The 72,089-nt window shown below is 36.2% G+C and overlaps 1 protein-coding gene across 1 annotated transcript; it reads left to right on the forward strand.

The window, feature by feature from the left end:
• The first annotated feature begins 11,863 nt into the window (after positions 1-11,863).
• LOC143407865 (serine/threonine-protein kinase PAK 2-like) lies at positions 11,864-44,961 on the forward strand. The gene is given in 16 exon segments (XM_077110343.1): positions 11,864-12,015; positions 13,363-13,468; positions 17,734-17,804; positions 18,155-18,311; positions 20,712-20,741; positions 21,103-21,210; positions 22,670-22,761; positions 22,763-22,794; positions 24,820-24,883; positions 26,456-26,504; positions 26,988-27,100; positions 28,435-28,551; positions 31,614-31,718; positions 33,909-34,104; positions 44,314-44,451; positions 44,875-44,961. Coding segments are annotated over 16 exon segments (1,617 nt in total).
• The last annotated feature ends 27,128 nt before the right edge of the window (positions 44,962-72,089 follow it).

Consider the following 72,089-nt stretch of genomic DNA (forward strand, 5'->3'; position numbering starts at 1 on the left):
ATTACTATTGGCAGGATAGTGACCCCTTCATTCCCTTGACTTCTGGTTCATATAATAAGGCCAAGTAGATTGAGTGGCCATTGTAATCGAAAGCTTAGTGAAATTCTTACCTTGTTTCTTGGTGGAAGTTTTACTAGCACATTTGTTGACTATGTCTCTTAAAGAGCAGAACTCAGGATTGTGGAGATAGGAAGTACATATACCCTATATAATTAATGGGACTGATAATAAGATGAGCCATTTATACATACACCCTTTGTTTCTTAAAACCATTCCCCAATGGAAACAACATTACACAACTTTTTTTAAAGGGGATACACTATTTCTTGGATGATGGTGCTCCATTCTTACAGGGTATTATCTCTAAGCTAGTGTCTTTTTGCACTTTTAGAAGGCCATTCATTTTTCTAGTAGATTCTAGGTATTTTCATATGTGATAGAACAAGTGGATCTTATAGTCATGGCTCCCTTAGTATACATTCTTTAAAAGTGAGGTCTTGGTGTGATGTTTTGCCATACGCCATTCCATGTCATAGATTCAATCACTCAGGAACACTTAGAGAGTGGTACTGGCTAAGATCTTGTCAGAAGGAAGCCTTTTGCACCTGTAAGACACATAATTTCAATCAATATGTACTGCTTATCCTTCTAAGATGGAAAGGCTCTAGCATAATCAACTTGAAACTATAGCTGTTGATATTCTTTAGTAAGAGTGTCTTGTCTGATGCTTAGTCTTCTTCTTTATTGCTGATTACTGAGATAATTGATAGTATACTAACTACGTTAGCCTGGATATAAGAAAATCCATGTGCTTGTTCCACAGAGAATCTTAGATACTGACAGGTTGTCTTTATCATCTATGCACATTTTTGGCTGAGTCTGGGCATTTAGTCAACTTGATATTTAACTGACAACTTTCTCAGCCATGTGACTATAGGAAATGAATTTTATTATGTTCCCAATGTACTGCTCTGACTTTCACATTTTGCTTTCAGTTAGTTATCAACAACCTGATTTTTTTGTTCCTTTTTACTTGTTCTAATTAGTTATACATGATGGTAGATCTGTCTTGACACAACAATGATAGATGAACATCATGGATGTTCTCTAGTATGCATTAGGATGCAGTATATGATTGTTATACTTTGTTTTTAACTCCTCAAATATATTGATACACATCTTCTTCAGAAGTCTTTGTCTTACATTTTCTAAACTATCTCTTTTCACACCCTTGTCATATAAACCAAGCCATTTTCCATTGCTCAGTGTGCTAATGTACATATACTTACCTTAAGTCTTTTTTATTTACATACGTGATAGATAAGCTGATGTACTACCTGAAGTTCTGTCATTGGAAAAAGTTCCCTTCATTCATGTCTTTCAAAGAGATCTTTGCAAGAATATAGAATAGAAGTAGTATGTTTTTGGCTCATACTAAAATAATGTTAACATAGAGAATAAGTTCATATATGCATCAAGCTTTTCCATATTTATTCTGCAGCAGAGGGTCATGTGGCTACAAATGTGAATTTAGGAAGTTAGGTACAGTGAATGACATGGGGAGATGGCTGCCATATTCATCGTGCAATGGATCATTTATAACCCTAACAGAACATATGATTGATTTCACATAATTTAGCTTTTAATGGACAATTATAACCACATAGTCAATTGTCATCTCAAGTGTAGGTGCTTTAGATCATGACTCAGTATGATGTCATCTACTGTCAATGTCATTGCTTTAATCTAGAACCCAAACTGAACTCCTTCTTCAGTTTAAGTTCGCACAGTATTTTTTTCCCTGCCTATCACAAAAACCTGCTATACCATAGGGTCTTTAGCAGCAGGGCTCCTTCTATTGCATTCAAGTCCTGCTTCACAATGCAAAGCTATATCAGCCATTAATGTTCCTTGTGTTTTAGCTGAAGCAGTATAACTCCAAGCAGGGAACTAAAACATGAAAGAAGTCTAACAGATATGTACTTTTCTAAAGATGGAAGGTGCAAGTGACAGTAATTTTTTCTTCACTTTGCCTTTTCCAAAGACTACTAGACTTCTAAAAAATACACTCCTTCATTCAGTGGGTTATAAAACTGAAAACTAGGTTAGTATCAGAAACTGGGCAAAGAATTATGGATTTCCTGGGAGTGGTTACACGCCTCAAAACTTAAAGACCATATAGCTTTGATTACTTTGATTTTATGTATCAAACAATAACCATGTTGATTGTCTGGCTTTCATGACCATGTGGTAGAATTATTATTCATCTTCATAGTTTGCTTGGGACTGAGTTTTTATGGCCGTGGGTTCATAAATTTGTGGAGGGTTCTTGGGTTCTAGGGCTTTTGAATGCATCATACTAGATGAACCCAATTGCAAATTCCATTCTTTCCCTATGAGGACCAAGACCTTAACAACAAAATTGCCAGGATAGGGCATTCAAGTTTCCTTGAAAATCTAATAAGTAAGTCCTGGGTCTGATGCTCAACTTTCTCAAGCACATGGCTACAGGAAGTGAATTTCAATATGCTCCCAATGTGCTGCTCTGACTTTCATTCTTTGCTTTCAGTTAATTTATCAACAATCTAAATTTTTCTTTCATTTCTTTTTATTTGTTCTAATTAGTTATACATGACAATAGAAAATGTTTTGACATATGTATATGGAGTATAAATTCTCATTGTTCTGGTTGTACATGATGTAGAATCACATCAATTTTGTAGTCATATATGTACATAGAATAATAATATACAATTAATTCTACTATCCTTCCTACCCCTATACCTCCTCTCACCTCTGCTTAATCCAAAGCAACTGTATTCTTACCTAGGCCCACCCATTGTGAATTAGCATCAGCATATCAGAGAAAACATTTTGGCCTTTGGTCTTTTGGGATCCGTTTATTTCCCTGAGCATGATATTCTCCAGCTCCATCCATTTACCTGTAAATGCCATACTTTTATTCTTCCATAAAGCTGAGTAATTCAACTGTGTATATATACTACATTTCTTTATCCATTCATCTGTTGAAGGGCACCTAGGTTGATTCCATAGTTTAGCATTATGAATTGAGCTGCAATAAACATTGATGTGGCTGTGTCTCTGTAGTATACTGATTTTAAGTCCTTTGGGTAAAAGTGGGGGAGTGGAATAGTTGGGTCAAATATATGTTTCATTCCAAATTTTCTGAGGGAAATCCATACTACTTTCCATAATGGTTGTACCAATTTGCAGTCCCACCAGCAATGTATGCATGTACCTTTTCCCCCCACATTCTTGCCAAAATTTATTGTTGCTTGTATTTTTGATAATTCCTGTTCTGACTGGAGTAAGGTATAATCTTACAGTAGTTTTGATTTGTATTTCTCTATCACCGGAGATGTTGAACAAATATATGAAAAAAATATATATTTTTCATATATTTCTTGATCAGTTATTTTTCTTTTCCCATGAGATGTCTGTTGAATTCCTCAGCCTATTTATTGATTGGGTTATTTATTTGGTGTTAATGTTTTTTGAGTTCTTTATATATTCTGGAGATTAATGCTATATCTGAGTTGCATGTGGTAAAGATGTTCTGCCATTCTGTAGGCTCTCTCTTCAACTCATTTTTCTTTTGGTGAGAAGAAGCTTTTCAGTTTGAATCCATCTCATTTATAAATTTTTGATTTTACTTCTTATACTTTAGGAGTCATGTTAAGGAAGTGAATTACTAAGCTGACATGATGAAGTTTTAGGCCTACTTTTTCTTCTATTAGATGCAGGTTCTCTCTTCTAGTGCATAAGTCTTGGAGCCTAAGTCTTTGAGTAAGAGATAGGGCTTTAATTTTATTGTGCTACATATGGATTTCCAGTTTTCCCAGAACAAGTTGTTGAAGAGGCTATCTTTTCTCCAATTCATGTTTTTGGTGCCTTTGTTTAGTCTGAGATAACTGTGTTTATGTGGGTTTGTCTCTATGTCTTCTATTCTTTACCATTGGTCTTCATATCTGATTTGGTGCCAATACCAGGCTTTTTTTTGTTACCATGGCTCTGTAGTATAGTTTATGGTCTGGTATTTTGATAACTTCTGCTTCACTCTTCTTGATAAAGATTGCTTTTTCTAATTTTATGAAGAATGTAATTGTAATTTTAATAGGAATTGCATTAAATGTGTATAATACTTTTCAAAGCATGGCCATTTTGACATTATTAATTCTGCCTATCCAAGAACACAAAAGCATCAAACTTTAGTTTGAAGAACATCGGCTTAGTGGGATGCTCTTGTAAACCTTATATTTAAAAGATTTGTATACTTGAAAGATATGAATATTTAGTATAACAAAAAGCACATAACAGCACCACAATTACACTGATGTTATTATATTAAGCAAGTTTAGCTTTTAAAGAAAAATTCAGAATCTCTAATATAATGTAATCCTCTAAAATCACAGTTGGTTTTTAACCAGAGTTGTACAAACCCTAATTCCTTAAGACTAATTTCTCTAAATAATAAAATTTAACAAACATAAAAAAATTATCTTGATATATAAGAGCAGATTAATGTCTTAAGGAATCCTTATTACTTCAACAAATAGAAAATTAAACTTTGGTTTAATCAGTACATTAATATCAGACCTTAGGACAAGACTTAAATAACTTTAACTGATTGTGCTAATTGTATATAACCAACATACATGCAAGCATTTTGAAATTTACCCTGCACAAACTGTCTGCAACTGGCTTAGACATTCTATAGCTTTCTATCAAACAAAGATTTTTTTATGTATTTATTTATTTATTTTTTTGATAATTTTCTTAAATTTTTATTTATTTTTTATTTTTTTTATTGATTGTTCAGAACATTACAGAGCTCATGATATAACATCTTTCATATATTTGACTCAATTGGGTTATGAACTCCCATTTTTACCCCAAATACAAATTGCAGAATCACATCAGTTACACACTCACATTTTTACATAATGGCATATTAGTGACTGTTGTATTCTGCTACCATTTCTATCCCCTACTATCCCCCCTCCCCTCCCCTCCCCTCCCAAGACTAACATTAAACAAAGACGAGTGGGGGGAGAGAAAGGGAGAGAGAAGGGAAAGCATATGGAAATGGTAGGAAACCTTCAATGTTACACAAAATTATAAGAGGTTGTGAGGGGCAAGGGGGAGGGAAAAAAAGGGAGAGAATTAAACAAAGATTTTTTAACCAGAAACATTTCTTTATTCTTCTACTTTCCATGCTAAAATATATTTCTATGCCTAGAACTTTCTTATATCTCTTTACTAGTTGTTGTTCCCTTTTCAATTTCATATTCTAAAAAATTATTTATGAAATTTTTAAACTTAGACAAATTACCTTATGGAATTTAAGAAGTCAAGAGTACATAACATTATATTTAGCAGTTGATGTTTTAACACTATAACTTTATAAATTAATCAGATTTCTCAGCTAAGATACACATTTATGATCAATCCCATTGATGTTAAAACTAATTTATTCATTTTTAATTGTAACAACCAAGATATCAGACAAGTGTAGTTAACAATATTAGCTTTCTCTTCCCTGTTAAGGAAAAATCCTAGAAGCAAAGCATATTACATTCTAGACATTTTATAAAAACTAACACTCTGGTAATTGACCAACTAGGAAAACTGTGAGTTAATAATTTTAAAGACATCTTTCCTCTCATCTACTTACCTAATTTAAATTGAACTTTTTAAAGTAATGTAAACTAAAAGTATCATTGCCTATGTGAGCTGAAAACCTATGCTGGGTTCACAATATCTGACTATTGCAATAATTTAAGAAAACAGCAAAGAAAGCTCACAAACACACTGATGTATCTTTTTAAAATTTGGAGATGTCTCTGTGACCTTAGGGGTCTGTGAAAAGACAGAGAGCCATTGGAATTCTTTATTCTTATATAGGGGACACACAAGGGGAGCTTCCCTGGAACATTCTATTCCAAAAAGGGGAAAGGGGTAAGAATTACAAAGGAACAGGTGGGTACAATTCAACCCCACATGGTGATGTGCATTCCTGGAGCCTTACCTTCTTTATTTTAGTGGCGGTAGAGCCCAATGTATTGTGGGGTGCAATAACTGTTCAGTACCCCTTTACTCGAGACTTAAAGGTGTGCACATATTTCCTGTCCTGAGCAGCTTCCAACATAAAACCTTATTTGGATCCATTTTTCTTTTAACTTTTGATTTATGGGCACTGAATTATCTATGTTCCAATTTTGATACCATGTACATGATATTTGAACACACACACACATAGACACAGCAATACAATGCACAACTGTGAACACCTATATGAAACAGAGATCTTGTAGCATTTTGTAGGAGATCTCCACAGGTAGGAGATAATACTATAGATGCTTATTAAAGCTTCTATTAGATTTAACCTGTTTGAAATTAAAAGCCCATCAGACTTTTACATTATGAGTTCAATTTAGGACAGGCCTGTACAATTGAAAATTCCAGTTATAAAGGCTGACAGCCATGATGGTCACTGAAATCAAGAGTTTAGGTGGCCATTTGTCCTCAGTGCCTCTCCGTTTTATTCCCAACACTACCATATCTATGCCCTTCTTAGGATTTTGTAGAGGAGATTTTCCAGTGTATTTGAGAGCCAACCCTTGAAGAATTGACATTTGAACAAAAACAGTTGAAAAAGTCCTATAGTTAGAAAAATAAGTTGATCAGAAAAATATATTAATTTATGCATGCAGGATCAAATGTGACTTTACCATAAAATCATGAGCTCAAAAAAACAGGAGGGAAAAAAACAAGAATCCTAAAAAAATGATACAGCCATAAGTTTTACTCAAGTAATGTCACATGCAGAACATCTTTATCAGATCAGAATGCACTTTTGGCTAAGATTAGAGTCAGCCCACATATCTAAAGAATGTCAGAGTCCTGAAATCCTCAGGTAAAAATTCTCAAGGTAAAGAGGACTTGTATATATGAGATCATTTCATTTTTCCTTTCTGTGCTATAGTGTTTAGAGAGAAACTTTTTAAGAAAGCAGGATAGTAGACTTTAAAAACAGACAAGATAGTCAGATATTTAGGTCCCATAGTGGTGATGCTTTTTTTTTCTTTTGGTCTCAAACCAGTCCTCTGCAAGCCTTGTAAATCTTACAAGTGTTGCATACTCTGTAAGCCTTGGGCAGACAGAGATCTGGCAGAAGCCAAGAAGTAAAGGAAGCTACTGTTCTGAGCTTGAGAGGAAAAATCTTATATACAGGGCATTTTAACATTTTTTTTTCTTTCATAAAATCAGTCTTTTAAGGTATGGTCCCTTAGTTTATGTTTTCTCCAGAGACAAGTTTTCATTCCCCTAGTTGGTAATCAGGCTAGGTTGGATGCAGAAAATTATGAGACATCTCCTGTTTCCAATCGTGATTAGGTCATTTCCCAGGCTTAGCAGCAGAAGAAAATGAGCCATTTTTTGAGCATCTAGATCCCAGAGCCTCTAGCAGCCAGCAGTTCACACCCTTCTTTTTTGAGGACAAGACTCCCTTCTGAACAACAAGAAAAATCCCATTTTTTTCTCAATATGTAGGCTAGTGGTAAACCTGGTATAAATTGAGAATGAAGCTCCCATCTGAGAAAAGAAAACAAAATTCAGGCTCCTGCTCTAGAGAAAAGTCCGTTGTTTTTTTTTGTTTTGTTTTTTGTTTTTTTTTTTCTTTAGAGAAATCTTCCTGTGAGCTTCTAATGAACAGCAAACCCTTTTCTTACCACATGGTTTCTGCCAAATCTATTTCTGGCAACATTGGCAGAATGAACAAGGTGCCTGCATTTTTTTTTTTTTTTTTTTTTTTTTTTGCTTCATGCCGAAGAACCTGGAGAGTTCAGACTTGGAGGCATGACTGACTTCTGCCATTATAAACTTCCAAATGTAGTAACACATGGGGAAAAAAAAGACCTATGTGTGGTGTGCTTCTCTACACTGTGGGCCAAAGGAATCTCCAGAATGTAATGAAGACATCTAATGGTTGTTAGATGCTTAACGCCCTTTTCCCAGAAGAGTTTTCAGAAGAGGTGAATTGAAAATGCCTCCCCTTTTGCAGCCAAAGAAACCCCTGGAGCACAGAAACAACAATGAGAAGAATCACTTTAGGCTTGTAAAGGCTTAATATATGAATGAAGGGAACCCAGACATTTCTATAGAAACCACTCCATATAAAATATCCCTCTCTCAATGACTAGAGTCAGTTCAGCTCATTGGGAAGTGTGCGTCACTGGTGATTTCTTTCACACAGCATCTTTTCATTGACCAGTCACCTCAGGATACCCCATAAGAGTAAGGGGAGTGGCCCCAGCCAGAATCTCAAAGTTTTTCCAACCCTTTATCTGACTCCAAACATCCAAAGACAGACAGGACTAGGGACACTGGGTATTCATGATAGGCATAGCTCTGAGCCTGGATGGGATAGTGACAAACAGCTTTGGCAGAACCCAACTTGCCTGGCCTGCAGGACAGGTGATTAGGAGTCACCTATGCCATGAATCCTGTTACCCAAGTCTTGTAGAAATGCAGCTTGCACTTACTGCATTTAATTAGCTGATGGGTGTCCATTATTGTCCTCAGGAAAGAAAGAAAGGTGCATTGTGTCTCAGAAAAAATGTGAGGTGCTGAGGAGCTAATCCTGATGATCATTCCTGCAGAGTTTCCATCTGAAATTGGTCTTAAAATTCAGGATTGGGTCCCCTTTGCCCCATGTTAAAGATTAAACACCCAATAAACCTGGAGGCGAAAGCAAAATTTTTATTTAAAGGATAAAACAGAAAGAGTGTGAGAGAATCCTCCAGAGAACAGGGATCCCAGAGTAGGTGCCCAAGGGAGTGGGGGTGCTCTGCACATTTTATAGATTTCAGGTTTCTTCGTTCTCATGTCTCTCTCTTTCTATTTTGCAGATATGACCACACAGAGTGAAGGGAGTCATCCGGGCATACCTCTCTCTATTTTCCATATCTTCCCAGAAAGTCAGGAAGGGAGCCACCCAGGAGATGCTCATTAATAACTTTTTGCTAGGAGAAACAATTCCCTGGAGGCAGGAAAACTTGGCAACAGGTTGAAAGAGGGAAAAGTTCTCTGGAGATATTAGCATTTTATTTCCATTTGCCCCAATCTCAATGCCACCAACCCTGATACATTTTTAATCAATTTAATTTCCTTGGCTAGGCATGGGGGCACATGCTTATTGTCCTAGAAAACTGAAAAACTGAGACAAGAATATTGCAAGTTCAAAGCCAGCCTCAGCAACTTAGATAGACCTGTCTCAAATTAAAAAGTGCCAGGAATGTAGTTCAGTGGCCCTGAGTTCAATCCCCAGTCCAAAAGATGTGGGGAGAACTACATATGGACACTGGACATCTGTGCAATTGCCGCATTTCAGCACAACCTTCTCAGTCAGTCTATGGTAGCAGTTCTAGAGGGAAAATTATGTCACCTGGATCACAGGCCTCTGTAGTCACTGCAAGAGAAACCACAAGTATTTGGCCATTTTCAGCTCTAGTTGGGATGGGAAAATGGTTTCTGCCCCTCACTAAGACTTAATGTGGGAATAATCTACCAAACAGAGGGTTTTAGGTGCTCAATTGCCAATACAAGGACACATGTCAGTATAATAAAAACCCAGTTATTTTCTCATAATATGCAGCTCAGGGGTAGGCAGTTGAGGGACAAGAACAAGGCACAACCATCTCACAAGTTGTATCTGGGTAACATGACTTGTTGCCTAAAGGGTCCTAGGTGGTACCCCAGCCAGCAGGTCTAGTTTCAAAATAGAAAGAAGGGGGACAGAGTTCTGCCAACTGCATCATCTGCCCTTTTGTTGAAAAGGCAAAATCTGTTCTAGAAGTCCTCAATCGACATTTGCACATGTCTCTTTAACCAGAATTGTGTCATAAAGCCCAGCCTGGAAATGAGGGAAACTGGGAAGTTATTTAGTTTGGTAGAGAGCCACCTCCTTCCCCAAACTGGAACTCTGTTATAAAAAAAAGGAAGAAGTGAAGATAGGATAAACAATGAGCACTCTCTGCTTCAATTGGCACTGGGTCTGAAAGGGTGATAATGATCACCAAACTTCTCCCCATGCCATCTCCCCAGAAAGAATAGTATACAGTCTCTATATTAGACAGCTTTCTCTTGCTGTAACAACAACAACACAAAAAAAAAAAACAAGAATGGATACTTTATAAAGAGATGAGGTTCACTTAGAATAGAGTCAGTGATTTGGCAGCCCCTGTGACTGAACTTTGGTGAGGTTCATCACAACATGGTGAATGCCATCATGGTGGGAAGACATGCATGGGGTAGATATTGCATGGCCAGGAACTAGTCTTGCTCTTTTTGTAACAACCCACTCTCACAGGAACAAATGAGGGCCCAGGTGAAGTGCATTACTCCCTCCCAAAGGCCTCATCTCCAGCGACTGAAATACCTCACACTAGGCCCCACCTCTTCTAGGTTCTACCACCTCAACACCACCACACTGAGGACCAAGCCTCCAGCCTATGAAGCTTTGGGGGACAAACACATCCAACAAAGCCAACATCATAAGATCTGTTTGTCCCAATCTATAATAAGTATGTATGTGGGGACAGGGGAAGATTGCTCACAGAAGTCACTGGAGGCAGCCAGAGCCACCATTCCAGAACGTCTCTGATGTCACTCTTGTCATCATGGCGCTCTGGGTGCCAACCCTGAAGAGCCAGCTGGTGGCTTTCATTTGTTTGAGAGCAGGCGAAGGAGCCATGATGGCCTCAAATGGCTTTTTTGTCCCCACCCCAACCACCGGCCAGAAACTTCTGGCTTTTATCAAGCCTTTTGGCTTGCTTTAGTGTAGCTGCCCTGGTCACATTGAGTGGCATATTTTTTGCTTTCACATAAGTCTCCCATGCAAGCTTTCAGGTTTCTTACAAAGATCTAGAAGGGAAAATAGACAGTGATACTAAGGAGGCATGGAAGTGGAGAGAAAGTGTCAGGAGGGGGAAGAAGGATATATAGTTAGAAGTACAGAGATCTAGAGTGCCTGACGCATTTAGAAAATTGTGGGTGGCATGTAATGCTGGTGACATTTGGTGGAGTCCCTGTGGTCTGTCTCTAGCCTGGATGTTTAGAGCATAAATCCTATCTCAGGTGAGCCAGGCCTCATGGGGCACTCTGGGTTGCCCTAGAATAAAACTAAGTTTGGCTCTGATTTCAGCTGCCGAGCCCTGGCCCAGAGTGGAGAATGGGCCTTTCCAGTGGTCACGGGGCTTCTCTGTCTCCTCATGTTCTACAGCCTTATTTCCATGAATAGATTGAACCCAGGCATCTTGCATGGAGGTAAGGCCTCAGAACCTGGGAGAAGAAGGTGGCACTCCAAGGGCTGATGACTACAGGGGCTATTTCTACAGTGCTAACCCCACCTAGGGCCTCAGGATCCCTTCCCTCCATGTCATCATTAATTAGTCCTGGCACTTCATTTCCCAAGCCACTGAGGTACAAAAAACCAGAATCCTGGAGGTTTTCCAGTTGCTTTAGAAGAGAAGACCAGGCAGGCTGGCAAGAGAGGCCAGCAGGCTCTTTCAAACCATGCAATTGATCCTAACTCCTTCCCATTTCACACATGTCTCCAAGCACTGATCACTATTCCAAAGGGTGGAGCTCTATAGAGAGTTCTTCTGGCTGTAAACCCCCTTCTCTCTGACTGTAAGCCCATGTGAGTGGTCAGGTTGCTCAACTGGGACTGGGATTCCTCTTCCCACCTCCTCCCCACCCTCTTGTTGCCCAGTGATTTTATGGGGCTGCCCCAAGCAGCAGATGATGGAAGGGCCTCCTTCCACTTCACAAATCTCTTCCCATGCCAGGCTCTGTCGAGCAGGTCCTGGAGGCACCCTATATGGCACAGGTGAACAACAAATCTTTCCCAATGCCATGGTGTACCAAATGTAATCTCCACCACCTGCCCGGAACCGAACCTTCCACTGTGAGAGTTGCAAGATCTGTGTGGAGGTGAGTACTCCTCCTCTCTCTCCACTTACTAACCCATCCACAGTCACCTGGCCAGGACCAGGAACCTCCATCATAAATGTGCTAGGGGTGGGTATGAGACCATCATTATGCACTTCTAAAAGTGGCTCTTAGCCACTATTGGTCACTTACATATGTCATCACATCAGTCCTGAGAGGCTGGTGTTGCTTGCACAGGTGCTGATATACAATGAGTGTCCTATCCATGCTGACTGGGTGGAGTCAAGGGTAGAAAAGGCAATGACTGTCCCATCCCCTGGCTTGCTGATACTATATACCCAGACCTTTAGGCCAGCTGCTGCCCTGTTCTGGGGATCTTTGCCCTTCCACCTCTGGGTGTCCCAGTTGGAGGGTTTCCTGGGTTCTGAGTGCTTTTCTCTTGTGTGCACACCCTGCCCTGGTTTACAAGCACACAAGGCTGGATGGGAAAGGCTGTTTCTTTCATCCTTATCCAGTATCTGAGAAAATAGAACCCAGAGTTATTCTACATCCTGATCCAAGTGACACTGGGCAGGTCTTGTCTCTAAAGACCTCAGTCATGACAGGTGACCTGGTGAGTCACAGAGTCCTAACAGTTCTCTAGCAATGGAGATGCCGCTTTCTCCCTGGAGATGAGAGCTCAAGTGTAGGGCCAAGAGCAAGCGGCCTAGAGGGCTGGGTTATGGGAGGCCTCAGGATTTGGGGGTGCTGGAGGCCAGGCCAAATAGACCCTCAGGCTGCCTCCTCTCCCCTAGAAATTCGACCACCACTGCAGGTGGATAAACAATTGTGTGGGGCACCGCAACATCAGGCTCCACATGCTGCTCCTCCTCTCATTGTGCATCTACCTGGGTGCCCTGCTGGCTAGCTGTGTGCTTTTCCTCATAAGCAGGAGGAACATGCCCTTCATGGACAGAGCCATGACATATCCACACAGTCCCAAGGGCCCACACTGGGACCAGCTCTGGTGGAGGGGAGAGAGGGGCCGACAGCCAAGGGGCTGGGTAACTGAGGGCGGGGCTGACTGGGCGGGGCTAGAGGGAGAAGTCAGTTGGGAGGACCTTTGATGGACCCATAGAAGGCCAGTGGAGGCGGGGCAGGATGGCCTGTGGAGTTGAGAATGGTGGGGGTGGGGGGGCACGGAGTGGGGGAATGAAGGTTGAACAGGGACAGGAGGGACCACAGTGTGGTGGGGTGAGGTTCGGCTTGGGTGTATTGGACTGGTCCAGTCCAAGGAGGAAGAGCAGGTGGGTGGGGCTAGCTGGGGTGTGACCAGGGAAGGGAGGAGTCTGTGGAAAGGCGGGGCCAGGGAGGAAATGTCCCCGGCTTGGCTTCTTAGCTTGTGCACAGCATCATAGTGGCTGTATCCGCCACGGGCCTCCTGCTGCCACTCATCCCGCAGCTGCTCATCAAGGCCAGAGCCGTGAGCACCGCAAGGCGCCCCTATGAGACCCAGGTAAGAGGGACCAAGTGTGTGTACCCTGATACCCAGCTGGAAGGCAACACCTTACACCTCTGCCACTAGGCACTATCTGTGCTTTCTCCACTGCCCTTGGTCCTGATGATGCCCCTGAGTCCTACCTAACCCAACACTTAAGATGCAGCTCAGATCTCTCCTCCCGCTGGAGCTGGTTGGCCATGCTCCCTCCTGGGCGCATTGCATTGAAAGCCTTGAAAGCCGACTGGGCTATTTGAAGAATGGGCATAGATATGAGTGCGTTCATCTGCATTTGTTTTGATAAGCAACCTATAATCAGAATAATACTGGGAGACACCCAGAAGCACTCTTGAGAGGGAGTGGGTCCTGAGTGGTGTAGCAGATTGGAAGAAACTGGGAGTTTGGCAAGGCTGGAGTTGTAGAGTACCCGGTGTGTCCTAGGTGTGATTTTGGAGAGGCAGAGGCCAGGATGCATTGCCTGTGAGAGACACACCTTTGTAAAAAGGCATGGAAACATGGAAGTAGGGTGTTAACAGAATGATGAAGAAATGAATTTAATTCAAGCACAGGGTGGCATGAACAATGAGGATGACCCCATGGGGTACCATTAAGGCCCAGAAAGTCAAGCATTGAATTTCGTTTTAATGTAGTGAAAAAAAACCCTGGGAACCAAGATAAAATTTCTAAAAAATATCGTTTATTGAGGAATAATTTACAAATAGTAAAAGTCACCCTTTTTAGTCTTTAGTTAGGGTTTTTTGTACTCTCCACAATGATCAAAGTTAAACCAGTTTTATTGCCCCAGAGAATCCTTCCATCTCTTATTGTCAATTTCTCTCCCTACATCCTTGTGGTTTTTCTCTTTCCACAATCATGTATAAATGGAGTTGTTGCCATTTTAGTCTGACTTCATTCATTTAGCACAATGCATTCATCTATGTTCTTGCTCATATCACTAGTTTATTTCCTTTTACTTCTGTGTAGTAGTGTATGGATGCCCCATATATTATTTATACATTCACCCATTGAAGGATCTTTACATCGTATCTTGTTTTGGAGCAGCATTTATGTTTTTAGTTTGTTTGTTTTTGTACCAGGGATTGATCCCATGGGTGCTTAATCACTGAGCAACATCCTCAGTTCCCTTTATTTTTTTCTTTTTGAATTTTTTTTTTTTAACTTTGAGACAAGATTCTCACTAAATTGCTTAAGGCCTCACTAAGTTACAGAGGCTTACTTTGAACTTGAATTCTCCTGCCTCAGCCTCCCAAGCTGCTGAGATTATAGGCATGGGCCATTGGGCTCAACTAGTTTGGGGCAGTTACAAATAAAGCTATTATTTACAAGAATCCATCCTGTGGTTCTTCCAGCCCCAGATTAGGCCGTAGCCATCTTCCTCTGCTCAGAATAAGGCAGGATCTTCCAAGTTCAGGATCCCCAGTCTCAAGGGACTTAAATGTGGTCTGACTATGGAATTCAACAGACAGGGATCCTTTCCGTTATTTGCAGCACCCATTTCAGGCACTGATTCCATGCTCCAACTATCATTCTCTCCCTCTCCATTCTCTGACTGCAGCTCCTCCTAGAGTCATTTGCTTGGTGGTTGGAAGAACACATAAGTCTAAATCACAGATCTAGAACTGACCAGCAGGGAGATCTTGGCTATGCTACTTAGCCCCCTGGTCACTCAGTTTCCCTATCTGTAAAACAGGGAAATGTGGGTTAATTCATGTGAGACACATAGAGCAGTGACTGGTACTAGAAAGTGCCCTATCTGCTGTTGTTACTGTTACTACCATTCCTTCTTGGGGTCATCTATGCATGTTTGTGTCTCATCTTAAAAGCCAAGCAATTCCCATCCTTAACGTCCCAGGTCTCCACTCCACTTGTTGAACCCTCTGTGCCTTATTCCCTGAAAGACTGACAGTGCTCACTAGCTCCACCCTTCACTTCCTGGCCCACATCAGCCCAGACCCTGCCCTAGGTGTCATGATGATGTTCTCATCAAGGGGCAGAGCCAGTAGACATTCTTGACTACTCTTTCTGGACTAGTCACAGCTTCTAAAGCCAGATGGAGGTGAAATAGCCCTCTTGTATGTCTTAGTGTTTAATGCTCTGGGCTTCTCTGCATGTACTGGGTGCTGTGAGCTGGGTTGCCTACATGTGTCCCATAATACCCTCTCTCTGCATTACCCTGGCCATAACCCATGGTGCTCAGGACCTCATATTACAGCTGCCCTTACCATCCTGCACTAGGCTAGCTGTGCTGTTTACAGTGTGTGTTTTCAACCCACAGTAAAGTTATTAGACTTTATTTTTTTGCTACTGGATATTAAACCCAGGGGCACGTTACCACTTAGCTATATCCCCAGTTCGTTCCATTTTTTTATTTTCAAACAAGGTCTAAGTTTTTGAGTCTGGTCTCAAACTTGTGATTCTCCTGCCTCAGTGTCCTGGGTTGCTGGGATTACATGCTTATGCCACCATGCCTGGTTTGCCTGAGACATTTTTGATGCCCTGAAATATTTCTGGCTGGGGGTGTAATGAGTGGTAGAGCATGTGCTTAGCATATGCAAGGCCCTGGGTTCTTCAATCCCCAGCACACAAAGAAAATAAATATGAATAAATGAGTAAACTAACAAAGGAAAGAATCAACCTTTGAGATAGAAGAAAAGAGATAAAGGTACAGAGAGAATCTGGATGCCCTGACCCCTCCAAGTTAAGGGAAAGAAGGAGAGGTAACAGGAAGTTGGGCAGAAGATGAGGCAAGAAGAAGATGCCACTTGATTTTGGTCCTGTGGGTGTGAAGGGTATTTGAGACATAGAATGAGAGCAGGAGCCCCAGCAGTGGAGCCAGTATCAGAGGCTGGTCTGGGTGCTTTCAGAGCTGTTGGATTCTATTCATGTCTGACAGGGTTCCATGTGGGGAGAGGAAGGTATTCAAATTTAGTGCTCAGTTCTTAAAAATTTATTAATTATCATTCTTTTCAGCATTTTTCTATATCTTATGTACAATCCACATTTTTTATACTTATCTAATCAAACATTCTTTCTCTAAATTTAAAAATTCTGTATTTTTTTTAATACTCTGCCATTATTATTTTTTTCTGGTAGTAGGGATTAAACCCAGAGGTACTTTCCACTGAAGCTACATCCCCAATCCTTGCTATATTTCATTTTGAGATAAGGTCTCACTAAGTTGCTGAGAGCCTTGCTAAGTTGTTGAGGCTTGGCCTTGAACTTGTGATCCTCCTGCCTCAGCCTCCCAAATCACTGGGATTACAAGTGGGCGCCACTGCACCTGGCAGAATGCTAATTTCTTCAGTGCTGCGAACAACTTAAGGGAGGCAGAACCTCATAGAGCACAATGGTTTATGTTGCTTTTTGGGCATATTCAAGAGCTGTTCTGATGTGAAATCCTCTTTCCTTCTAGTGAAAAATAGTGTTGAATATCAGAGTCTTCATGTATGGGCAATGGGAGAGTTGGGGATAGACAGAGGTGCTACTGGGACACTTGCCATTCTTCCAGAATATTTGCTGAGTAAAGCTCTTGAAGCTGGAGTGAGACTCAACCTTGTCTGGGAGTAGGAGGGGGGCAAGGCTGATGGATGAAGTCAGCAGGAGGAGAGAGTAGAACAAGGGAGAGAAGAAGCCAGTCAGTGTCCAGGGTAGGACTTGACCTTTGCGCTTGACCTATACTGCTTTGTGTACTGAAGGCCTTAAGCCCAGATTTTCCTGGGCCAGCTGATTTGTGACTATGAAAACATGATTGGGCATTTCTGCTGCCACTGCCCTCCCAGATAGTGAAAGTCAATGAAGGTACATTTTTAGAAAAAATCAAGAGGTGAGAAAGTAAAGTGGGAGCAGGATGGAGACACCATTATTGCATCAGTTGAGCAGAGCAGCACTAGAAATGTCTTAAATGGTATCTGGAAGGACATGGCAGGAGGACATGTGTGGCCAGTGGAGACAGAGCAAGGATGTGGCAAAGGGAGGTAAAAGGTGATGAGGGAGCCCTTGGAAGACAGGAGATGTGGGTGCAATGTCAGGACTGGTCTGAAGAGAGCTGCTCACAAGTGGGTTGAGGGAGGTTACTCTTCCTAGGTGCCTGGGGAGGTAGGAGGCCCTGGGTCACTCTTGGGCTCCCCTGTCCTTGGAATCTTGCCACAGGCCTGGGTTGAGCCCTGGCTTAACTGATCAACTTAGGGGGAGTGTCACTGGGAGATGATCTTGCGCACTCCTGCTGATTCTGAGCTCCTCTTTTCATCCCCATCTCCCTCCAGGATGACAATCCCCTTGACCAAGGCTGCTTCACAAATTGTTACATCCAGATGTGTATGCCACTGGGACCCAAGTAAGTTGGTAAACCAGGGGCAGAAGTGGTGGACCCTGGGGCTGGTGGGATGGGGTGAAGCTGGGTCCCTTTCTCTGGTCCCTTACTCCAGCTCTAAGACCCTGATGCTCACTGCTCTTTCCATTGGGGTTTTGTCCAGGACATTTTGGGAGCCTCTGGGAATTTCATTCTTACCTGCCTTTGTAGGCTTTTGCCCCAAGAAATGGGGTAGAAGAGAACAGCAGCCTGGATGAGCCACCTGGATAAGAGCCCTGGATTTTGTGCTTTCCAAGCTGAGGTGTGAGGGTGGTCAGGGTAGTTGGTGGCCAATGTGGGTAGTGACCCCTCACATTTGGTTTGTTGCTCCCCAGGTATGTGTCAGAAGTTGTGAGTGTACAAATAGAGCTGGAGACTGAATGGAAATCAACAGAGGTGTACTCTCCAGCACAACATCCCACAGACTTCCCTGGGCCCAGGTCTCCAACCCAGGTCCCCCCAAGGAGTGGCCAGTCTGCACCTTTACAGGAGGTGAGGATTAGTTGGTGTGCATTGAAACAAGGGTGTCTATGGGCTGCATATGTATTGGGAGAAGGCCCTCAGGTTGGACTAGCTCTGACGCTGAAGCACTTGGAGCATAAGGAGGGGGATTATGGACCTGGAGGGTGAAGGATCCAGGTCACAGGGCTTCACAGCACACTGAGGTGTCCCTGGATTCAATCCTTAGCAGTGGAAAACCAAAGGAAAATTGACAGTTTTGTGTTTGTTTGAGATGGAGTCCCACTATGTTGTCCAGGCCAGTCTTGAACTCCTGAGCTCAAGCAATCCTCCTATATCAATGCCCTGAGGGCTGGAAGGCAGGTGTGTGCTACTGTACTTATCTAGAAAATGGATTTTAAACCAGGTTGGCAGCATATGACTGATTCCACAGCTCAGGAATCTGAGGCAGGATGATCTCAAGTTTTAGGCTAGCCTCAAAAATTTAGCTTAGGGGGAGGGTCACTATATAATATATATATAATAATTGTAATATATATTTAATATAGATATAGATATAGATATATTACACTATATAATATATAACCTCAAAAATTTAGCTTAGGGGGAGGGTCACAATATAATATATATATATATATATATATATATATATATATATATATATAATATAAATACATCCAAATACATCTATATAATGGAATGATATATTCATTCCATTATATAGATGTATTTGGATGTTTTTAGATTTCTGCTTTGGGGATAATATAAATAAGGATGAAAACTTATGGTTTTGAACACGCTAGGCAAGAGCTCTAGCATTGAGCCACACCAGCAGCCCTACATTTAAATTTGGGTTATTTCTTACTATTAGTTATTGGAACACACCAGTTTTATCTTTTTCTTTTCTTTTCTTTGGGGGTGTGGTGGGTATTCCTCTAATGTTCATACTGGTCTCATATTTGTGGGCTCAAGTGGTTCTCCTGCTTCTCCCTTCTGAGCAGGTTGGAACTATAGGTATATGCCACCACACTTGGCTATATAATCTTTTATTGATAAGACATTTTACACATGATAGGAAACCCAGGATAAAAATAAATAAATAAATAAATAAATAAATAAATAAATAATACGGACATACAGCAATTTAAGATGAGCATAAGGACATATGGCTATCACTACAACAGCTCAGGAAGATAAGTTTGAGACCAGCACGTGCAGTGCAGTTTAGCAATCCCCTATCTCAAAACAAAGAGGGCAGGCAATGTAGCTCAGTAGTATAATCTCCCTGGTTTCAATCCCCAATACTGCCAAAAATTAAAAAAATAAAAGCTGGGTTTCGTGGCACATGCCTGTAGTTTCAACTACAAAGTAAAGCACAAGGATCACTTGAGTCCATGAGTTTGAGACAAGCCTGGGTAAAATGGTGAGACCTTAAGTCTCAAAAAAAAACAAACAAAAAAAACCCTAAAACTAATAGTAATGATAATAATAATTTCCAAAACCAGGCACTGTGGCTCACACTTATAATCCCAGAGACTCTGGAGGTTGAGGTAGGAGGATGACAGGTTTGATGCAGGCATTGAGATCTTAGCAAGGCTCCTGTCTCCAAATTTACAAAAGAGCAAGGGGGCTGTGGATGGAGTTCAGTGGTAAAGCATTCCTGGATTCAATCCCCATTACAGGGGATGGAAGAGGAATGAAACAATTTCACTCCATAACATTAAAATCTTGGTATTGGAGGCATAACTTGTGGTGGTGCTTAGCATGTGCTTAATATGCTTGAGTCCCTGGGTTCAGTCTCAAACACCAAAAATAGAATAAAAACCAATTTAAAAAAATCTTTATGTATCCCAAATCACAAATGAAAATCTTAGTTTAGCTTATATAATTTTTGACCCAGAAATGTAATTTTTAGCAAGTGTGTAGAACAGCATAGATTACGGGTTTTGCCTCATTTACATAGCAAAAACTAGCAAAAAATCACCTTAAATGTCATTAGTGGTAACTTGTTTAAAATATGGCATGACCATGTATTGGACTACTAGATAATTTTGATAAGTTTTCTTTTGTGAATTGCTGCAGTCTGGCTGGGCAAAATAACCGGGAGGTGACAAGCAACTTGAAAGTTGAAGCAGGAACCCCTTTATTGTGAGGGAACTGAGCGGGAACTGAAGGTAGTGGGCACCCAAGGTAGCAGGAGCTGCCTTATTGCAAATCAGCAGAGGTATATATACATAACTGATTACACACAGCTTAACTCAATTAGCATCATCTAGATACAGCAGTCAGCCAATAAGGAATTCCCACCATCTTAATGGCTTGGTGGCATTGCTTCACAAACCACTCCTTCTGGCAAACTGCCAGGCGCCATCTTGACTTGATTTGCAGTCCCCAACAGTGAATTGTTAACATTATTTTCTTTCATATTTAAAGAAGGATGTCTTCTCTTCTGGAACACCATCAGCAAGTTAATAATTTATTTCTTATGATTCTTGTTATAATTTAGGTTACTGAAAACAAATCTGTTTTTATTTTGCTGTCTAAAAGAAATTCAGCCATCAGAGGTAGATAATATTGAATATATTTCTAAAATAGTACTCAAGAATACTATTCATATACATATATTTCATATATTTACTTTTCCATGTTTCATAAAATCACCTTTACTTCTTAATTAATTACATTGGAACCAATGAGGTTTAATCATTTATAAATTAGCTATTGAAAAAATAAGTTCTTAAAGTATGTTTAAAAAAAGAGCTGGTCACATTTTAATCTTTTAATTTTGCTGGCTTGCCTTCTTTTGCTTGTGTGATAAATGCAGCTGAATACAAAAGGGTTAGAAACATTAGCAATAATAACAGAGGAATTTGATGGTGAGGAAGAGGCCATACTTCCTGCCATTGCCCCAGGACCAGATCATACAAAATCAGTGAGTGATTGGCTAATGACAATCACTAGGTGTGTGCTTCTGTGCATGTGTGTTTCTGAAAACAGCTGTTTGCGTTTGACTTTCAGTGATAATTTCAAAAAGCCTTCAAGTTTAAAACATTTTAGTATGAGAAAATTAATTTAAAATTAGTTTAAGATTTTTACCTAGAGTACTCATCAAAAACAACTTTTTTGAAAAATAAAAATCTAATGGCTTTTTTAAAAGTTAGAATACTTGACTCACTGGGTTTTTTTCTTTCTATATTTTGCCCACTTTTCCAGAGAAGTCATCTATTTCTCTGGTTTGTTTGTTTGTTTGTTTGTTTGTTTCATAATGTGAATAACTATTATATCTAAAACTTGGATCTTTCCTCTTTCCCAGATTACATATTTTATTTCTCATTTTTACATTTTTCTCAAAGCCTTGATGTCAATTCAAATGGACAGTCCAGAGTAAATTTTCTCACCAGCTAAGGGAGAGTTTCAATAGTAATGACTTCAGATGGAGCCAAGAAGAGAGAACTACTAAGGGGAATTGCAGGGGACTGTGACATGGTGGCACACAGTGCAATATACAGGCATAGCTGTGAGAACTGCCATTGGATCCTGATCTCATGATAGATGTCTATGTTGTCTTTAGACCTTACAATTGGCTCTTTGAAGTGAAAGGGAGGGTAGGCATTATATTTGTGCAAAATATTTTGTGGAAATTAGTAATAGTTATTTCAACACCAAAATTTCTAGTCTTTTGCATTTTATCTTTTTTTTAAGAAAGCCGTCATTTTCAAAGTGTGCTGCTTTTTTGCTACATTGTTTACTACTTTATTTTCTTAACTTTAAAAAATATTTTTAGTTGTAGATGGACAACAGTACCTTTTATTTATTTATTTATTTTTCTGTGGTGCTGAGGATCAAGTCCAGTACCTCACATATGCTAGGCAAGCACTCTACCACTGAGCTGCATCCTAGCCCTTGGTGTACTATTTTAGATCTGGGCACACAAAAATTTTATTTATAAACCTACTATTTTGTTAGTTATGCTTTTTGGGGGTTTTGTTTTGGCATTTAACCATTGAGCCACATTCCTAGCCCATCATTTTAGATTTTTTTTTTTTTTTTTTTTTTTTTTTTGAGACAGGGTCTCGCTAATTTGCTGAGCCTGGCTTTACATTTGGAATCCTCCTGTCTCAGCCTCTCAAGCTACTGAAATTACAGGCATGTACCACTGCACCCGGTTTGTAGTTCCATTTTTAAATATATTTATGTTATGGAAAAGAAAAATGTTCCACATTTTTTTCAATACTTTTTTTTTTTTTTTTTTTAGTCTGAAAGAATTGCATTCTTTGAACAATAAGAAAGATAACTTAGTTCTGGTTAAAAATTAAGGAACTGAATAATGAGCCAGTAAGCATATCTGAAAATTTTTCTTGAAATCTCAGTAATGAACTATATTTCTGCAGATTTCCACAAAGTCTGTAACTGACCCGATTTCTGCACCTGTTGGTGATTCAAATGTTGGCAATGGTGCCCAGTCATCAAACAAAGAAGACAAATTTGACAGATGAAGAAATTATTGAGAAATTAAGTATGTTACATACACTTCACATTATTCATGAATTAACATTTCTTAAAGCATTTGACACAAGGGTGGGAGGTATACTTCAGTAGTAGAGAACTTGCCAAGTGTGTGCAAGGCCCTGGGTTCTATCCCCAGCACTGCAAACAAAACAAAACAACAATAATACAAGACAGATGTAATATATGCCTTTTATTTTTACCTTAAAGCAGAAAGAAAAATTGTTTTCTTATAGAAGTAACAGCTTCCATTAAAATGTAGTGAGCTCTGGGCATGATGGCACATGGTTATAATCCCAGCAATTTAGGAGATTGAGGCAGAGGATTTCAAGTTCAAGGTCAGTTTAGGTAACTTAGTAAGACGTTGTCTCAAAATGAAAAATCAAAAGGGCTGGAAATATATCTCAGGGATAAAGTGCTCCTGGATTCAACCCCCAGTACCACCCAATAAGAGTGAAGGCAAAGTAATATTCATTTTGTTTGTTGCCACATTTGAGATGTATTATGTATTGATAGTGAGGTCAGTCCCTTTGGGAGTAACACTTCTTTTTCTATGAGCCAAATTTAAAGGATATGAACATGGACATAGTTGGAAAACTTATCAAAGGAGGTTTATATGTATTTTTCCAAATCTACAGCTTTTCAAAATAGAAACATGTAGTCATAAAATATATTTCAAGGAAAAACATGTTTTCCTTGTCTCTTAATTCATTTACTACCAGTGGTCCAAATCAATCATTATAAATAATGTAAACAGTCCCAAGAAGGAGTAACAATAAGGTCTGATTACAAGGCTCCAATAACTATAGTTATAAAGAACAATGTGACCTACAAGGCTCAAGGAAAAGTACTTTATAGATGGGTTGTTATAAGCACTTACATGTTCAACATTTATTTGTTCTTCATTCCTCAGAAATTTCCAATATAATACCTCTTTGACTGTGGAATCCTATAGATATTTTATATAGTAGTCCTTATCTTAGGAGGGCTGCTGCTTTAAAAAAATAAACTAGAATAGTAGTTGTGACTATTCATTTGTGACTTTTAGTTATCACATCCTCTATCTTTATGCCCTTATGTTCTTGGCTTAAACCTTAGTAGCTAACTTGAGTTTGAGTACTTACATAAGATTATTTATGGGAGTTTCCTTGATATATATCCCTGTCTTCTTTTATCCTGAGTAAGTAAAAATTTCTTATATTTTGACTTACTGGTCATAAGAATTTATATGATTTACATGATTTTATATCCAACCTCCTCCATTTTCTTGGTCATGATGTTGAACATTCCTAAAATAGATATATGATTATTTCATATTAGAGTAATCTCTATAGGTGGTTTCTTAAATATATTGAAACAAGATATACTAGAATAGTTAGAAAAGACAGGGTTATTCAGTTGGCTATCATTTATTTATTATTACTTATAGTAGTTTCATAACTTATCATTAGGGAGATACATGCTCTGGAGAAGAAAAGTAGAATGAGGAATTTCCCATGAATTGCCAAGTTTATGTTTATTGTTTGTACTTGGGATTGAACCCTGGGGCTGCTTTACAACTGAGCTATACACCAGCCCTTTTTATTTTTTGTTTTGTGATAGGGTCTCACTGAGTTTCCAAGACTGGTCTCCAGCTTGTGATTCTTTTGCCTCAGCTCCTGAATTGGAATTACAGGCATGTGCCACTACACCCTGTTGGAATTGCCATTTGGAATGCTGTACATCCAGAGAATTGCCTTAATTTTCAGGCAGACTAGAACAATTGGTTATTTGGAAATGTCATAATTTTTTTAGAAAGTGATTATTTAGGAGTTCTAACCTAATGGAGACTATGTGTCTTCTTATTTCCCATACCTTTTTGCTTTTATTAAGTTTCTTCAGTGTTTTGTTTGAAACAAATTATTGTTGAAACTTGATGTGTTTGAAAACCACTGTTTTAACATCAGTAGAGTTTATTAAAATGAATAATGATACCAAAATTAATTTATGATTAAAATGCTTGACTGAGCTTTCATTGTTATTTTATTTAAAATAGGAACTATTGTGAGCATTGGTGACCCTATAACAAAATATACACGATTTGAAAAAATTGGACAAGGGTAAGTGCTTATAAATATATTGTTATAATGTTCACTACTTACTGGGTATTCAGCATGAGCTCTCTTTTCCCCCTGACATTGAGCAATCACTGTATTTTTATGAGTTGTACTTTAGGGGATTTGTGAAAACACATAATGCAATTGTCAAAAACCCTACATGTTAACAATGACTTTACATCATTTTTTCTTCTCGAATGTTATTTCTCATAGATGGCAAGGGATTATTAGATAGAAAAATTACCCATGAAATATTTAAAAGACAATTTTATTGCAGGATTATAGGCCATGAATTGATTATATAGGCCCATTTATTTGGGGCTGGGTATGTAGTTCAGTGTGGAGTGCTTGCCTAGGATACATGAGGTCCTGGGGCCCATCCCTGGCATTGCAAAAACAATAGCAAAACAAAGTAAAAACCCATGCATTTAGCTGGGTATGGGGGTACACACTGATAATCCCAGCAACTCAGGAGGCTGAGTTAGGAGGATTGCAAGTTTTCAGCCAGCCTCAGCAATTTAGTTAGATCCAAAGATAAAAAGGGCCAGGAGTTAGCTTACTGGTAAGGTGCCCCTGGGTTCAAGCCTCAGTACTAAATAAATACATACATAAAATGTTTTTGAATCCTATTATTGAGTATTGATCTTTGAGTCTGCCACTCTAATTTTGCTCAGTAATTTGTTTTTAAACTATACTGAGCTCTTTCTTCTATTTCTTGAGAGCAAAAAATCTTTAAATTTTCAATATTTCTAACCTCTAGAAAATGTTCTGTGAATTTAGAAAAAAAATTAGTAGAATGTAGAATGAGAATTTTTGGAAATTTCCTTATGAACTTCTCTTTAACAACTAAATTCAGTTCAGCACTGATTTTAATAAAAATAAGAAAATTAAAATCACTTTAATATTTTGAACATGATAATAAATGTTATATATTGAATAATTAAAAAACAAATGAATAAAATAATACCTATGTATATGGATAGGTATCAGAAATCCAGGTGAAAATATTTATTTATTTGTTTGTTTTTGGAACTAGGGATTGAACTCAGAGGCATTTTTAATGCTGAGCTACTTTCCCAGGCCTTTCACTGGCATGTGCCAACACACTCAGCCAGATGAATTTCAAAAAGCAAATTGCAGAGAAATACAAAAATATCAACTTCATAGTTAAAAGTATAGAAAAGTGCATGAAAATGATGCACATCATATACAGAATGAACAATAAATACAGGTTGTCCTTGGGTGAAGGGAGAATGCCATATAAAAGGGCATACCAGGAATCTTCAAGTTTTTTAGCAGTACTTTGTTTCTTAAGCAGGGAACTGTATTCATGAATGCATGTTATTTGTTCTTTTATCTTTTTTTCCTTATATTTTTGTAGGTCTAAAATATTTCAAATAAAAGTTTTGGCTACAAGGATTACCTCTTCTTTTTCCTTTCCTGTTTTGTTTTTTGAGATGCTAAATCTTAAGTGTTCTTTGATACTTTTTCAATTGTGAGAAGGGCAAAGTCTTTGGATATTATGAATGGCAGTGATTTAAAAGTCTTAAGTATTATTGTGTTTTTCCCCCCTAGGCCTTGTATTACACTCTTTACTGCTATTGATGTGGCTCTGGGACAAGAGGTAGCAACTTTTTCATATTTATAGATGTTATATCAGCTTTTTGTTTAGGAGAAAAAAAAAGATAAAACTAAGCATAATCAATAGGAACATACTTTTTAAGTTAGATATGTTGTAAGTATTAATCTAAATTTTATAGCCATTCTCACATTAGGGGGAACAAATAAGTAATTATGTCATGAATAATCAAATATTTAAAAAAATATTTTCTCAGGTTGGAGTGAAAAGAAGATTAATTCTTGCCACTGGACTGATCTTACATTGGTTAGTTAACTTCAAGATAAATATGAACATATTTAGGGTCTGGGTAGTATAAAAAACTGTTCATAGTCTCTGTGCAAGTAAAAATACTACTTAAATGTCAGGTATAATCTTCACTATATAATATCATGTGTTACTATAAATTAGTAATACTGTTTGGTGTTTGTTATTTTCTAAGAGAATTAGAAAAAACTGATTTTTTTCCCAATTCTGTTTCCATTACAGGTTGCTATTAAAAAGATTAATTTACAGAAACACCCACTGAAGAAACTGATCATAACTGAGCTTTTGGTGATTAAAGAATTAAAGAATCCCAACATAATTCACTTCTTAGGTAAGTATGTTTGAGGTTCTTTAAAATATTTGGACAAAATATGAAAATTTGTAATCTAGTGGTTCAATGGAGGCTAGCCACATTGAAGTGTCAATACTGAGCAGGAAATTTAAAAGAGAAAGAGGAGAGGTGAAAATAGCATATTCCAAGTTAGAAAGTCCTTTTGCTACAAAGATATTACTTCACTAGTGAGAGAAGGCAGCTAAATGAAGGACATTGCTTATCCTGTGTATATTCATCCAAATGGTCAGAAGTAGAAACATGAGGAATGGTCACCTAGAATTCATGATGAAACCAACAGAGGTGACTAGCACACAATTCTTAGATGTTTAGATCAGTTTTTATTTAAAATGCTATTCTTCGTGGGCAAATTTTATGTTTATCCAAAGCTCTGGTGCACACCTGTACTCTCCCAAAAGCAGTGGTGCACACCTGTACTCTCCCAGAGGCTGAGGAGAATTATTAGTTCAAAGCCAACCTCCACAATTTAGCAAGAGCCTAAGCAAATAAGTGAAACTGTGTCTTTAAATAAAATACAAAAAGGACTGCGGATGTGGCTTAGTGGTTGAGTGCTCCTGAATACAATCCCGATTCTCCCTGCCCCACCACCCCTGCAAAAATAAAAAATACCTCCTGAAGTTTAGAAATTGACATTTAAAAACAAACAAACAAAGACAAAATGGAAAATTAAGTATACTATTTATTTTTTTTTAAAGTGATCACATATATGAATTATAGACGACTAGTAAAAAATGATACTAGTGGTTGTACTACAGGGTTACAGGTGATTTTCTTCCATATATATAAATTTATAAAATATGGGAAATGGTAATGTATTTTGAAACTTTAGCCCTAATTATGGGGTCTGCATTCATGGAAATAAATTTTCAGGTACATTTCTCTGCTTTTCAAAATAATATTTCTAGTCAGCATGGAAGATAAGCCATAGGTTTTGGATTCATGAGAACTTGACTTCAGATGCTGATTCTGTCACTTACTATGTGATCTCAGATGAGTTACTTAACCTCTCCAAGCCTCTTATTTGCAAAACAAGACAAATAATTCCTGTGTTATAGAGTTATTTTGGTTGGAAAACTCCAAATACAGACATAGACTACTATTTTGGGCAAACTATGACTTAAAAATCATAATGAATATCATAATGATCCTCTGATTTTTTGTGCTGTTACATAGTAACTTTCCAATTTTCTGTTTATCTCTCAAACTATAAGCTCAGTAGTTTCATTATTAAGGGGCTTAACATTTGAACTCTTGAACATAGAGTGTCATATGTTTAAAATAAAATAAAATATATGTTTTTTTATGTTCTATCTTTAGTTACCTGGTAGGAGACAACCTGTTTGTAGTAATGGAATACCTTGCTGGTGGGCCACTGACTGATGTTGTTACAGCAACCTGCATGGATGAGGCACAGATTGCTGCTATGTGCAGAGAGGTGAGTTTACTTTTTTTGGGATAAAGCAGGGTGATATGTGGTTAGCAGGGGATGGATAAAAGGAAAGTTTTTCTGCACAGAAAATTTTTATTATACGCATTCTCTATAAGTTATCCCATATTGTTTCATCTCGGATGAGAGTTTCAGCTCTTCAAATGTAAGATACCTTGGGAATGAGTGTAGGCCCTTTTTAATTTTTATTTTGTTTGTGGTATTTGTGATTGAATTCAGGGGCTACAATTTATATATGGAAGAAAAGCACCTATAATCCTGTCATACAGCCACTAGTATCATTTTTTACTAATTGTCTATCATTCATATATGTGATTATTTTTTTAATTGAATAATATACTTAATTTTTCATTCTTTCTTTGTTGTTTGTTAACATCAATTTTACGATTGTAACACTGACTTATATCCCAAGTATTTTTAATTTATTTTATTTTGTTTATTTTGAGACAATCTTAAAAGTTGCCTAGGCTGGCCTGGAACTTGTTATCTTTCTACTTCTGCCTCTGGTGTAGCTGGGGTTACATGCGTGCCCAGTTAAGGTCTTTGAAGAAGTAAATTCATCAGCAAATCTAGTTATGGTCCTCACACTAGTTTATCATCCAGATAGGGCACTTCTGAGAAGAATGGGGGTGCTATTAAAAATATGCCATTCAGCTAGGTGTTGTGGTACAGGCCTGTAATGCCCATGACTCAGGAGGCTGAGACCAGAGAATTGCAAATTCAAGGCTGGCCTCAGCAAGGCTCTAAGCAACTTAGTGAGAACTTGTTTCAAAATTAAAAATAAAAAAGGTTGGAGACATACATCACTGGAAAGTTTCTCTGTGCTAAATCCCCAGTATCCCTCCTCTTGCACCCTCCTCCCACCCCACCCCCCCACCAGAAAAACTGGGAACTAAAACTATCATAGACAAAGCAAGGCACATGTTTACCTTTATTTTATTTTATTTTTTTAAGAGAGAGAGAGAGAGGTTTTTTTTTTTTTTAATATTTATTTTTCAGTTTCGGTGAACACAACATTTTGATTTTATTTTTATGTGGTGCTGAGGATCGAACCCAGCGCCCCACGCATGCCAGGAGAGTGCGTTACCACTTGAGGCACATCCCCAGCCCTATGTTTACCTTTAATATCAGTAAGTATCCTTCTGGCTTCATTTAGCTCACTGAAGGTAAAGGAATTTGTCATTTCCTTATATTTGTAATGATTTTCCAGATGTTCTGTTTGCTTAAGCAAGTAGAATTTTCCAAATTGCTTAACTCTAAGACAAAAACAAGCATTTTATCTGTCCATCTGTAACTTTTTCTATAGAGGACACTAAGGCTACTTGCTTATTTTCATTGAAACTGATACTACTCTGTCTTGATGTCACAAGGATCTTTATCATAAAAGACAAAGTCATAAAAGTTTATGAGAGACTATTGTATAATACATAGTGAATTATTTTTATAAAGGTAACATTGTTGAAAATGTAATTTTGAGTTGTATTCCACCTAAGAAGGAAGGAAATAAGACCTCTTTCATACTTCTGCATATTGTATCCCTTAACAAAGTATGTTTGGACACTTAAAGTATAATACTTTATTTATGTTTAATTTGGTTTTCTCAATTTTTTTCATAGTTGATATAAAATCAGTTTCAGGATTCACTGGGTTATCTTTTATATGCTAAAATATTTAAATTGTAACAATTTCTACTTATTTGTGCAAATATTTTTTCTGTGATTTTATTCTTTTCAAGAGTCTGATTAAATGCCTGGTAAATATGATAAAACCATTTATATTTGTTTTTTCTTTGTAAAATAGTAGAGAATTTGTAATTTTAATAGTTACAAATTATGTGCAGACTTTGTCGTTCTACTTTGATGAAAATAAGAATAAAAATACAACTAACTTTTCCCAAGTGCATAAAATTATATAATATATGCTTTCAATTTATATTCAAAAATCATTAGGCAAAGAAATTGTTTAAATCTCATCTTATTCTTATATTTAAGGAAAAGAGGAATTTATCCTTATATTTTAAATATTTTTATAATTTTAATATTTTTAATACTTTTAGTTGTAAATGGACACAATAACTTTATTTTATTTATTTATTTTTAATTGTGGTTGTTTTATTGTTTGTTTTGTTTGTTTTAGTTCTGGGGATCAGACCTGGGGCCTCACACATGCTAGGCAAGTGCTCTACCACTGAACTCTACCCATAGCCATATTCTTTCATTGTTGATGTCAGGTTGTGGATAGAGCTTGACATAAAATCTACCAGAGAAGAAATGAAGAAGATGTAGTACATTTGTTGATAAACCCCTGATTGCAATCAGACTACCCTCAATGATCAGACTTCTGAGTACCTGAGGTTTCAAGTGCAAATAACCACAAGTTTATTCTCTACTGTTGAAATAATTTCTAAAGAACTTATGTTTATTTACCATTACTGTGTGCCATTAGGCATTTAAACCTGAAAAGTCCTAGAAGTTATATGGACTCATCCATCATTTTATAAGAGAGACCACTGAAGACTTAAATTTTAAAAATCTGTGGCAGAAACTGGGGATATAACTCAGTGGTCTGTTTGCCTAGCCTACACAGTGTCCAGGGTTTGATACCCAGGACTGCAAAACCAATAAATAAATTGGTGATGGATGAGCTAGGAATGTGGCAGATGTCTGCAGGCTTAGCAGCCCAGGAAGCTGAGGCAGTTGGATAATTTGAGGCCAGTGTGGGCAACATAGAAAGGCCTTGTCTAAAAAAAAAAAAAACAACCAAAAAACAAAGATTATTGGGAAAGAAAGGACTTAATAAGATATTATTTAATGATGTCTATAGATGAAATCAGACTGTGGGAGGGGATCTTCTTACTAATTAAGGTATTAAATTTTCTGAATTTTGCATATGATAGAATTTTTTTTAAATAAATGTTAAGTATTGCAGGGTCTTTGGCTGAATACTACAGGCAGTGCTCAGGCCACAACTACTACTGTAATGATTCTGTGTGAACTACTGCATGGGACTTTCCGGGACCATTTAATTGATACCTATTTGCTTGTGTTTCGTGTTTACAGGCATTAGAGTTTTTACATGACAATCATGTGATTCACCAGGACATAAAAAGTGACAGTGTGCTCTTGGGAATGGAAGGAGAAGTTAAACTTAGTGAGTAACAAGTGAAGAAAAAACATTCATTATTTATTTTTTTATTATACTTCCCTCCCTTTTAATTTAAAAAAATCCCTCACTGTTAATATTTTTGAAAATAATATATGGAAGGGGAAAGAATCTCGTGGTAAAAAACTATGAACTGAAAACTGGACTGTGCCTAGGACTGTCATAGTGTTGATGCTATATTAAAGATTTCAAGTTGAATTTGTTTCTTCCATCTGTTACACTGTTTTATCTCTTCAGCATTCTCTGTTTTGTACAGTATAGCCTAATCGGGAGATGGCTGAAATCCTGCCATGCCCTCTGGAGGATGTAAGCAGAGCTATTAAAGTACATCCTCTAAAGGTTACTCAATCAGGTCATCAAAATATAAAATTCTATTTTTAAATTATCTTAATGATCAAATTAGAAATAGATAATCACATACATTTTTGGTGGAGACACATGAACATGGAATTAGACTTTTTTGGATAAAATTTTATGATTGCCACTTACTAGATGCATGATCTTAGATGAATTAACTAAATATATATATATATACGCCTTGGTTACCCTATTTGTAAATGAGAATAATTTCAATAGTAAGCATAGATGGGGCTGGGCTTAGTGGGGCATGCCTGTAATCCAAGTGGTTTGGAAGACTGAAGCAGGAGAATCACAAGTTCAAAGCCAGCCTTAGAAACTTAATGAGGCCGTACGCAATTTATTGAGACCTTATCTGAAAATCAAAAATTAAAAGGTCTACAGATGTGGCTCAGTGGTTAGGCAATCCTAAATTTAATTCTTTGTTTATCCCCCCCCAAAAAAATTTAAAAACATATTTGGGGCAGGGGTTACAGGTCATGTTATAGCACTCACCTAGTATGCAAATGATCCTCAGTTTAATTTCCCAGCACCACAAAAACTAAATAAATAAATTTTAAAATAAATTAACCAAGCCAGGCTCAGTGGTGCACATCTGTATCCCAGGAGTTCTGGAGGCTAAGTCAGGAGGATTGCAAGTTCAAAGCCAGCCTCAGCAACTTAGCAAGGTCCTAAATCAACTTAGTAAGATCCTGTCTCTAGATAAAATATTTAAAAAGCCTGGGGATGTGACTTGGTGGTTAAGCATCAGTATCAAAAAAAAAAAAAAAAAAAAAAAAGATAAATTACCCAGAACAAATTTTTAAAAATTACCTATCATGGGGTCACGAGGATTGGATAGTTTCTCAAGGTACTTGGAATGGTACCTGGCTTTTATAAACACTCATTTTCATTATAAATATTATTTTACCTAACAGTTTTCAGTATTCGCTCCTATAGAATTACTATAAATATATGCACCTCAATTAGTAAAAAGATATTCTCTGCAATATGGTAAAGACATTTAAAACTAACTTAAATGTCAAACAGTAAAGGAATGGTAATTTGATATGTTTGTACTCTACAATATATGATAGTTTTTAAAATGAGGCATATAAATCTACTAATACCGAAGGATCTCTTAAATAAACAGTTTAAAAAATATCCTAGTTAGGTAAAACAAACCAAGCAGTTCATAAGTTTTATTCATTCTTATGTAAATACAAAACAGTCTAAAGCTTACAGACCTGATACTAGTAGTTACATAAGTAGTTGAATGGCTTTAACAGTAGAAGGGAAGAAAAGATTGTAAATTCTGATTCTGACTTTTCTACAAAATTAACATCAAGTACTAAAGTAGGTTTTTGTTTCTACAGATAGTTGGGGTAGATTCATGCTAATGAGTATTTTGTCAGTACTACTGTACTCAACTGTGTTCTTGTTCTAAGCTCTCTGCTATGTTGTATGCTTAGGGATTTAGCTTCTTTTTGTTTTATTCTAAGCAGTATCTTCACTTTTGTCTGAGTCACTGCATTTAGGTTTGGTGTCTAACTTTGATCATTTCCCTCACTTTTTGGATTTCTTTAACTAAAATTTTTTAGAGTAAAATGTGTTAAGAATAAAAGCCCTCCCACTAATTTGCACTCCATTGGAGGAAGAAAAAGCAAAAAGTGGCAGTATATAATGTCATCAAAATATTTTAATCCATCTTGATTACTTTATTATTAATTTCTTTTAAAAAAGGAGCCTGAATAGTGCACATGTAATTATTGCATCTGAGATGAACTCTTTTGTAAAACCATCTCTAGAAGCTATTAATTCTAGACATTTTGTTTTTGTTCCTTAGCCAACTTCACATTTGTGCTCAGATCACTCCTGAGCAGAATAAACATACTACCATGGTTGGAACACCTTACTGGATGGCACCAGAAATGGTTACACAGAAAGCTTATGACCCTAAAGTTGACATTTGGTCCCTGGGTATCATGGCTATTAAAATGCTTGAAGGAGACCCTCCATACATGAAGGAAGATCCTTCACGGGTAAGACCAGTTTAACACCAGCTTTACTATAAAAAAAAAAAGAAATGCTTTCCTTAATGCATAGTTAGAACTTCCTTGTGTTGTTCATTGGCCAAGACTTTAGAATCAAAACTGGATAAAACCTAACCTCTGCCCTTACTTTGTATCTACAATTACACTGCTTCTGAGTTAGAGAGCTGATAGTGTTAGCTGATGAGTGTAGATTTTTATTAGTCAGCTGTATGGTTTCTTGTTTGGGGTATAAGTAAGAATATACTCAGCTTTCTACACCTGTAATTCCAGGGACTTGGGAGGTTGAGGTAGGATGATTGCAAGTTCGAGGTCTGGGCAACTTCACGAAACTCCATCTCAAATTTAAAAGGCTGTGGAGGAAGCTTAGAGGTAGAACACCCCTGAGTTCAATTCTTAGTATTACAAAAATTAAAATGAAAAAAAGATTGGAATCCTCATATATTGCATGTTGTACTGCTTTAGAAACAATTTGACGGTTCCTCAGAAAGTTAATATTGCATTACCATGTGACCTAGCAATTCCACTACTAGGTATATGTCAAGAAAATTAAAAGCATGTGTCTGTGCAGTGGAAGACAGAGCTCAATGGTAGAGTTCCTGGCATGCACAAGGCCCTGGCTTCGGTCCCCAGAACTGCCAAAAGGAAAAGGGCATAAAAGAAACATGCCCAAACAAAACACGCACAGAGTGTTGATAGCAGTATTATTTACAGTAGCAAAAAATGGAAACAACCCAATTATCTGTTCACCTGATGAACAGTGGAATATTATTTGGCCATAAGAGGGAAGGAAGTACTGATACATGTACAACATTGACCCTTGAAAATCTTATACTAAGGAAAAAGGCTAGACAACAGAGGGATTTAGTTTTGGATATTCTTTGCTGAATGTTTTGTACCATGTTGCCAAAGATTCCAGTTCAAGTAAGCAGTTAAAATAGTTTAAATAAATAATTTAGAAATCTTTTCAGAACAATTTTCAAAACCTTCTATTTTTATATATTTATTTAGCCAATATTTTGTTTAGTACCTGCCTTGTGCTAGGCAGTGTTTAAGTTGCTGCCTAGAGAACCAACAAAAATTCCTGCTCTTGTAGAACCTACATTCTAGTGGAAGGAGAGAAAGAATAAGGTGAATCAGAATAATACATTAAACAATGGATCCTTTAAATGCTGGACTGGCAAGGAGAGAGAGGGAGGCATGGGAGTCAGGGGTTTGCTTTTAAAAGGGTGCTTTTGGAGGGCTTACTGCAGTGACATTTGGACACAGGATGGAAGATCCTGGTGCTTGTTTACTTAGGGAAGGGCATGCCAAGCAGAAGAAACAGCGATTACAAAAGCCCTTAAGCAAGAATGTTCCTGGTGCACTCAAAAATCTTGAAGGAATTTAGCAGAGTCAGAGGGCATTGAGCAAACAATAGGCAATAAGGTAGCCAATGAAATGAGGCCCTATGTAGTGCTCTGTGGGGATTCTGACTTTTTATCAAAGATGGGGAAACCATTGGAAAGTTTTGAGCAGAGGCATAAAATAGTCTTACTTAAATTTTAACAGGCTTACTCTGGTCACTTTGTTAAGAGGAGACTCTCAAGGAAGGCAAAGGCAGAAGCAGAAAGGCCAATTAGGAAGCTGTTGCAATAATTCAGGCAAGAAATGACAGTAATGTAGACCAGGATGTTATCAGTGGAGATGATAAAACAAATAGCTAGATCCTGGATTTTTTTTTTGAAAGGAGAGTCTATGTAAAAGAAGAGTTGAGGATAGTTCCAAGAGTTTAGCCTAAGCAAAGGGAAAGATGAAATTGAAGTTTACCTTAGTTGAGAGAGGAAAGACTGCCGAAAGAGGAGAGGAGTTGGGATTATAGGTGGGAGTTCAGTTGACAACAGTTTAACATGTTTGAGGCATGTTAAGGTTAAGATACCTAGTAAGATATTCAAGTGGATATGTTGATGAGGCTGCTGGGTATGCCAGCCTGGAACCCAGGTTAAAGATATAAAACTGAGGCTCCTTGGCTACAGATATTTTCTAAAGCTACAAGGCAGGATGAGGTCCAGACAAAATTTTAGCTGGCACACTGACACAGTCCATAACTAAGTGTTGATGAGGCAGACCAGCAAGGAGACTAAGAAGGAATGACTGGAAAGGTAGATAAAACTAGATAAAGATATGCCCTGAAGTCTCTATGCAGAAACTAAGGGAGAGATCAGCTTGGCAGAAACTATAATTATGTCAATATAGATAAAAAGACTGAGACTTGGTCAATTTATGTAATGTTGGTGAAAACTTGATGAATGGGGACATCTGCTTTCTGTCAAAATGAAATAACAGGTTAACCCTTTTTGGCTGAAACAACTCCCCAAAACTAGATTATATAAAACAGTGGTTTTCAAGACACTGCATCAGACAATGAAGGTAGGCAATGATGTATGAAAGTGAGTAACAACTGAAGTGAACCCCATGACTGGCCCAATTTCCAGTCCATGTGCAGAGAGGGATGACCCTGATGGGACATTGCTGGAAAAGTTGTGAAAGGAGGAAAGATGGACTCTCAAGATCTGTGTAGCGCCCCCCAGCCCCTTAAGCATTCAACAGAGATTGGTGTGGAGAGCCAATGTAAGGACTAAGATATAACTATCTGACAAGATTGGGAAGAACCAGGCAGAGGTATAGTTCAGTGGTAGAGGGCTTGCCTAACACATGCGCAAGGCCCGCAGTTCAATTTCCATCAACTAGAACAAACACTGGGGCTGGGTGTGATGGTGCACACCCATAGTCCCAGCCAGTTGGAAGGCTGGTGACCATTTGAGCTCAAGTCTGGGCAACATATTGAGATCCCCAGCTCAGAAAAACAAGATTGAAAAGAGTAATGCCTGCCCCGTGTGTAAGCTTGGGAATAGTGCCTGTTTCTCTCAGCCACCATGGAAAAAACCTTATCATTCACAAGATATTGAGTAGAAGACTCATCATAAGTGTCTTGTCTCAATGATGGAAAATAATTACCATTAAATTAAATGTTACTTCAGTTTCACGTAACACATCTTACAAATAAGACCCAAATAGCTTAAAACTTCACCCAAGAACAAAGCTCAAGAATATTTATAGGGCCACAACCATGGTTATACTCAGGCCTCAGAAGAGGCTTGTCTTCAGCATCCTCTGCTGTGGATCTGATTGGATCCAGTGAAACCAGTTAAATACCATATGTCGTCAACTATCAGTAGATCCAGAAGCTAATCAAAGATGGCATGTTCATCCACAAGTTTGTGACTGTCCATTCCCGGGCTCAATCTGGAAGAACACCTTGGCCTTCAGGAAGGGGAGTTATATAGGTTAGAAAAGGTAATCTGAAAGAGAGGGTGTGAATTGTGTACCAGCTGCTCACAAGATACCATGAATCTAAGGAGCTTGCCACTTGTACCAGATCCTGAACCTGAAGATAAATAAACATGGCCAAAACCAAAGCAGATTCTCATGGAACATATCCACAAGCTGAAGGCAGACAAAACCTGTGAGAATCTTGACTGACGTGGCTGAGGCCCACAGGTTGGAAACTAGGGAAGCCGACAAGCTCTGTGAAGAGCACCTCCAGGTCAAGAAAGGAGGAGAAGATCATCAAGACTGTCCAAAGATGAAGAGACCCAGCAATAAAATTTTACCTCCTGTGTGGTCTCCATAGTTACACACATTGGTCATTCAAATAAAAGAAGCCTTGATCCACCTGGAAAAAAGTAAGAGAATATTTATAGGAATCCAGAAGTGGCCAGGACCCAACAGGCACTGAGACATACATTCAGAAAGACAAGGGGTAGGAAAACATAGTCCATCATGAAGACTAGAACTGGCACAGATAAAAGAATTAGAGCACAGGGTCATTAAAATAATTTTTATAATTATGTTCCAGGTATTAAAAAGTCAGACATTTGGAAGGCATATTTTTAAAAGACCCAAATTAAACTTAGTCATGTGTTGTGGTTTGGGTATGAAGTGTCCCTGAAAAGCTCCTGTGTTAATGCAGGAATATTTGTAAGTGAAATGATAGGACTGTGACAGTCCTAACCCTATCAGTCTATCCTAGTTTGAATAAACAAGGTGGAAACTGTAGGAGTGTGGCTGGAGGAGATGGGTCACTGGAGGCTGCCCTCAAAGCATTTGTTTTCCCTGTGCCCTTTTTCCCTTTCTCCCTCTCCAGGCTTTCTGGCCCCCTTGAGCAGAGCAGCACTCCTCCATCATGCCCTTCCTCCATGATGTTCTGCTTCAGGTTGAGCCCAGAGCAATGCCATCAGTGCACCATGGATTAAACCTCTGACACCGTGAGCCCAAATACCTGTCCCTCTAAGGTTTTCTTGTCAGGTATTTTGGTCACAGTGACACAAAACTGACTAACACATTATGGAAACTATAACATCTGATATTGGATTAATGGTAAATTATTATAGAAATAAAAACTAGTCACAGTGAAACGTAAAAATAGAAGTGAAAAAAGTTTAAGTGAAGTAGAATCAGTGAGCTGTGAGACAGTCTCAAGTCTTTTAGTAACATGTAATAAAGTTCTGAAAGAAAAGGTCAACCCCAAAATCTATCTTTCAAAAGCTAAATAACAGTTTTCTCAAACACATTACAGTTGGAAGTACTTCTAACTATATGGTTAAATATATAATTTTTGTTATGTAAGTAGCTTTAAAAGATAAAACTGTTTAAATAAAAATAATAACAGTGGAGGCAGGAGATAATGCATATGTAAAATGACAACAGAAGAATCAGGGCCAAGGAGAAAGAACACTAAGATTCTTATCCTGTGTGACATGGGGCATCACTTGATGGTAGAGTGTGGTCATTGAAAGATGAAAACATTGAATAATAAAAGACAAAGTTGTACTTAATAAGCAAGGAAGATGTAGCAGTGGTAGAGCTAGTGTGTTCGTGTGTGTAAGGCTCTGAGTTCAATCCCTAGTGCCACAAAAATAAATAATTAAATGAAAAAGCCATCCAACAATGTGTATAAATACCAAAACATCACGTGGTACCCCATAAATACATAAAATTACTAATAGTCAACTAAAAGTATACATTTAATTTTTTTAACAAGGCCACATTGAGCGAGATATATCATAGGGGACAACTAAAAGAGCTCCTCCTAATAACCAAAGCTGGGACAATTGGAACAGCAAAACAAAGTAGTAAGGAATTGTAACTTGAAAGTTAAAATAAGTATCTATGAGTCCATGCTGATATAAAATATTGAATAAATAACTGGGAGAAGAGACAGGTCAATCACCTATACAGAAGAATTCTAAAAGTTTATGTGGATGCTCCACCCTGCAGGAAGTAGAGCGTAACTCAAGTATGGACTTCACATAGTGAGTTCCAGAGAATATAGTACGGGGAGGGAAAAGGAACTGCACAGTGGGAAAATTTAACAAGCCCTTGGCCAGGTGATTAGGTCAACATCGGCAGTCATAAATCATGTTGCTAATCGGTACCTTTAATATGATGCAATGAAAACAGTACTGATGCCACGCATGGTGGCCCAGCTATTGGGGGGCTGAGGCAAGAGGGTCACAAGTTGGAGGCCAGCCTCAGCAACTTAGTAAGGTCCTATCTCAAAATTAAAAATAAAAAGGGCTGGGGCTATAACTCAGTGGTAGAGAACTTCTGGGTTCACTCCCCAATACTGCAAAAGAAGAAAAAGAAAGAAAAGTCTGTGATCTTCCTCTTAAAAACCCATTTGATATAACCTTGAAAAAAAATGTCAGACACAGAGGGGAATCCTACAAAGTATGATATAGTACCTGACCAGTACTCCTCAGAACTGTCTAGAGTCATCAAAAACAGGGAAAGGCTGAGAAATTGTCAGCCAAGAGACATCTAAGGAGACATGACAACTAAATACATGTCTTAGAACAGGAAAGGATAGTAGGAGAGTAAATGGAATAGGGAAATCTAGCATGCTGCTGAAGGCACTAAGAGCCCACATGAGGTTAATGGATATCAATCTCGAGTGATACCAGTCATTGTAGGTGAGTTGTAGATCAGCTGCATGGATACAGGAAGGAATACAGTTTTAACCACATTTAGCTGAATAAATGCTGTAAAGCAAGTGGGAGAGGGACATGGAAGTGACATGTGAAAGGAATGATGGACACTAAAAGATCCATGGGATTTTAGGTCTCAGTGGAGTCATGGGATGGCTGACTTTGTAGTTCGAGGAGTACAAAAGATAGTAGGTGGAGCGCAACAAAAATTTAAGAGTTGCAGTTGCTGGCGTCTGTCCTGGCAGAGGGTAGGACATGGTGTATATGGTGAGAAAGGCTAGTGCATAAGCACATCAGAGAAGAAGACAAGGAACTCTAACATGCATCTCTGTAGCTATTGAAATAATGTGAATTATTTCAGGAGTAATAGTAGGGATAACAGTGCCAAGAGCTATGATCTTGAAGGAGTTGGTCGCGGGGTGGCCTGGGGTTTAGTAGATATTTAAAACAAGGAAAGGTAGATTCGTAGTCAAAAGTCTGCATTATAGAGGAAAAGACTTCAAAGAGCAATGGAAAAACCAAAGGACACTTGCTTCACCTCTAGACGGAAGTTGTGGGAGAAAAAAAGCCACCGCTAGAGAGCACCACTGGTGAAAGTAAGGAGAATGTTCAGAGCCACTTGGGCATTAGTTGGAGAAACTGGAGGGATGACTAGGAGTCCTGGCTACTTATGATCATTAAAATAAATGAAGGTAAAGAGAGTATAAGTGAGATGAATCTCAAGTAGAGAGACGACTGTGAGCAGGGGTAGGGGGATTGTTGATGGTTGGGGTGGTTAATACTTAGCTTCATTATTTTCTGAACTTCCATCTTTACCCTTTTGATGGAGATATAGATGCTTCCAATCATCTTGTGATTTTAACATGAAATTAATTGCTTTCTCAGGCATGATGTCTTAGAGTAAAATTAATTCAGGAGAAAATTTTGGTGACCTTGGGTTTGGCAGTGTTTTTAGGTACAATAGTAAAAGCACCATCCATGAAATAATAAATTGGACTTCCTTAAAATTCTAATCTTCTTAGGGCTGGGGTTGTAGCTTAATGATAGAATGCTTTCCTAGCATGGGTAAGGCACGGCGTTTGATCCTCAGCACCACATTAAAAATAAATAAGATCTTCTGGACTGGTGATGTAGCTTAGTGGTAGAGCTTCTGCCTAGCATATATGAGGGTCTGGAATCCTAATCCCTGAAAAAAAAAAGGAGGGAGGGGCAAAAATAACTAAATAAACAACTCACTAAAGAAGATACATAGGTGGCAAATAAGCACATGGACAGAACTAAACATGCATGAGTGAGGGGATTGCTAAATTAACATTGAGATACCACTGCATACCTGTTAGAATGCTCAAGTTCAAAAAATCTGAGGGAGGATGTAAAGCAACAGGAACACTCATTCACTGCTACTGAGATGCTCCACTCCAGAAACAACTTTTCTGTTTCTTACAAAACTAAACATGTCCTTACCACATAACCCAGCAATGTTTTCCTAGGTATTTACCCAAATGCATTGAAACATGCAAAAAACCTATGCAAAAATGCTTATAGCATCTTTATTCACAATTGCCAAATCTGGAACCAAGATGTCATTCAAAAAGTGAATGTAAGGGCTGTATGTATTAGTGGTAAAGCACATGTAGCATGCTTAGGCTCTGGTATCCATTCCCAGCACCACAAAATAAATGAAAGAAAATAAAATGTACATGATACATCTATACAACAAAATATTTGCATTGATAAAAACTGAGCTATCAGAACACACACAAAAAAACATGAAGAAATTTATCTTATTTACTTATTTATTTATTAAAGGGTAAAAGCATGGAAAATTTATTACATGCCTATGGCATGGGCATATTAGACTCTGAATGATCTTTAAAAGCCTATTGCTTAGTGAAGAAAATCATTCTAAAAAGGATAGATGCTGTACAATTTCAAGTATAGAGCGTGGGCTGGAAGTGTTCATCAGTTGTAGTGTGCTTGCCTAGCATGACTGATAACCCTGAGTTCTATCCATAGCACCACAAAAAAAATCAAAATGTAAATAAGTTTAGACATCTGAAGTATGAAGAGATTTTTAAAAATCAGTGATTGCAGGGATTCAGGAGTGTGGAGAGAATGAATAGTAGGTTTTTAGGCCAGTGACTTTATTCAGTATGATATTATAATGGTAGACACATGACAAAATTCATTTTTCACAACCCACAGCATTATAGAATACAATACAAAGAGTTAACTCTAAACTGTGAACTTTTGATTAATAGAAGTATATCCGTATTTGTTTATTTGTGGTAGAGTATTTGCCTAGCATGCACAACTCCCCAGGGTTCAAGCACCAGCACCACACACACACACACACACACACACAGTATTTATATATATACATGTATATATCATTTGTTTTTTTTTTTTTTGGCGGGGGGTTAAATTTTATTTTTATTTTTATTTTTTTTCTTTATTATTTTTTTTTAAATTAATTTTTATTGTAGGTTGTTCAAAACATTACGTAGTTCTTGTTATATCATATTTCACACTTTGATTCAAGTGGGATATAAGCTCCCATTTTTACCCCATATACAGATTGCAGAATCACATCAGTTGCAGAACCATTGATTTACATATTGCCATTCTGGTGTCTGTTGTTATCATTTGTAATAAGTATACTATATTGTAATGAAAGATATTAATAATAATAAAATGAAGTGGTAATATAAAAACATTTTAGGATCCACATTTTGAGATCAAGTATGCGTTTGGAAAATACATGTGCAAGGCTATATAGTTGTCTTTTCAGTGTTAAAGAAGGTCAGTGAGATCCAGGGTTGTGCCTCAGTGGTAGAGTGCTTGCCTAGCATTCGTGAGGCACTGGGTTCAATCCCCAGCACCACGTACAAAATAAATGAATAAAATAAAGTTATTGAGTCCATCTATAACTTATTTTTTTTTAAAAGATGGTCAGTGAGAGCCATTAAATTTTTCCTCTTGTCTCACAAGGCAACTCAGCTGTGGTCTGTATTGTCTGCTTAATTTCAAAACCTAAAACTTCTACTAAAATCATAAATTAAAAATAATTTAATTTAGAGTAATAATAAACAATGAAAGAATATAAAGATTTATTTAAGGGGATTGGTTAAATTATGAAAACACCCATATGATAAGGCACTGTTCAATTTAGCCATTAGAATAATTTTACTATCAGTTATTAGGATGAAGCTGGCATATAGCTAGTTAAGAAAAAGAGTTTCAGTATATTCAAATTGCTTTGAAATGTGACTTTTTAAAAGCTGCAGATGTTTAACAGGGTAGACACACATTGATAGTATGATTGTCATCAATTTTCTTTATACTTTTATGTACCATAGATGGGGTTTTTGTTATTATTATTTTGTTTTCTTTAAGCAAGAAGTGTTGCATTTATAGTTCAACATAGAAAAGATGAAGCTGCCAGGCCTAGTGGCACACACCTGAAATCTCAGCTTTGGAGAGATGGAGGCAAGAAGATCCCAATTTTGAGGCCTGCCTGGGCAACTTAGAGATACTGTCTCAAAATAAAATGAAAAGTGGGCTGGGGCATAGTTCAGTGGTAGAGCACTTACTTGCCTAGCATATGCCTGGGTTCAATTCCTATACCACACCACACCCTCCCCCCAACCAAAAAAAAAAGAGAGAGAGAGAGAGAAAAGAATAAGTAAAGGAAGGAAAAGAGGAAGGATAAATCCAAACAGATACAGATAATAATAACTTCACTTTACTCATTTTAGTATTTATGGTGATTATCTTTGAAGTATTACAAGGAACTGGAGATATTTTTCAGTGGTAGATATTTCCCAGCATGCACAAGGCCCTGAGTTTGATAACACTATCACAAAGGGAAAAAAAAAGTGTTCTATAAAATACATTCTAACTTTGTTAAGTTACCTTAAGAAGATTGTGAATGTCTTATCCAATGGTTGCACACGTGTAATCCCAGTGACTCTGGAGGCTAAAGGAGGATCACACAATTGAGGCCAGCCTGGACAATTTGGTGAGACCTTGTCTCAAAGATAAAAAATAATAATAAAAAAGAAGGGGTTATGCGTGTAGCTCACTGGTAAAACAATACTGACTTCAACCCTCAGTACCCCACTCCCTGCCACCCCAAAATAGAATGTCACAGATGCTGTTCAATTTTCAGGCCCTATATCTGATCGCCACACATGGAAAGCCGGAACTGCCAAACCCAGAAAAAGTTTCACCTGTGTTTCAAGATTTCTTAAATCAACACTTGGAAATCAATGTAAAGGAAAGGGGTTCAGCCAAGGAATTATTACAGGTAAATTTGGAAATGATGCCATTTTGGGGAAATGTTGACTCTTTTTGAATACACAAGAAAAAGTTTTCATTTCACTATTCATTGATCACTACCAGTAAGGCAGCTGCTACATTTTAGGGTTTCATCTTCCAGGAATAAAAGTTTAATATCGTGATAGTAAGTTTTTGTATGTTATTAAATACCATATACATTCAATGCTGGTGTAAGTGTATTTATGGGCTGTTTGTAGATTTTTGGAAAGTAGAAAAACTAAATCAACTCTGTTTTCAACTATGAAAATTATGGACTGATTATGAAGGGTTTGGGCAGGTATTAAAATACGTATTTTAAGTAAATTGTATTCATAAGTAGTCTTCAGAGCTTAGTTTAAAGAAAATATTTTGCTTATAAATTGTGCACTTGTTTGTCCCCTCTTTTTGGCAGCACCCATTCCTGACTTTGGCAAAACCGTTGTGTAGTTTGACACCTCAAATCCTTGCCGCTCTAGAAGTAATGAAGAGAGAAAAATGATAATGTCATTGAGAAGAATTAATATTCTTTTTCCACTTCCTAAAAAGAAAATTTTAAACAAATTTAATAAAGTGTTATTTGTTGTAAAAGATGTGTAACTTAAAAGTTGCCATTTTAGCCATGTTAAGTGGACAACTCAGTGGTATTAATTACACTCACAATGTTGTATGACCTTCTGTTTCTAGAACAGTTGTGTCATACCAAATAGAAGCTCTGCCACCATTAAGTCATAATTCCCATTCCTCCTCTTCCGCACCCTGGACACCACCATTCTTGTGGGGTTTTTTTTCTTTTCTTCTCCTTGTTCTAATTATTCATGACTAGAATGCACTTGTGACACATCAGACATAAATGGAGTATAACATCTCATTTTGTGCATTGGACATGATGTAGAAACATATTGGTCATGTATTCATGTACTATGCACATAGGGTAATAATGTCCAATTCATTCTACTATTCTTTTTACCCCCATACCCTCCCCTCCCTTCACTCCCCTCCTCTATCTAATCCAAAGTACCTTTGTTCTTCCCTAGTCACCCCCTAATTGTAAATTAGTGTCCACATATCAGGGAAAACATTTGGCCTTTGGTTTTCTGGGATTAAATTATTTTGTTTAGCATGATATTCTACAGGTCCATCCATTTACCTACAAATGCCATCATTTTATTCTTCTTTAATGCTGAGTAATATTTCATTTGTAGATAAATCACATTTTCTTTATCCATTCATCTGTTGAAAGACGCCTAGGTTGGTTACATGGTTTAACTACTGTGAGCAGAGATGCTATAAATATTGATATGGCTGTGTCACTGTACTATGCTGATTTTAAGGGTTTTTTTTTTTTTCTTTTTTTTTTGAATAGACAGGGGAGTGGGATAATTGGATCAAATGGTGGTTTCTTTCCAAATTTTCTTTGGAATCTCTATACTGCTTTCCATAATGGTTACACCAATTTGCAGTCCCACCAATAATTTATGAGTGTCCCTTTGCCCTCACATCCTTGCCAACACTTATTGTTCCTTGTATACTTCATAAATGACATGATGACAGAAATGATGAAACCTTAAAGTAGATTTGATTTTTCATTTCTCTAATTGCTAGAGATTAGAGATGTTGAACATTTTTTTTCATTTATTTGTTGATAAATTGTATTTGTATTTGTTCTTCCAAGAAGTGTCTGTTCAGTTCCTTAGGCCATTTATTCATTGGGTTATTTGGTGAGGGTTTTTTGTTTGTTTGTTTGTTTGTTTGTTTTTTGGGGGGGGGGTTTAGTTCTTTATATATCCTGAAAATAAATGCTCTGAGTGCACATGGCAAAGATTTTTCTCTCATTCTGTAGGCTGTCTCTTCACATGATTGTTTCATTTGCTGAGAAGAAGCTTTTTAGTTTGAAAACCCATCCCATGTATTGATTCTTGATTTTAACTTAAGATTCAGGGTTTTGTTAAGAAGTCATATCCTAAGCTGACATGGTGAAGAATTTGGCCTTATTTTTCTTTTGTTAGGTGCAGGGTCTCTGTTCTAGTGCCTGAGTCTTTGATCCACTTTGAGTTCAGTTTTGTGCTGGGAGATGGAATAGGGGTTTAATTTCATTTTGTTATATAGATTTCCAATTTCCCCAGCACCATTTGTTGAATAGGCTATCTTTTCTCCAGTGAATGTTTTTGGCGATTTTTATCTGAGATAATGTATTTATGTGGGTTTTTTTCTGTCTTCTATTCTGTACCATTGGTTTGTGTCTTGTTTTAGTGCCAATATCTTGCCATTTTTTTGTCACTAGAGCTCTGTTGTACAGTTTAAGTCTGGTATTGTGATGCTTCCTTCCTCATTCTTCTTGCTAAGGCTTGTTTGGTGTATTCTGGGTCTTTTATTTTTTCCAAATAAATTTCATGTTTGCTTTTTCTAGTCCTATAAAAAGAATTTTGTTGGGATTTTAATAGGAATTGTATTAAGTGTCTGTAATGCTTTTGATAGTATGGTAATTTTGACAATATCAATTTTGCCTCTTCAGGAGCATGGAGATCTTTCCATCTTCTAAGTTCTTATTCATTTTATTTAATGTTCTATAGTTTTTATTGTAGAGGATTTTCACCTCTTTTGTTAAATTGATTCCCAAGGTTGTTTAGTTGTTGTTGTTGTTTTGAGGTTATTGTGAATGGGGTAGTTTTTTCCTAATTTCTATTTCAGTAGATTCATCACTGATATATAGGAATGTGTTTGATATATGGGTGTTGATTTTATATCCTGCTACTTTGCTAAATTCATCTATTAGCTCTAGAAGTTTTCTGATAGAATTTTTTTGATCTTCTTAATAAAGAATCATATAATTGGCAAATAATGATAGTTTGAGTTTTTCTTTTCTTATTCAAGAACAACATTGAATAGAAGTGATGAAAGACGGCATACTTGTCTTATTCTAGTTCTTAGAGGGAATGCTTTCAATTTTTATCCATTCAGAATGATGTTGGCCTTTGGTTTAACATAGATTGCCCTTACAATGTGAGGTATATTTATACATAGCTTTTCTAGTGTTTTGAGCATGAAGTGGTGCTGTATTGTGTCAAATGCTTTTTGTGCATCCATTGAGATAATCAATGATTCATGTTTTGAAGTCTATTGATGTGATGAATTATATTTATTGATCTCTGTATGTTGAGTCAACATTTACATTCCTGGGATGAACCCCACATGATTATGGAGCACTATCTTTTTACTGTGTTTTCATATGCAATTTTCCAGGATTTTATTGAGAATTTTTACATCTATGTTCATTAGGGATATTGGTCTGAAATTTTCTTTCCTTGATATGTCTTTGGTTTTGGAAACAGGGTGATATATGCCTCATAGAATGAGTTTGGAAGGTTCATTCCTTTTGTATTTCCTGGAGTATTTTGAGGAGTACTGGTGTTAATTCTTCTTTGAAGGTCTTGTAGAACTCAACTGATAATCCATCTGGTCCTGGGATTTTCTTGATTGGTAGGCTTTTGATGGTGACTTCTATTCATTGCTTGAAATTGATCTGTTTAAATCATATATGTCTTCCTGATTTAGTTAGGGTAGATCAAATATCTATAAATTTGTTGATGTCTTCAAGATTTTCTATTTTATTGTAGTATAGATTTTCAACATTGTTTCTAATTACTTTCTGTATTTCAGTTGTATTCATGGAGATATTTAATTTTTCATTACATATTTTAATGTTTTGAATTTTCTCTCTTACTCTTCATTAGAGTGACTGTTTATCAATTGGATTTATTTTTTCAAAGAACCAACTTTTCATTTTGTCAATTTTTTGAATCATTTCTTTTGTTTCAATTTCATCTCTGATTTTAATTAATTCCTTTCTTACTCTGCTTTGGTATTGATTTAGTCCTCTTTTTCTAGGGCTTTTAGATGTAGTGTTAGGACTTTTATTCATCGACTTTTTAGTTTTAATGAATGAGCTCAATGCAATGAACTTTCTTCTTAGTACTGCCTTCATAGTGTCTCAGATATTTTGGTATATTGTGTTTCTGTTCTCATTTACCTCTAAGTATTTTTTAAATTTCATCATTGATTTATTCTTTTTTCATTCATCTTTAAATTGTGTGTTATTTAGTTTCCAGGTGTTAGTTAGCTTCTATTTTTTGTTTAATCATTAATTTCTAATTTCATTCCATTGTGATCTGATAGAATGCAAGATATTATCACCATTTTTTTTGTATTTACTATGAGTTGCTTTGTGTCATAAGATAATGGTCTATTTTAGAGAAGGATCTGAGAAGAAAGTGTATTTGCTCATTGATGGATGAAATATTCTATTTATATCTATTAAGTCTAAATTATTGATTGTATTATTTAGTTCTGTCATTTCTTAGTTTTTGTTTGAAAGATATGTCCAGCAGTGACAGGGGTGTGCTAAAATTAACCAGTATTATTGTTTGTGGTCTATTTGATTCTTGAATTTGAGAAAAATCTGATGTACATGGATGCTCCATTGTTTAGGGCAGAAATATTCATGATTGATTGTCTTGCTGTTATATAATTCACTTAAGCAGCATGTAATTTTTTTCTTTGTCCTGATTAACTTTTGCTTAACATTAACTTTACCTGATATAAAGATGGAAACCCCTGCTTGTTGAGGTGATTCCATTCAGTGACATGCTTTTTCTCATCCCTTCTCCTACAATATGTGAATGCCTTTGCCTATATGGTGAGTTTCTTGGAGACAGCATATTCTTTGGTCCTGTTTTTTCATCTTATCTGTCACTCTGTGTCTTTTGATAGATGAATTTATGCCACTAACATTCAAGATTTTATTGGGATATGATTTGTATTCCCAGTTGTTTTGGTTTCTTTTTTCTTTTTTCATCCTCATGAAATATTTGTTGAGAATATTCTGTAGTGCAGACTTTCTAGCTGTGAATTCTTTTAACTTTTGTTTGTCATGGAAGACTTTTATTTCATTTTCAAATCTAAAGCTTACTTTTGCTGGATATAAAATTCTTGCTTGGAATCCATTTCCTTTCAGAACTTGGTATATGTTTTCCCAGTACCTCCTAGCTTTGAGAATCTAAGTTGAGAAATCAGCTGAGAACCAAATTGGTTTCCTTTTATATGTAATCTGACAGTTTTCTTTTGTGGCCTTTAAAATTCCTTATTCTGTATGCTAGGCATTTTCATAATAATGTCACTCGCTGTGGTTCTGTTGTCATTTTGTACATTTGGTGTCCTGTATGCCTCTTGTATTTGATTTTCCATTTCATTCTTTGGGTTTGAAAATTTTTCTGATATTATTTCATTGAACAGATTTGTGCATTCCTTTTGTTTCTCCATGCATTTCTCTATCCTGATAAATCTTAAATTTGGTCTTTTCATGTTATTCCATAATTCTGGAAAGTTCTGTTCATGATTTTTATTACCATCGTCTCTGTATGGTCAATTTTATTTTCACAATTTTATATATTTTGTCTTTATTGCCTGAGGTTCTGTTTTCCAAGTAGTCTAGTCTGTTGGTAATATTTTCCATTGTATTTTTAATTTGGTTTACTGATTCCATTATTTTGAGGATTTATGCTTGATTTTCTTTTTTTAATAAGTGTCCCTTTATTGAAGTAATCTTTCACCTCCTGAAATTTTTATCTAATTTTACTTTTTACATCATCCTTTATGTCATGGATCGGTTTATACATTCTGAACTCCTCCTCTGACATTTCTTCTACTGTGTTGTCAATGGATTCTATTATTGGAGTATGTTGGTTTGTTTAGGGTTCTTGGTTTTCTTATTTTTTCATGTTGTTCAGGTGTCTTCTCATCTAGCAGTGTGAATTTGAGGTATTACAGTTTCTACCCTGTAGATTTATATTGTCACTGGAGGTTTCCAGTGCCTCACTTTTAAGGGGGAGATCAATTTTTTTAGCACCCAATGCAATTATTGAACGCCTCAAATAGCTCCTATTAAGACATTTATAGTTTGTCACAATAAATATAAATGAGGAGTTCAATAATTGTCTGCAAAATAAGCAGTAGGTTTGCAAAAGTATAATTTTTGATGGTAGACAAAGAGCAGGAGCGGTATGAGATGTGATGTTTATGAGGAAGAAGGAGAGGAGACAGAAGTATAGGTTGTAGAAAGAGGAATCAAGAAGTTGGCTGTTAGCAGGAGAAAAGGGAGATGGAGTATCCAGAGAAACAGATACAAGAGAAGAAAATATATATAAAGTAAAAATAAATAAATAAAACATTTAAAAATAAGAAAAAATAAATAAAATATAAACAAGTAAAGATAAAAGAATACACAACAATGCTGAAATATACTCTTCATATACATCCCAATCCTCAATAACCTGATGTATTAAAAAAATACTTGATTCAAAAATGATAATTATGTGAGAGCAGAAAAAAAAATCTTCAAGGAAAATTAAATAATTGTTGAGATCAAAAGCTTCTCAGCCAATAGGTGGGATTGTCTGCAGTTTGCTGGTAGACCCACCTTCAGGATGGTGAGGATTGCTAAGGTGGGTATAGCAATTGCTGGTCCATGTTGGAAGATTGCACCCTCAGAATCTCCTTTGGGAGATGATGTAAAAGCCTGATCTTAGCCCCTTACGTCACCTGTGGACCCCATAATTGCTGGTTGGTGATTTAGTTTCCAAAGTCAATGTCTCCAGCCTCCACCCTTTTGAATTCCTGATTAGGTGTCTCTCTTCTGATTGGTCCTGAGGGCTGAGAACCAGGACCTGTGTGCCTGTCATGGAGAGCTGTTCTGTATTGAGTACATCAGGACCTGGTGGTGAGAGCTGTGGCTAGCCACATAGCTGCAAGCATTGGGCTGGGTTGGTGGACTGGCTGGGGTTGAGAGATGGTAATTGGAAAGCTATAGGGCCCTATTAATTGTCAAACTTAGCAGAACCAGGGGATCAGTGGATGATGAACTTAGGAGAAAGTTGGGGACCCTGCTGGTGTTGTGTCCCAGCTGAGGGAACCCAGTGAGGGACCAGTTGGGTGGGCAAGCCAAGGGCAAGATGCCCTCATAGCCTCTTCCAACTTTCCGAACTTCTGAAGCCAGTCCTGTCAATCCCCATGCAATTCAGGACTTGTAGAGCTAGAGAGACCACAGTTTTCTCCAGCCTCTGCAGCAAGATGGTGGCTATTGGCACACCTAGCAGAACAACCTCAAGTGTAACCAAACCTGTAGGTACCTTGATGATGGAGGTCCAGACTCTGAGTACTGTCCCTAGATGATAGTGGCTGTGTCCTGTGATGGTGGCAGTGGTGGTAAACCTTCAGGTACCTTGATGTTTGACTTCCAGGTCTTGGTATCCTAATCTTGAGATTGCTGCATCTCTAGATGGCAGTGCAGCAGCAGAGATGTCTCAAGGTGGAGATAGCCATGTTCCGAGATAAGGCAGCAGTGGAGAGCGCCACAGGGATGGTAGGCAGTCTCATTAGGAGATGGGGCGCTGTGCGGCAAGTTGCACTTCAACAACATAATTTTTAAAGAGTCTTTTCCAGGATACCAAAGTCACTCAAAAGGATGACAAAATTCCTATGACTTTAAAAATTAATTGTTATGCATCCTTTTGAAAACCTGACCTATTGTACTTGCCAATATATTCCTGCCCCAGTTTACTGTTCATGAAAATTTGGACATTTCACTCCTATAGAATTCCAAGAATAATTTCTGCTCCACTTATACTACTGACAGCATCTTTATTTATTTAGCTAGCGTGAAAATCCTATTTCAGTTTCTGCTTTCTTAATCTACTCCTGGCATCAAGTTCTTGGTTTGCATTTGCCATAAAACAGACTCTGAGGTGGGGATTTTGGTGCAAAAACATCGCCAGAAGAGTCCTTTGGAGAATGAGGGGTCTGAATTTTGGCAAGGGGAGAGTTGCAATGCAAAGCCATTAACCAAGCTTCACTCAAATTCCCTGGAAGCTCTAGACTATGATGGTCCTTCTTGGTTATTTCCTTTGAAACAAGGGAGTCAGGATTTTATCTGCTCACAGCAGCTAATCATTGGGATAGGCTAGGATTTATTAACAGACTAAGGTAGCTGTTGGCTAGTCCAAATTTTAAAGCAATTACTTATCACTTATATTTATATATCAGAAAATTTTTAAAAATTGCTTTGAATTTTTGAGTCTCTACATTTTTTCCCGTTTATTGTCTCAACTCATACTTGTGATTACTTTAACATGTTCTAAGCATTATAAAACACCTCAAGACAAATGATTTCTTTTAATGGAATCTATATTTCAGCCTTCTCATTTTATTAAGGAAAACACCTAGCACTTTACTGTTTTTTTCCCCTTTCTACAGTCTGACATGAAAAAACAAGAAAATTGACCTTATACCATTGGAGCTTCCACTAACCATTATAATAATAATCCCTTGCTTTTGAATGGCTACAATTTGTTCTATAGAGGGTAGGAATGATAATTTTAGTAGTAGTCACTCCCACCTATGTGTTTAGAGCTTTCATTGTATTTGAGATTGAATGAAGACTAGAAATAGGAATAACAACCATTAAAATAGACAATGAGATATTTAAATTAGACATTTCCATTGTAATCTTCAGTCAGTTTGTACCAATAGAAGTCTCTAAGCAATACATTCTTTCTGAGAAAGGAAACTTCTTTTTGTAACCCTTATTCTATGAGTGACAACTAAACTTTTTTGGATACTTATAATCAAATCAATTGTGGATGTTAGTTCACCTGTGTCTGTTGCAGAGAACTCTGTCACATCGTTGTCTGAATTGACAACAGGCTATTAATATGATGACGTCTATCAAACACCACCTTGGTGTTTCTGATTGAATTATCTCCCAAACTACCTAAATTGAAAAGATGTGCACTGTCCAGCTCTTCAATGTAAGAATTGTTTAATTTTTTTTTTAAACAACACTGTTTGTTGCTTCAGTGAACAGCTAACATACTAGCTCTTTCTCATAGATTTTTATTAGAGTAAATTTAGTTAGAAATAAGCAAAGCCATGACTATCTCAATATATCTCTTAGCCAAATTTCTCTATCCTTCTGAAACACGTTAAAAGAAAAACTATCACGTTTACTCACTGAAATACAAAATTGAATTAAGAACATATTTTAGGTGACACCAATGTGGAAAACAAAACAGGTGGCCTTTGACCAAGGTGTCCTATGTTTGTGTTGAAAGAGCCACGTGAGGCAGCAGAATGTGTTCCCAGAGTGGGAGATCTACAGTAACTCCATTTGTGAAATAAGACTTAAGAATTTATTGGTTTATGAATAATTAAATGACTAAATTTCAAAATTGTGTTTCTTACATCTTAGACCTCTAGATTATTTCTTCATACCTTTCATTATTGACCTTGTCCTGAATTTGTAAATACAAAAATTAAAATTTGTGCTTTATTCAATAATTTTAGATATTATGGTGATTCTGGGAATCTGTATGGCATTTGAGGATTAAAAAATGAGAATTTTGTTAAGATTGCTGCTTTGTAGAAGATTGGAGCTGTATTTGATCTACATAAATAAAAAATACAACTAAAACCAAGAAAACCAAGAGTTGATTCCATTTATCTCTATTATTCCTAGTTTACTGTCCCTTTTTGCTTTATTTTGTTTTATTTTTAATCTAAATTTGGCAATATAAAGAGTCCTACTATGAACATTTAAACTATGTTTTCTCATTTTACCTATGTAAATTATTGATCCAGATGAGTGATTTTCCAATTTTAATGAGCATGAGCCTCAGGTAGGGCTCTTGCTAAAATATAGCTTGCGGGTTAGTGCATCTGGAACTAAGAATGGTCATTTTTCACAAATTTCCTATGATGCCAATACTGCTAATTCATGGAAATTGCCTTGGTGGAAAAGTCTACTTGCTGTGATCTCCCATTGACAAATTATAATGTGGAAATCTAAGAACTGGGAATGTAGCTCAGTGGTAGAACACACAACTAACAGATGTGAAGCTCTGGGTTCAATCCCTGGTACAATTGGCAGGCAGGAGACGGAAGAGATCTAAATAACATGCTGTTAGGAAATTAAGCCATTGATGAAACATCATATTTAAGCTTAGTAAAGAAAAAAGAAAGTAGGAAAATTGTCCCAAAAGATTGGGTAAATTATATGTTTGAGTAAATGTGTAAATTAGAAGGACATATTGAAGATTAACAAAAGTTCTAGCCAAGCTCTCTCACATGAACTCAGTCTTGACACTGATTTCAGTTCTTAAAAATGGCAAGCATGGGGCATGGACATCTTTGCTGGTGTCACTCTGACATTCCTTTGAATATTCTTAATGATAGCTGGAAGTTCATAATGGAAACACAGGTGTTAAACAGGGGGAATTAGAACAAAACTACCTCTTCTAAGTCTAGAGAGAAATACTAATGTTCAGACAAATCTAAGTATATTTATTGTTCAAAAGCTGCTATAAGTTACCCTTCTCTGTGGAAATCACTTTATATCTGTAAGTATCATTTTCTAATTTGAAATATGGAAGTAATATATTAGATATTCTCAAAAATCCTTTTCAACTGAAATGGCTTATGATATTAGGATTCCTGTATAGACAGTATTTCTGGACAAGTTTAACAGTACACTGGCTGAACTTATAATTTCTTTCCTTAGCTGTAAAATATGTGCCAGCCTATACCTACAAATGGCAAACTATCAGTAGATTCTTTTATTTCCAATTTCCTTTTAGATTCCAAAGATACAATTTCATTATCCAGGAAAAAAAAATCAAAAAACAAAACTGATTCTCCATCATTTTCCTTCCAACATCACTTACCAGATGAGTCTCAAATTGCTTTTAGCATTAGCAAGATGTTAATATTTAAGATCAATCTCACTTCAAACATCAAATTCATTTCTGAGCTTCTAGTGATAGTCATAAAACACAAGTCATCTCTTAGGGCTTTTTTAGAATAAAAATTAGTATCACGAATATTTTAGTTTAGTAACAAATATATCAAAGATAGGAATAATAATAGTCTTACATAAATTAAAATATAGATAAAATTAAAATGTCCTAATTGCCATAAATACAACAAAAAATAAGAAACCTTTTAAATTGATGGTTCAATTCACACACATACATATGTTATTTCTGTTTAGTGATTTAAAACTATAAAACTCATTATATTTAAAATGCAAGTAAATCTTTTTAAGAGAGAGGAGAGAGAGAGAGAGAGAATTTTTTAATATTTATTTTTCAGTTTTCAGTGGACATAACATCTTTATTTTATTTTTATGTGGTGCTGAAGATCTAACCCAGCGCCCCGCACATGCCAGGTTAGCGTGTTACTGTTTGAGCCACATCCCCAGCCCACAAGTAAATCTTAAAAGACTAATTTATACATGTATCATTTTTCCATTGCTATGACAAAACAACTTAAAAATAGGTCAGATTTATTTTGGTTCACAGTTTCAGAGGTTTTAGTCCATGGTCACTTGGCACCATTGTTTTGGGGCCTGTAGTGAGGCAGAATATCATGTTGAGAAGCATATGGTAGAACAAAGATGGCTCATTCAGGGCAGCTGGGAAGCAAGTAAAAGGAAGGGCTGGGGCCCCTGTATCACCTTCTAGACAGTATCCCAACTGAGCTAACTTCCTTCCACTAGGCTCCTCCTTATAAATTTTCTACCACCTGTCAATAGCTCCATCAACTACACATGATCCTTTAAGGGACATTTAGGATCCAAATCATACCAATACTTGGAAGTTGCAGAAATATCATTATATAGAGTAAAGCAATGTTTGTATAATGAAGAGAGATGTTCTGCCTGAGTAGATAAGTGATAGAAACTCTCACATTAATGCAAGATACAAACAAGGAAGTGGGTTTAGAAATGGCAACTAGGGATTAAACCAGCAGGCATTACCTTGTTGCTAATATCATGTAACAATTAAATTTTTATTCTAACTTCAATTTTGAGAAAGATCTTTTAAGATTTAACTAATATTGAATGTGCTGTAATGGGAATATAATAAACATTCTATAATAATGAGCTAAACATATGTAATAATATAGAATATAATCTAAAGTTGCCCCAAACCATGATATTAAATCATATCTGACAGAACCAATGCCACACTGAGAATTATTTCCATGCTCATAGTAAATTTCATTATTTATACTTTGTAAAAATTTTTATATCCCAGAAGAATTTGAACTTTCTTTTTTAAAAAAGCATATAAATAACCTCAACAATTAGAAGTTAGACTCCATGTACAGAAAATGTTAAAATACATTTTACTGTCGTGTATAACTGAAAATAACAAATAAAAAACTTTTTAAAAGCATTTAAATTATTTTAAAATAAAGGTGAAACTTAAGACATTCAAGTCATTAAAGGAGAGGAGTGATACTAAATAGTGATTTTAAAAATGAAATATCCTACAGGGAAGTCCTGTGGGACCCAAGCTTACTGGTAAAGAAAAGCACAAGTAAGATCAAATAGGTTGGAACACATGTGTGTTTCAACTGTACTAAAGTAGACATTTTTATGACACCCAAATTATATAAATTTAACATGCAGTTCTCTTTATGAATAAATAGAAGAATAGCATTATAGCATATTCTTTAAATTCTTTCCATCAAAAATTATTGGTTTCTGATTCCAATTTTAGTAAGAGCTAAATAGAACTCAAATTGAGTTTGAGCTCTTTGATGAGTGCTAATTTATCCACATCATTTCCTTACTTGGAAATATCTGCAAACTCCATTCTTTGGCAAGACCATGCATTGGCAGCAGCACTCAAGAAACCATACGTGGAGAACACATTGACAGTCTTTTACACAAACTGCCATACACAGTCTTTCCGCAGACCTAGGTATGGTGACTCAAAGAACAAAAATGTCAAATTATTGCTTTAAAACCTTAAGGATTGAGATATTTTGGAATTGCTTACTTTTAAAGTTACAGGCCTAGAGAATGTGAAAGAAAATCTGCAGACACAGGGAGGCAATGAATAAATGCTGAATGCACATGAAGGACAGGAAGTCCTCACTCATTACTACTTTGCTCTAAGCCCTTGCATCCATGGCTGATGGGGAACAGATATACAGTTATCTACCCAAAATACCTTTACTTAATTCCTGGAAGACATCCAAGGTCAGAGTCCCTGAGGCTTGTCCAAGTATGGAAAAACACCCCATCCCTACTTTGCAAGCTATCTTAGAGTTCTCCTGTCCCTTGGGATAGAATGCAGACCTTGGTGGGCTGAAAGCTGATAGTTTAAAGATCAAGAGATGGTTTTATTCTACTAGATAAGCCAGAGTGCTCACAGAAGTCCTAGAAAGTAGAGCAAGGAGAATATGTCAGAAAGTGAGTTTTAAATCTGAGTAGGGTAACCAAGAATCATTAACTTAATAGAGTTTTCTATAAGCATTCTTGTTTTCATCATCAGACAGAATGGAGGCTCAAAATTTTTCAAAAGGAAATAAAGTTAAATTTCAACATATTTCAAATGTGTGGCCTATTAAATGCTATACCCTACAAGGACATAAAGTGAAGTCAGTAACAATGCAGGTAAGAGCTAGTTGTTTGCCTGTTATTGGGTTTGTTTGACGTCCTGTGGCATTAGTTCAAAAAGCAGACCTAATGGAAATATGGCCAACCATCAGAACATTTCCAGGCTAAAGATAAATTATACTGGTCTTGTCCAATTGGAGCTTCTCTGCTATATTAATGCCAGAAGAGGGATAACATTACATCTGTTTGTATGGCACATTTCCTTCTACTTTCTCACAGAAGGCAGTGGACATTTGATGTGCAGAATGTTATAGTTGGAGACATTAAGGCAAAGAACTGCTAAAGGACCCTGTCCTAGACCCTAAATATGTAACCTAAAGCTCCTAAAACTAACAGAACACTATGTTTTATATTTGATCACCTTCTAATTAAAATGAGTGTGTTCACTGTCTCATCCATCAGGATAATACTAGACTTTAATTGTGTGTTTTCCAAAGATTTGTAGAAAAATTTTATACCCTATATTCAATGAACAGGGCTAGTTCTATATAGGGCATTGAGACATTGGTAAGTTTTTGTATCTACCTAAGATTACAAAATAATATATAACTTTAATTGAAATAACTTTTAAAATTGTTTAGGAAAGTTTGTCTAAAATGTTTTCTCTAGGTTTAGGAAAATTTGTCAGCTAATTTCATGGCCATGTATTGAACAAAAGCATTGTTTAATATGTGTTTTTTTTTTTTTTTTTTTTTTTTTTGCAGAAAAGAAAACAATACTTTGCTGAGAATATTTTAGTCTACATTTCTGAATAATAAATACATTGATTTTGCTGAACAATTAGTCAGGTTTTAGTATAAATTACATCCTACAAATAGAACAAAGAATTGAACTTCTTTCAGTTTTTCATCCCTCTATACCAATGATTGAAGCTTTTAATATGACAAGGCTAAAAGGAATATCTCATCACCCATATTGAATAGAAGAAATCTTTGCTGGATTATTTTTAGTGTCTGAAACTAATGGCTTTCTATACATCAATGTTTGTACCAATTATAGATATAATGGTATTTCCATTTTATAACTGTTCAAAACTCTCCCTCCAGTGCAGTTGTATTTTATAACTCTAATTCTGATTATTGCTACTTGTTAGGTATTAAAATATCATTGCTGGAGATCTGCTCTCTTTCAATGATGTTTTCCAAGAGACTCCTGGCAAAATTGCTCTTGGTATGAGAAAGGGAGGCTTTACGTCAGTCTTGTGCCCTCAGACCTCTTTGTGGTCTGTCTCATTACCTTCTGCATCAAATACGTGGTTGGTTTTTGCTTCCATCATGGGCAGTGCTCACAACCCTGCTGAGTTATGCTAAAGCTAAACTTTCAAAGTCATTCCTGGTGATTTCTTTAACCCTCCCCAATATAATTGATGTGAATCTTGTTTTTCTAATTCCTAAATATTTCCTCATCCTAACTCTTGTTTGCTGTCTCCTGCCCTAATTCATTTACCCATCAATGCTCAGCTGGATTTTTGCAATATCATTGTGATTAATTTTGAGTGTTACCAGAGTGACTTTTCCAATAAGCAGATCTGATAATATTACCACCCTTGTTTTTATACATTTTTGATGTCATGAAAATAACTGAGATTTGGTAAACCATAAAGAACAGATATTTACTCTACCTGGTCCTTTTTTTATTTGTTCTTTTTTAGTTGTATGTGACAGTAGAATCTCTTCTGATATATTTATACAAGCATGGAGTATATCATATTCTAATTAGGATCCCAGTCTGGTGTATGTGCATAATGGTGAGATTCACGGTGAGATAATCATAAATGTACATAGAAACGTATGTCAGATTCATTCAACTGTCTGTCCTATTCTTATCCTCCATCCCTTCCCTTCATTCCCCTTTGTCTAATCCACTGTCAGATGTGTCCTCTGATGAAGGACTGTTCCTCATAGATGATACCATCTAGGTGTCCTCACATAACAAAAGGAGGGGGAAAGATAAAGGAGGTGAAAATTGTGTCTTTACAAGGTGAAAAGGAAGAAAGAGCAAACCTGCTTCCTCAAATATCTTCATAAAGGTCCTATATTTGTCAGTGTTTCATTACTGTGACCAAAATACCTGACAAGAACAACTTAGAAGAGGAAAAGTTTGTTTGGGACTCATGGTTTCAGAGGTTCAGTCCATGGTCAGTGGACTTCTTTGCTCTGTGCCCAAGGCGAGGAAGGGCATAATAGTTGAAGGGCATGGAAAATAAGTGCTGCCTCATTCATGATGGCCAGGAAACAGAAAAGGGAAGATGTACCTTTTCAGAGCACCTTCCCAGTGATCCACTTCCTCCAGCCATGTCCTGCCTGCCTATAGTCACAAGGCAATAAATCATTCAAACTAGAATGGACTAATTAGGTCATAGTTCTCATAATCTAATTATGTCACCTCTGAGTGTTCAACATTAATAAGAGCTTTTGAGGAATACCTTGTATCTAAACCATAATAGGCCCTAATCCATTTATGAGAGTAATCTTGATTCATTCACCTGCCAGAAGATCCTACCCAGTAAGGATTAAGATTTCACATGAATTTTGGAGGGAATGCACATTTAACCCATAGCATCTCTGCTCTGAACAGTATGTACTTTCCCATTGTCTCATTGTGTTGTGTCCTATTTGCCCTTTAGACTCCAGCCATCCTAAATTCTCTGATGACCCTATGCCCTCTTATACTTTTTTGACTTTGCAAGATGTTTTCATTGTGAAATTCAAACTTTAATTCCTATACATGATTTAGATCTTAATTTACTTCTTCTAAGAAATTTTCTCCAAATTCCTTAGCTAAACTGTTTCTTTTTCTATGTCACCATCACTATTTCTGTCCAACAATTATTTTGTTATAGATTTGTTTCTTTTATTACTTTCGAACAACATCTCCAATTTATATGTGGAAAAAAATGACAACTGGCGAGATTATATAACTTACTAAGGCCACCTAGCTTGGCAGTAGTAGATTAAAAACTGGAATCCAGATGACCTGACTTTAAAGAATCAGGGGGCTAACTCACTGGTAATGCCAAAGCACTGTCATTCAAAATGGCAATGATTGTCACCAAATGCCATCTGATCTGCTTTCTAAAGGGCAGGCAGACTAAATCTTTTTCTAATTTTGTCAATAAGAAAAGAGATTTGGGATTGAAAAGGGCTTTTTACTGAAAGCCAAACACATGTATCTGTTTAAAGACATTTCCAAGGATTCCCTAAAATCTTTTCTTCCAAAAAAAACCAAAAAACCTCTTGGACTTTATTATTATTATTATTATTGAACATTTTCTATATCAACCATCATAAAGCTCTCCACTGTCCTATAGTTTCCTTTCCTATTTCCCTAACTCAAAGACTGTTCTGAACATCATTTTCATCAATCTTACTCAAACTGTTCTGCCAATTAATTGTGAAAAAGATGTGACCTAAAGTGTCAGTTGTATAGAATTTGCATGATAATAAGAAACCCTTGAAAATAAAAATAAATAAATAAATAAATAAATAAACTTGAAAGTTTAAAAATTTTAAGTGTCTTGAGGAATGAGAGGTTGTGGATTTTGAAAGGAACATACTGTCCAAATCACAATTAGATAAAATCCTTCCTAAATTAAACTTGTCTTGCTTAGGAAATTAATTTTTAATCCTGAAAAATTCACTGCTAGTGTATACAAGTAAAGACATGAGATGCTTTTCCAATATTTTATCATGCTAAATATCACTCATTTGTGTTTGAGAGGTTCCTATTCTAAAGATTCCTAGGAATTCACTTCTACTTCTTCAGAGTCAAGAGGAAATAAAAATGAACTGACTTACTGTGATCCAAAGCGGTTCAAATGCTCTTCACAAGACTTTTCTCTTCACTCGATTTTATTTCATTGATTTGTCTAGTAGGATCTCATCTTCCATTAAATTCACACAACTAATAGAGAATTAGTTATATCTTGTCTTCTTGCATTTTCTACTAATTTTTACATCATGTATAATCTATTAGTAATTAACAACAACAACAACATGTTCTTGGTGTTTTGACAAACAAGTTTCACTTCATTTGCCCATTAAACAGATTGAAGATAGTAATGCAAAAAGAGCAAAAAGTGAATATTTTCTTTTTGCAATACTAAGAAATTTAGGACTATAAAAAGCGACTTATAACAGGCCTTTTTCCCAAATCTTGAAGCATGTTTAAGAATTTGTGAAAAGAAGTAAATATTTTCAAGCTATAAAATGTTCTTTATACATTATAATTTGAAAGAGCACTGTTTAATGTCAATGACAATAATAATCTAATAATTTTAATAGTTAACTTGAGAAATATATTTTGAATAATATGATTTTATGATGTGAATTATAAAATATAAACATAAATCATTGTGCAACACAGAATTTAGAATCATTGTTTCGTTTGATTTTTTCAAGATACAGGACTGAAAAAATAAAGATGAGTGGAAAAGATACAGAGAGACACAGAACAGGAATGTAATTATAAAATGTAGCCCCTTCTCCCAGGGGCTACTTGAAATTGGCTGAAAATTTCCATGCAATCTTCACTCTATCCATTAAATTGAAACACTAAACTCTCTCTGGGAGATCAGGAGATGGAGACAAAGTGGCCATATTTCATGATGCATACATTGATCTGGGAGAGGAGCGTCATATGAGAGAATGGCATTTTCCTTCAAGTGGATGGTAAGATGGAAACATCAGACTGCTACCAAAAGACTAGTATTAATGGCATCAGAGGTCTCCTTACTACTACTTTATTAGCATCCAACTACTCACTGTTAATCAAATAAATGCCAAATTGCACATTCTGTTTATAACTGCTTTTTCCTTTAAGATGAGATTCTTTTTTTCATCTTCATGAATTAATCTTATGATAAGCCTTCAAAATTCTGCTTAAAAACCAGATATGCAAAGATTTCTACTAGCACTATTTTTGCATGTTGTCTCTTCTATATAATGTAGTGTAGGTTTTTGAGGGTGATGGCTGTTGTTTTATTCCATCATTATACCTGAAGAATGTGCTCTATAAATATATTTATGGAATGCATACATTCTAAGAAGTACAACATATTTTTGTTTCACTGAAAATTAGTTTTACCATTTCTACAAAATGCTCAATGAGTTACCTGTGTGTGACTTTGACCCAAGTAACCTGAACAAGTTCTCTTGAAACAAATATTACATATTTCATTGAAATGCTGCTTACTCTAAAATGGCATTTTCTATTTTTTCTTTCTTTATTTTGAGTTTAAAGACCTGCTCGATTCAAACAACTTGTCAAATACTTTACATATTGTTATTAGAAGCGGATCTTTTGTTTTCCCTTGGATCACTCCTGAAGTTATAATGATGTAGAACTAGTATTTTTTTTGCACTGGCATGAAGGTGGGTGTTTTCCTTTTATTGTTGTTATTCTTACTTTTTTGTCATTATGAAAGCTAAACTTCTTTTTATTCTGCAGTTTGCAAGCTATACTGTTGAGGTTTATCCATACTTCTATTTGCGTAAGTAAAGCAATTTCTGTCATTCAAAAAACATCTCTTTAAATTGACTCTTTTTGTTGGGCGATTGTAAAATGCCACTAATGAAGTTTCTAATGAGAGACTAATGGAGACTGAGAGAGAGGGGAGGGATAACAATGGTATCTGCATAAACTTCTTTCTCAGTCTCCATATTTCTTCTTGATTTGGTTGACTATTGAATAAAAAACCCCAATCCTAATTAGATGCTGCTAGAGAATCTGCTCACTAATTTATGAACCTAACATTCTGAAATAGTTTGATGCCCACAAAGTGTTAGTGATTTTAAACCAACTTAAAATGAGGCACATTACCTTTTTTACCCATTATGAAGAACATTTATTATGTGTCTGGCTGGATAATATGACATAGTAATCTACCTTCATCAGGCATTAATCTTACATGCTCAGCCTCCCTCAGAGCTCACCCATCTAGACTCTGAATGGAGAGTTGACCTATGTAATAATCACCGGCATTCACTTCAACAGAGTGAGATGGCTTTAAGATTATGGATTTTCTGGTTTGAGGGATCACTTTAGGTTTTTGATTGCTCAGCTGATTGATAACCTGAGCAGTCAATGCTATGTGAGTGAAAGCATATAGAGGTTAAAGGTTTCACATGCGAAATTCTTAGGTGCTGGTGTGACAGAATCATAGGTTCTGTAAAGGTAGGAGCTATAGTCTTCTTTATTCAGTATAGCATGTCTAACATTTAGTCCATATGGACAAATATGAAAAACATAAAGATGGGAAAATTAATTATTGTAATCTGTTTTTTAATTAGACAATTTCTTTTCACCATGAAGTTTTAATATTATCTAATTTAATTCCTGAAACAATCACATAGGTTAAACTTTATTATTCTTATAAACAGAGGAATATAATTGCTGTATAGAGATTTAACAATTGTCTATTGTCACATCAAAGTGTCAGATAACATTTTTATGACCATTTCTGTTTTATTACAAAGGTGTAAACTTTAAACCAGTTTACTCTGTATCCTCTTTCAATGTTTTCCCACTAACTCTGGAATTTGGCCAAAGGCAACGAGATTTCTCTTTTTCTTTCTTTCCCATTGTCTCTTCCCTTTTTCACTCAACTTTATGTTGATGCTTTGTTTATTTTACTGTGTCTATAGGATTCCACTATTGGTCCTATTACAGTTTTCTTTTAGTCTCCTGCTGATGAATATTTATAATTGCTTACATTTTATTTTGCTAAAAAAATTAATGCCTTGTAAAGTAATCTTATGCACATTTTCTTGTGCATTATGTGAGAGATCACAAGGATATAAACTTGATTGTGTATACGAACAAATGCTAGTCTTTATGTTCTATGGGGCTGGAGTAATTTATATTTGAACAAGTGGTACATGAGAATTTGCATGTTTCATTCTTCATCAATATTTGAAATTGTCAGATGTAGCTATTTTGCCAAACTGATGAGTGTCTAAGAGCATATTCTAGTGGTGTGAATTTCTATATTCATAATGCTGCCCATGCTTTTGTGTGTTTATTGGTTATTAGAGTTTTTCCTTTCTTGAAGTGTGAATATGCCCTTTTTTCTTATTTTTAATTTTTATGTTTTGTATATTAATTCTTTCTCTGTTATATGTTGTTAAGCATTTTCTTCTAATGTCACAATTCCACTTTTGTGTATTTTATATCATTCAGAATTAAGCACTACACACTATAACAAAGATTTTCTTTTATTTATTTTGTAGTCTTTGTTTTTTGAGTTGAACTTTAAAAATCTCCTTTTACCTTGAGGTCCTAAGTAATGGTCATATTTTGTTTTAAGTTTTTTTGTTTGTTTGTTTGCTTTTACTTTTGAGACTTTGATACAAATATAATTTATTATTGCATTTGCAATGAGGTACAGATATAATTTCTTTCCTTAAATATAGATAACCTGTTGTCTCACTCAACTTTGTAAAGTAAATAAGCACTACGGCTATAAAATTACTGACCTTTTGTCAAGTGTACCATTTTCTTCCTCCCTCTACTCTGAAATTCTCCAAATTTCCCCAGGTAATAGGGCACTCAGATTCACAATTTAAGACAACAGTTCTCTAATCTCATAATGACATTTCCAAAACCAATCATTTTCTTATTTTAGTCACTGGCAAAAAGGTATAGGCCCTGATGAGAAGATACCAGACCATTGTTTTAAGATGTACTTCAGGGTTCTGAGTTGCAACTCAGTGTTAAAGTGCTTTCCTTGCATGAATGAGATCCTGGGTTCAATTCCCAGAGCTACAAAAGGAAGAAAATATCAAACAAACAAACAAATAAACAGAAAAACAGTGTTTGAATAAACAATCAGTCCTCTGTATCCACCGCTACCATGCTACCATATGCACTTATTCAGCCAACAAGGGATTAAGATGAGTTCACTGGGAGACTAAGCAAAGTCACTTCATCTAAGAATCATTTTCTTAAGTGTGGCAGCTGAACTAGAAAAGCTTTATTATTTTCTCTTCTAAAGTCTTGGTATATCAAAATTAAATGTCTGATGTTTTTCTCTCTTTTATCAACATTTAGTGGAAATTTGCCAAAACTACATACATATGATTTCAGAAACTCTTTAGAAGTGAGTTATTATATCAAATCCCCAAATTCCCCACCATTCTTCTAGGATATTTCTCCCTGGATGGCAGCAAAGTCATTAATAACCATGGCTGGAATAAAATCATCTGGAAAGCTTTCTAAATGTTCTACTGCCTGGGCTCCACCAACCAAGGTAAAACTTAAACTATAGAGTGGGATTATTAGTGATGTAAGTTTGGGAATTATTATTTTTTGAATCTAACCACCTAATTAGGATGCCCAGTTGGGGGATGAGGACTGAAAAGCACTGATTTATAAAGCACTGCTTTTTTTTTTTTTTTTAATGTGCTCTATTTCAGATTCTTGAAAAATTAGATAATATAAATATGCTGGCTAATTTGTAGCACCCATCTTTCTTATTTCCTCAGAGTAATTCACAATGTCTCATATTTGGTTCAAAAACTACCCTTGTTTCTGCATTTACACTAAACAGTATAAATTCTATTTTTCTGGTCTCACTGGTTGTTCCTTGTTCTCCTGTTGAACCAAGAAAGCAGTTTCTCCTGATTTTCTTTTTAAAGAGACTTAATGATTTATATACTTTTTAATCACTACAAAATTATTTTTTAATATTATTATGCCTGTCACTAACATCCCTCTGGGTCATACCTTTGAAATACCACTATTTAAATAATAAACTTCCATACTCATACTCTTTGATTTTATGAAATACTGCACAGAACTCTGGGTTTGTCCTACTAAAATATGTCAAGTAATTTCACTTTATTTTCTTGGAGGAATAATAGTAAGAGGGTATGATGGTTTTCAAAAATCGAATCTGGCATATTAGAGATTGAAAAGGAGCCCACTTGTTTATGCCTTCCTCATGTTTCTGCCCTGGCATTTAAGTGATGGTTTAAGAGACTGCTTTCTCAGGAGAGATGAGTTGTTTATTTTGTGGAGTAATCAAGCAAGAGGAGCCTGAGCATATTCCTAAGACCCTGAGTGCTTCTGTCGTCACAGGAAGTGGTGAGTGTGCCCAGGGACAGAGGTAAACTGAGGAGCAAAAGCTGCAGTAGAATGAAGAAGCAATTGGTGGGAAGTAAGTTCTTATTCATGCCTGATGTGAGAATACATGCCCTAATTTTTCATCTTATTTGTTCAGGTCAGAGGGATACCTCATCGTTTGTTACAATAGCACATGGTCTGCCCTGTTGCTCATCTGGCTCTCTCTGGTGAGTGTAATGATGCGTGAAATGATACTGTGATTCCTGATCTTTAATCTAATTCCTGAGTCATCAATGGGTCTTTTTTTATTGCCTTTTATTGATAGCCACTCAAAAGTAATGCATATGGGGCAAACTTGACTGGAAGAAGAAACAAACTTTAATAGGGTTTTATGAAGCACCTCCTCTGTAGATTAGCCTGGTCCTCCTTCCCACCACTGCTCCCTCACCAAAAACTTGGCAGGTGGTTAGGGGCTCCTGTCTCATGTTCTGCTTCATAGCAGGCTGTCTATTCGGCTCTTCCTTCTGCTCAGTCAGACATATCAGCAGAGACAATGGCCTAACAGATGCTAATATTCAGCCTGGATCAGCCTATGTTGATTTTATGCTTATTAGTCTGAGCTAGTCACAGCCAGCTGGTTGCTGTTTGCCTTGACTGAGCAGTAGAAATACACACAACTGCAATGGCCTCTTGTGTATATATATACCCAGGTGCTGTCTGCCATAACAACAATTTCTCCCATAACATGGGGAGTATTTTTAGATTACTTATATTTATTTATTTATTTTTTAATTTAAGTCTTAGGACTGGCACATTGAGGAAAGAGTTAAGACCTAGTTTATACAGATGAATTAAAAAGAGTCCTGGTATTTGACTTGGTGGTATCTGGAGGAAGAATCTAAAGTTTAGGTTTGTTTGCTTATTAATTTTCTCCTAATAGCACTGAGAAGCCACTACAGATTTTAAAGACCCATAGGCAAGCTGCCATTTAGGCACAACAGATGAAATGTTTCCTGGGTAGCCAGGTGTCACACTGTTTAGTGCTTCAATATTCACAACTTACTCCTTTATTGATCCCAGGAGTGAAATATTCTGAAATGGCCAGTAAGCACTGCGGGCTTGCTGTGACCTGCCCCACTTTGGAACTAGGAAGCTGCCTGAAGGCTTCAGGCATTGTCCTATCTAATATGGAGAGAAATGGGGAGTTCTTTTCAGGGTTACAGATTAGCTCTTTGGTCTAACTGATGTTCTTGTGATGATTTATCAAATTCCTTAAGCAACATAAGATTTTAAACATAATCTTTTCCCACTACTTCTATCTTCCATTAGCAGTTTTTAATATACACTGTTTTCTATGAACTGCTCATTCATTCTGTCTTCTATTTATTTTATATTGAATAAACAATTGTGTTTTCCAAGGCAAGTATATGAAATTATTCTCCTGGCACATATATTCCCATGGAAGAAGAAATTGGAGGGGATAAACATATGATGTGTTGATTAGATCTTCCCTTTGGTTGTTATTAGATATAACCTAGGCACATAGAACAATATTTGGGTATTTTTCAAAAAAATATAAGATAGATTATTAATGAATTATTTGGATAAAGATATAATTGCTGTATCTAATAAATTTTGGATGCACTAAAATGTAAAAATGGAAAATATATATTATATCAGAATCAAGAGTTTATATAAGAACAAGAGATTAGAATAGTAGATTCAAATTAATAGTTAATAACTTAACAATTATAAATATGAAAATCCTCATTTGAATTAAGAAGTCCAACTACTTAATGCCAGGATTGGAAATTCAGAGGAATTTAGATTAAAATTCATAAATAAGTACTAAAATGGTACCACTTCCCATTCCTTTGTCTGGGTAAACATTTCTAATAGTCATAGCCTGTCCCAAGGAGCCAGAAAATAATTTTAAATCTTGATCAACATTTGAAGTTGGCACTGGAGTTAACATACTGACCTACAAGTGTTGGACTTGTTTTGGACATGGTGTTAGCTCCAGTGGGACTAGGAAAATAAGCTATGTGACCTTAGTACAAGTTTCTCCTTTCTAGTCCGATTATTATTTCCTCATTGATAAAAATGGAATTTGTACTGTTTGATTTCTAAAGTTCTTTTTGCCTCTGATGTTTTATTTTCCTATGTTTTTGTGAGTGATTCAAAGTACAAAAATGTGAGACTTTAGATTTAAAGCAATCAATGCAATCTTGAATTATAACAAGGCAGATAAGATTTCTAATATGAAATGCTTATAAATTTATTTGATTTCCAAATTATTCCCTAAATATTGCAGATAAACAATGGTATTAGTGAATTGGAATTATACAAAGGAAGGAAGTCAGAATGGTTAAAAAATAATGGAACAATGAAATGTGAAAAACTGTGTGTGTTTTATCTCACACACTAGGGAAGGAGTAGGCAAGAACACTGCTTTCTAATTATGAGGGACAATTAGGTTTAAAAAAAAAAGGAAGGTACTATTTCTTCTTATTAACATATAAATGGCACCAAAATAGTAGATAGGCAGGTGAATTCAATATATGGAATAGTTTTCTATCCTGAAAACTATCCAACAAAGAATGAAGCTATCTTTTGAGCTTAGAGGGTATAATCTGAATAATAACTATAGACTATAAAGGATCAGTAGTAAGTCATACACTTTCTAAGTGCTTTATGCATTTAATGCTCTTATTGACCTAGTAAAGTAAGTACAACTATGATCTCCAATTTTAAAATGAAGAAATCATGGTTGAGAGAAATTGAATAATTGGTCCAATGTTGCAAAACTGGGTTTAATAAGTTGCCCAAGGTTGAAGAATATGCTAAGGTAGGACTTGCCACAAAACCTCAATGAGCCAATGTTGGTAATCACTATTTTATAATGTTCATGATAAAAGTAGATATCAGGTATGTCCTCATCTTTCATGGATATTAAAGAAAAAAATGCAAGACTGAAATTTATAATGTCTAAGGTCCCTTCCTACTTGATTTATACTGATTTGAAATTGTCCACATTTTGCCCTTTTGAGCTCATGCAATTAGAGAAATTTAAAAGAGTTTCAAAAATTTTTCTGTAGAGTAATATCAGATTTTGCTTTTCTAGGAAAATGTTTATATTTATTTATCTTTCCTGCATGATATTCTAATATAGCTTTTGTTTTCTCTTTCACTAATTTTTAATATATCATTCCATTCTCACTTAGCCTGCAAAAACATTTTTCTGCTAAGAAATTTTCTTATGGTCTTATTGAGGTTTCTTTATGTGATGATTTGCTTTTATCATTGTGCTACAAAATTCTCTCTTTGTCTTCAACATTGAATATTTGATTATGTGCCTCAGTGGAGTGTTCTTTTATATTTATATTTAATTTGGAGCTTGAGGCTTCATGTATCTGAAAGTTAATGTCACTCCCCGATTTGAGAAGTTTTCTGTAATTTATTATTTAAATGATTTTTCTATTTAATGTTGGTGACAATCAGGTGTTGAGTGGTGCTACTTTAAACAAAAGGTCCTTTATGGTCTTTTATTAAATATTACAAAGCTAAGAATTCTGTCTAACATTTATTTATTTTGTCTCGGATTTTGCTTCAAGATGAAACTGCAGATCCCATGTGACTGTATTCAATGAAGCCTAGGATTTGAAAGTCATGCTGCTCTTTTAAAACTTTCATTTATTTCATATTGGCACATTTGCAGCCCATTACAACTCTGTAGAATAGCATTTAATGTGGATTTCCACTCTTTCCAATTCTCCATGTTACAGTGAAAGACTTAAGCATTATATACAATTGATAAAATTATTTTTCTTAAAATTAATGACTATATGTAAATGTGGTGTAATGATAGAGAATGAAACGCACATTGTAGGACATTTTCTAAAAAATTTTAAATTAATTATTAATGTTTAAATCAATTTATTAAGATCAGACACAACTTCTTCCTTTTAAATGTCTATTTAACATAGTGCTGGACATCCTAGCTATAGCAATTAGACAAGAAAAAGAAATAAAAGTCATTCAGATAAAAATTGAATCTTTAGAGATAACTGATATTTTACATAGAAAACATCAAAGATGGGGCTGGGGATATGGCTCAGTGGTAGAGTGCTTGCCTAGCATGTGTGAGGCCCTGGGTTCGATCTTCAGCACCACACATAAATAAAGTTATTGTGTACAACTACAACTAAATATATATATATATATATATATATATATATATATATATATATATACACACACACACACACATACACATATATGTATATATATATATTTAAAAGAAAACATAAAAGACTATCAAAATTGGTATAATTAATAAATAAAAATTTTAAAGTAGGAGGTAATATCCACAATAAAATTTTGTAGGATGCAAAATTGAGTATTTTTTCTATATTCTAAAATTACAGACTATCTCCATTTGAAAATAATAATAATAACAGTAATAATGATAATAAACCAGTTATAATAGTATCAATGGCAAAATCTAATAATTAGAAATAAATTTAACCAAGAAGTTGAAAAATATTTATACACTGAAAACTTTAAGACAAATGAAAAAGTTGAAGAGGCATCAGATTAATGAAAGTATATCCCATGCTCATAAATTGAAATAATTACTGTTATTAAAATGGCCATACTTAAATTGATTGATATATTTAATGCTACCCTATAAAGATTCTAGTGACATTTAAAAAGAAATGGAGAAAATAGAAAAATGGAAAAAGATGATTCTTAAATTCATATAGATCTACAAAGACCTTAAATAGCCAAAGCACCCTTGATCAAAATAAACAAACTGGAGGTATCAGATTATGTGATTTCAAATATATTGCCAAGCTAGAGCAATCAGAGAGCACATTATTGTGGCATAAAAACACACATATAAGCCAACATAGCAGAATAGAGAATCGAGAAATAAATTTATGTATTTATGGTAAATTGATCTTCTGCCCAGATACCAAAAAAATTTGAAATGAGGAAAAGACAGTCTTATCAATAAATAGTAGTGGGAACATAAGCTATCCACA

Source organism: Callospermophilus lateralis, chromosome 10 (genome assembly GCF_048772815.1).
Source record: "Callospermophilus lateralis isolate mCalLat2 chromosome 10, mCalLat2.hap1, whole genome shotgun sequence".
Taxonomy (NCBI): domain Eukaryota; kingdom Metazoa; phylum Chordata; class Mammalia; order Rodentia; family Sciuridae; genus Callospermophilus; species Callospermophilus lateralis.